Below are 72089 nucleotides of genomic sequence, written 5' to 3' on the forward strand. Positions count from 1 at the left end.
ACTCCATGTGTAACTCTGTGTTGCTGTCTGTTCACACTGCTATGCTTTATCTTGGCCAGGTCGCAGTTGTAAATGAGAACTTGTTCTCAACTTGCCTACCTGGTTAAATAAAGGTGAAATAAAAAATAAAATAAAATAAAAAAGACCTGGCAAATCTGGTGCAGCCCATGAGGAGGAGATATACTGCAGTACTTAATGCAGCTGGTGGCCACACCAGATACTGACTGTTACTTTGATTTGCTGAGTTTATATACACACTACCGTTCAAAAGTTTGGGGTCACTTTTTTCCATAAAAACATACTTGAAATGAGTTGTAAATATAGTCAAGACATTGACAAGGTTATAAATAATGATTTTAATATAAATAATAATTGTATCCAAACTTTGCGCTTGTCAAAGAATCCTCCATTTGCAGCAATTACAGCCTTGCAGACCTTTGGCATTCTAGTTGTCAATTTGTTGAGGCAATCTGAAGAGATTTCATCCCATGCTTCCTGAAGCACCTCCCACAAGTGTAGACATTGTTAATGTTGTAAATGACTATTGAACCTGGAAATGGCAGATTTTTTAATGGAATATCTACATAGGCGTACAGAGGCCCATTATCAGCAACCATCACTCCTGTGTTCCAATGGCACGTTGTGTTAGCTAATCCAAGTTTATCATTTTAAAAAGGTTAATTGATCATTAGAAAACCCTTTTGCAATTATGTTAGCACAGTATGTGGAGCATCAGCATTTGTGGGTTCGATTGCAGGCTCAAAATGGCCAGAAACAAATAACTTTCTTTGGAAACTCGTCAGTCTATTCTTGTTCTGAGAAATGAAGGCTATTCCATGTGAGAAATTACCAAGAAATTGAATATCTCGTACAATGCTGTGTACTACTCATTACAGTGCAAACTGGCTCTAACCAGAATAGAAAGAGGAGTGGGAGGCCCCGGTGCACAACTGAGAAAGTATATTAGTATATTAGTGTCTAGTTTGAGAGACAGACTCCTCACAAGTCCTCACCTGGCAGCTTCATTAAATAGTACCCGCAAAACACCAGTCTCAACATCAACAGTGAAGAGGTGACTCCGGTATGCTGGCCTTCTAGGCAGAGTTCCTCTGTCCAGTGTCTGTGATCTTTTGCCTAGCTTGATCTTTCTTTTTATTGGCCAGTCTGAGATATGGCTTTTTCTTTGTAACTCTAGCTAGAAGACCAGCATCCCAGAGTACGCACTTCACTGTTACTGTTGATGTTGAGACTGGTGTTTTGCAGGTACAGACATGGTTTTGCACAGTATTTTGATGAGTTGAGCTTTTTGAACAGGTGAAAGGCAGTGAGTAGAATATGATAGAATATGATAGAATATGATAGAATATGGGAAATATGAATTGTATATATGGGAAATCATTCCTAAAGGAAATCAATCCACAGAACTCTATAATCCAACGTTTGTGAGGCATAACAAATATAATTTTGTGATGAATAGAGAACCGTCTCTGTGTATGATGTCACTGTGCATGGAAAGATATGAGTGTTTGTGTGGACTCTTAGTCAGGCCAGTGTATAAAAGCATTAGTCTTCGAGTGTAAAAAATAAATACATACGTGTAGCCTATGCAACTCAGGTTGGCAAAACAACCCCTCTATAACCCTCTCTCTAATCTAATTTGGATGTTACCATAACGGAAATGTCTGCATCCCGTGACCATGTTTTGTCCGTGCGCAAATTATAAGAAGGAAAAAAACTGAATTGCTAGGCAGCACAACTCGATCCACAAATCGTAATGCGCGTTTTGGGCTGTCACAGACTCACAGATATGTTTAACAATACAGTAATCTCTCTTTCTTCTTCGAAATTCCTCCTTACCTTCTCTCCTCCTATCATTTTGCGCACCATGCTCTCCCACCTCAGCTCTTATTCGCTCACTCCAGCTCAAAACATTTGTGCAGTTAGTTCGAGCTCCATCGACTCCTGTGTGTGAGAGCGTGCTGATGGATGTGAGAAGTGAAGTAGCCTAGATTTGATAACATCTTGGAATTATTTTTCTAAGAACACCTGTAGAAAGATTGTGCACTGGGGAACTATTCTAAGAAGGACAATATCCATATAAATGCAACGTTTTATTTGGGAAAAAATAACAACAAATGGTTATCTTTACCTTCATGGATGTCGAGGACATTAGTGAAAACGCTCACCAACACTGATGGCAGTGTTCTGCAATTTGCATCTATGTTTTTGGACTTTTCATAATACCAAGACCGTAAGCTCTTCTTCTTCTTCTTCGGGTGTCTTCTGAAATGCGCTAGAGGAGCTGAAAGGAAGGGGGAGAAGGACAACACAATGAGGGGAAAATACTTTCTGCTCGGTTACTTGTTGGTCAAAGTTATAGCACTGGTCTGCAAGGCGGACGGAGAACCAGGACAACTGGATGGCTTTGTCATGATGACGACCTCCAACGGATCTAGGGAGGACGAGGGCGCAGGCTTCTCAGAGCCCCCACACACAGAGGACCGGTGCCGGGGGTACTATGATGTGATGGGCCAGTGGGACCCGCCGTTCGTTTGCAAAACGGGCGATTATCTGTATTGCTGCGGCACCTGTGGCTTTCGGTTCTGCTGCTCCTACAAGACCTCGCGGCTGGATCAGAGCACCTGTAAAAACTACGACACTCCGGTGTGGATGATGACAGGTCAAACCCCGTTTAAGAAAAATGACCTCCGGCACGACCCCACCAAAGATAAAACTAATTTAATCGTGTATATAATCTGTGGAGTAGTCGCTATCATGGCACTTGTTGGGATATTCACCAAACTCGGCCTGGAAAAGGCGCACCGACCACAGAGAGAGAATATGGCTAGGTGGGTTGATGGGGTTCTGTTGCTGTTGAGCGCGCCGCGAGCTCCTTTCATGCTCTTGTTTTCAAGGAGCTCGCTTGGTGCGCACATGTAGGCTAGAGCGCGCGCAACAATCATTTTAAAGCTTGAGTTCTAGATTCGTGCTTGCCAGTTTTATATTGGTAAACGACTCTATTGTAATTACCTTGCCACTGATAGTAGGAAGGATCCAATCTAAATGTGGCTCTTGTTTAAAATTATAATAAGAAATCCCCCGTATAAATTACTTTTACGCGGACAATAAGACCTCTTCGATGGACAGAAAGTAGCTGTCAACGACATTTTATCAATTGGACTAGATTGCATAATGTCATCAGACACTTGGCTCACCTGTGTGGGTTGCTTGCCTGCTTCACTCGCAGAGAGCACGGGGGCGTGTGTCTCTTACAGTTGTGAGCGAGGCCACAATGCCCTCCACAACATGCGCATGCTATGCCTTTATTTGGAGATCTTTCTCTAACAATGGACCAATTATGTCCTATTAGTTTTCATTATCACCACTTATTTATTCTTAGAATTTAATATTTTCGAATTAATGTGGAACCCATTCAATTAACTAGTCAAATTCACTTATTCATTTGAAAATGTTAAATTTAGCTTTCTCTTGAACTCCCTGCCCTGTGCCTGGTCTCATAAATGTAAATCTGAGACACTAAAATTAGCATGATATGTTATGTTTGGTATGGTTACATAAGACAGGTGGTTACTGTTTGGTCAGGGTAGTCTAGCAACTGAAAGGTTGCGATTTCGAATCTCATCACGGACAACTTTATAATTTTAGCTATTTAGCAAATTTTCAATGACTTACTTATTTTTTCGTAATTTGCAACTACTTAGCATGTTAGCTAACCCTTCCACTAACCCTAACCCTTTTAGCTAACCCTTCCCCTAACCCTAACCTTAACCCTTTTAGCTAACCCTTTAACCTAACTCCTAAACTTAACCCTAACCCTAATCCCTAGCCTAGCCACCTAACCACCTAGCTATTATTCGTAACATATCATACGTTTTGAAAATTCGTAACATATTGTGCATTTTGCTAATTCATAACATATAATACAAATTGTAATTCGTAACATATCCAAAATGATTGATGGACATCCACAAATGAATACATACTATACGAAAAATAGCATATCATACTAAATGGATTGTCTCAGATCTCCTTACAGAATAATACAAAATGTTCTGAGACCAGGTTGCAGCACACCGGTGTTCAGCATGAAATCAAGCATTAGGCACAATTCTTCATTCTCTCTCTCTCTCTCTCTCTCTCTCTCTCTCTCTCTCTCTCTCTCTCTCTCTCTCTCTCTCTCTCTCTCTCCCTCTCACACACACACACAGGGCTGTCCAAAGCGTGTTACAGGTCGGCTGTCCAGGTGAGCAGTTTCAGGGGGAGGACACCCTTGGCATGCAGGCACAGCACTATGACACAAGGGCCAACAACCTCCGTAAGTTTCACTGTTTTGGCCCCTATAAGCAGAGGTTTTTGGTGGTGATGGTTGTGGACAGCTGTGTGTGGATGTATCTGCAACTTCAGAGAAATTTGAGACTGGGAGGGTTGGCCATGAGAGCCCCAAACAGATAATAGCAAACGTAATGTGGGCAGGTTGCATTGTTGCATATTGTACACGGACTCTCAATGAAGCATTTGGTCTCTGTAAGGGTATGGGTATGATGCTTGTATCATAGCCAGATGTATTCGTTTCAAGTGTGGCATTCATTTTATAATCTTAGATGGAGTCATGTGGATGGAAACAAAATGCTTTATGCTTTAGAAATCCAGTGGTAATTCACAGTTTTATTTTGTCCCATGCCTACATGATTCAATGATTCAAAATGTGTAGGAGAGAGAGAGAGAGAGAGAGAGAGAGAGAGAGAGAGAGAGAGAGAGAGAGAGAGAGAGAGAGAGAGAGAGAGAGAGAGAGAGAGACCGGTGTGAATGGCATCTATTTCTGTTGCATCATGTGGGCAGCACAGTTATGGGCTTTGTGTAAACAACTCAGAAACACAGGAGAGGCTTAATCTGGAGTATTTCATACACATTCCATACCGCTGTACCAAGTGATTCTTATTCCAGTGTGATTACATCACCACCTTTTGTGGCTGGATGTGTTTCATCCTAAAAAATTGAAAAATTATTAAAACACAAAGCAAGCGGCACATCTAAGCCCCCTTCCACTTGAAAGGATGTATTTTGAGACGTGCAGACTGAAACGGAGAGTGTAGCTGACAGTGCTGTTGTCAGTGGGATTTGTCCTATTTTCTTGATACTAGCAAACACAATCTGACTGACACACCTTATGATCCGGTGTGACTGTACTGGGCTCCTAACAGCTCTCCTTCGAATCATTTTAAAGTAGTGTCCTTTGTCTCTAATGTCTTCTGGGGTGCTGGTGTCTTCTGTCATCAATATCTATAAATAACTGCCACTGATGTTTCGAAGAGGCAGATGCACCAGGTCTACCTCAAAATAAATAAAGGTTAAATATATATAGATAGAAGTACCAAACATGGGGAGACGTGTGGAAAGCTGAAACAAGTCTCTAGTCTAAAGCCAGGCTCTCTGAAGTATGCATAGTAATATATGTCTTCTGCTGCTGTGAGGGAACACAGAAATAGGATATTATCACCTGGGAGGCCTGGCTGGTGAAATAGTGATTATTATTGATGTGGAACCCTGCTCCACTCTTTAGTCTGGGGTCTTGTGGGTAATCATGTGGAGTGTTATTAACCCCTATGATCTGATTAGATCTCCAGAGAGGCTTCATATGGTCTCGACCATCCGGGAGACGGATTTATCATAGAGAGGGGGATGGATGAATGGAGTTCAGCTGTGTACTTCTCTTGTTGATCACATTCTATTTTTAGAGTAGACCATCTATTGATTATAGCTTATGGCCAGATTACCCTATTACTGACATTATCAGTAGATCACCATCTTAGCTGTCCTCACCCAGCTTTGGAGAAGAATGACGAGGGCAGTTTGTATGGCTGACAGCCATAACAATGCCTCTTTCAGCATGGCAATGGTGGATAACAGCTTGGGATGAGCTACTTTCTCCCCCAAGCATTTTCTTCAAGCACCTCTGAGTATTCGCTAAGGACAAGACTAGAGCAAGCGTTTTCTTCAAGCACCTCTGAGTATTAGCTAAGGACAAGACTAGAGCAAGCGTTTTCTTCAAGCACCTCTGAGTATTAGCTAAGGACAAGACTAGAGCAAGCGTTTTGTTCCTTGCGTGTCTTTGTTTTGACATCATATGGGATGTAATGCGTAAAAACCCTTTATCATGTATCGCACATGTGAGACATGTCTCACACACCAGATCTCTCCATGTTATGTTAGACCCCATGAGGACTGGGGCCTCTGCTCTGTACCCCTCTACATATGAAACATTAACAGTTTCATCTTGGTGGCTCCACGGCCATGAACCAAGCAGCCCTCCCAAGCCCTGCTGGGCTGGTGATAACACTTTCATGTCATCTCAAAATGGGATGCTTTTTAGAAATTCTTAAAGAGCTCAAAATCCCATGTCTCCGAGCCTTCAACATCAAAGCACAAAGTGAGAAATGGGGTGAGAGACGGAGACAGAAAAAAAGAGGCAGCGAGACACAGAGAAGGAGAAGGGGAAATGGGGAGAGAGAATGAAAGAGAAGGAGAGAGAGAGAAAAGGAGAGAGGACAACATGTCAAGACTGTCGGAGAGGATCAGTGCAATGTCAACAGTCAAATATCTTTTGAGTGACAAAGTTGACAAACTGCAGGCAGAATGTAACCTCGTTTACATCTGTGAAAGGAAAAGTGTCATACAAACGACATAAAGTCACTGCTGCTTCTGGTAGATTTGTCCCACCTCAACCTAAACTCATGAGGTGGGACATTGAGAAAAATAGAAGATAGAAATGGTACTCTGAAAAAAATGAAATATTATTACATGAGAGCCCCAGGAAGAGAGCAGGGTAGGCTTTCCATCCGTGAGCTGACTGAGAGTGATCTGTATTTACAACTCACGGTCACAAAGGTAATTACCTGCCCAGCAGTTCTAATCTTCCCTTAAACATCTCCAGATATGAAGTATGAAATTGCTAATAAGTAATTGCTTGGAGATTACAAAGCATGAAGAAAGGCTCTGTCTCCAAAACACTCTCCACTCTTGATTTCTCTAACCTCATCTACTGTTTATTAATTATGCTGAAACATATCACCTGCAGCTATAGTGTGTGTGTGTGTGTCTGTCTGTCTGTGTGTCTGTGTGTCTGTGTGTGTGTGTGTCTGTCTGTCTGTCTGTCTGTCTGTCTGTCTGTCTGTCTGTCTGTCTGTCTGTCTGTCTGTCTGTCTGTGTGTCTGTCTGTCTGTCTGTCTGTCTGTCTGTCTGTCTGTCTGTCTGTCTGTCTGTCTGTCTGTCTGTCTGTCTGTCTGTCTGTGTGTGTGTGTGTGTGTGTGTGTGTGTGTGTGTGTGTGTGTGTGTGTGTGTGTGTGTGTGTGTGTGTGTGTGTGTGTGTGTGTGTGTGTGTGTGTGTGTGTGTGTGTGTGTGTGTGTGTGTGTGTGCAAGTGGGGGTGTGAGTGTGTCTAAAAAAAATCAGATCACACAGTTCTGTTGAGAGATACAACTTTACCCTGACCTCTAAGTCACCCATCACCTAAGACTCCACACTCTTTCATCCTGAATCCTACACAGACAGGTATCCAGGGAAGCAGCTACAGACAGGCTCAAAGCAAAGGAAAATAAAGAAAATTGTCATTTTCCAATCAAGGTGCAGGAACAGGAGCAAGCTAAAAAATCTATAAAAAATATTCAGCAACTCTAGGGAGGACAATAAGAGTTCCAATCAAAAATAGTTCTTTATTATTGGCAAAAAACAACAATAAAGAAAAAATGTGACCCACCACCTGGATTCGATCCTATGTAGCAAAATTTGAAATCGTTTTTTTACATTGGATAAAAGTACAGAATCCGAGCTAGAAAATGGTATATCATACTCTGCAGTTGAGGAACAATGAGAACGTAATTCTGTTTCGAAAGTTGACCAACTTGTAGCCCGGTTTTGAGAAAATGGCCTGTGAATAGGTTGGTACACCTACTGGAGAAGCTCTTCTTTGTCTACACCCATTCAGCAATGTTCACACCCATCTCTTTAAGGATTCATAGTGTAGTAAACAACCAAACATTTCAAGTAGTTAAAGTAGTAGCAAAAAGTAGCAGTAAAAATAAACTTTATCTAGTCCTTGGCCTATATTCTAATCTGACTTTGGTGCAGGTCATGATGTTCTTCACGTTACCATCTCTGGTAAACACACACTATATCAAATCAAATCTATGTTTATTTGTCACATGCACAGGATACAGAAGGTGTAAACGCTACAGTGAAATGGTTACTTGCATAACGGAGTCTTTTTGGCTAGCGAGCTGTAACGTTCGTCGTCCTCGTCTGAGGAGGAGTAGGAGAGATCGGACCAATATGCAGCGTGGTACGTGTCCATGTTCATATTTATTAAACAGAGAACACTAAACAAAATAACAAAGGCGAATGAAACGAAACAGTTCTGTAAGGTGACATACACTAAACAGAAAACAACTACCCACAAGTCAAGTGGGAAAAGTAGGCTACCTAAATATGGTTCTCAATCAGAGACAACGATTGACAGCTGCCTCTGATTGAGAATCATACCAGGCCAAACACATAGAAAACCAAAACTAGAACAACAACACATAGAATGCCCACCCCAACCCACGCCCTGACCAACCTAAACAAGAAACATAACAAAATAACTAAGGTCAGGACGTGACACTAGCTAAACAGTGAACCATAATCTCAACTCTAATGCCTCATTCAAAACAACTGGGAAGTCAGAAGAAAAAAACTTTACCTGGGAAAAATCTATTTGAACGGTCATCCAACTCGGAATTCCAACTCAGGAACTCGAGCCTCTTTCTAGAGCTCCTACACAGATCATACACATAACTTTAACTAGCGAGCCAGTCACCTAACATCAGCTAGCTAGCTAACAGCACGCTTTAACTTGCAATGAAAATGACTTTCTGACATAATTTGAAATGTATAATATCTGAAAATGTAGCGACTTACCCCTCCCTATACATGGATGGACGCTTCTCCCTCTGTCATGGATGCCATGGTTGCCCTTAGTTTGAAGATGTAATCCAGAGACAGGTGTTTTATACAACAGCCTTCTTTCTGTGTTCTCTTTTTGGACTCTCTCCGCATTTGGCAATCATCTCTCTGCTTCACTGGGCATTCCACTGATTTCAAAACTCAGTTAACTTATTCCGTGACAACGACACCGTTTAGTCCCCAGCATTGTCATCAGAAGACTATACAATGTCTGGTTCAATGAAAATGCTTTTACCTAAATCAGGGATTTCCACATTCTCTGATTCATTTTCAGTCAGGTGAGAGTCAGCATGACACGATCATCGTCCAGAAAGTAGTGCATCACAAAGTTTTCCCACTGATCTGTCGATAGCGCTATTAACTTCGGGGCAGCAATGTTGAGAGCAGTAAGCAAAACTTTTTCAGTTCTTCATGATATCTTTACAAAAAGCTACTGTAGACAGGATTATCCACACATACTTAGCAGCTCATGTTAAAGACAGACCAATCCGAACTCATCTCTTGGCATGTCCAGCCCATCCATTATCTCAGCCAATCATGGCTAGCGGTAAGGTGCCTGTATTTTTCCTTGGCTAAACCAACTATGCTCATCATTTACCAATTCGATTCGTATTTACAGATGGCATACAAGTTTGTTATAAAGGCACATGAAAGTATGCATGTTCCAGAAGGCCCCCCCACCCGAAAAACCGTTCAAATGCTTCTCCTGTGAAGTAGTAATGAGAGACATACGCCTAGTTTCTTGGAACAGGTCACAAGTGTATACTGTGAACTTCCATTGTGTTTTTTAATCCATTGTCCTCCTAAAAGTTACAGAATGTTTTTTAATCTACAGACAGACCCAGGTCCAGACGTGCTCCTCCCGAGCCTCGTTCCCGTGCCCTTGCTGAGGCTAATTACACTAATATGGGTCCCCTCAGCAGCATCGGAGATCCATTAGGCTGTGTTCATTAGGGCTGTGGGCCTCCCAGCCTCCTCAGACGGCTCTGATCGACCAGACACAGTAATCAGAGTCATACACATGGGGAGGCTGGGACTCACTGCTCTTTGGAAGAAGTAGAGTAGAAAACATAGAAAAAGGAAGTGAGCTAAAGTTGTACAAGGGAAGTAGAATAGCCACTCTGTTTAAATTCTTTTAGGGATTATTTAACCATCTAAGGATTTTTTTCATGGAGGGAAGTTCCCCTGTATGTCCTAATTGTCCTCTGTCTGACTGATTACTGATTAACGAATGACTCTGTTCCTATGTACTGTATAATCTGCCCTCTTGTTGTCATGGTGTAACAACAAAAGAAGCTCTAAGGAGGCTGAATATCTCAGGGTGTAATCAGCAGACTGCCCTCTGTCCTTGTACGACCCTGGGGAATATTAATCAGTTCATTTACAGCCAGAGACTCAAATCAAATTTTTGACAGATAATTACGTGTGTGTTTGGCTTCTGCATGTGTGCGTGTTTGGCTTGTGCGTGCGTGCGTGAGTGGGTGTGTGCGTGCATGTGTATCTGCTTGTGTGTGTGTGGATTGGGTCTGAGGAGGGCAAGTGAATAAGAGTCTGTCATGTCTTCGAGAGAGCGACTCATCAGACATTTGTATTACTACACCCATCTACATCAATATCAATAAAACGATGAGCATTCCTCCTTTGTATGTTTGAACAGTGGGGAATCCTTTGGATTGTAATTAAATGCTACAGTGAGTATATCTTATTACACAGTTTAATTCATTTGAATTAAGATCTTCACAAATATTAGGATTATGTGTTTAATCTGCAAAAGGAAATTATTTTTTCCAGATGTCCTCTGATTTTAAATGTCTTAAGTTTTAATGTAATGTAATGTAATACCCCAAGGAAATTAGGGCGGAAAATTGTTATTGATTGAGGCTCAGATTATGATGCATATGGAATACATCAATGTAGCTCCTACTGAAAGAAAAAAAAGATGCTCAAATGTCTGTTTTGATCATCTGGGGTCCAAACAATTGGGGATCCTAATAAAATACAAATAGTGAAGGGAGGCAAATCTGAGAGAGACATTCTAGCACTATTTAGCTTCTGTATGTGACTACACAGTAGTATTTAGCTTGCCGAACATGTGGCTGAGTTAGTATTAGTCCCCCTAGCATGTGGCTGTGCTATACAGTGAGAAATCCCCTTAATGTCTTGCATCAAAATTCCATTTGAATTTCCATTCATTACATTTACATTATGTTGATGAACGCCTCTGTATGTAGGTTTGCATTGCAAAATTGTATTGTGCAGAAAGACTATACAGAGTTTTCATGTTGGTTCTAAGCTCTGACGCTACAGAACATACCGGCACTTCTGGTTCAATCTCTGTTCATGGACTGAGACGTTTGGCTCACTTGCCCACTCAATCAATCACACACACACACACACACACACACACACACACACACACACACACACACACACACACACACACACACACACACACACACACACACACACACACACACACACACACACACACACACACACACACACTCACTCACTCACTCACTCTCTCACTAGCTCACATACACTCAAACTCTCCCTCCCTCAGGATTTGCCCTGGGGGCAGGCAGCAGATTCTTTTGGCTAACTGACTAACGCCACCAGCGATGTCATATTATTGGCAGGGGGACCACCCACTGAGGGCAAATTTTGTGATGCACCACCTCCCTCTCTCTTAGGGCACGGCTCTATGGAGAGTTGGCCCCTTCTCCCCGGCCTAGAGATTCTCTGGCAGCAGCTCTCTGTCTGCCTCCTGGGCTCTAGCCCAGCCCGGGAAACAGGGACATGTGGTGGCAGTGAGAAGTGCGTCACGGAGCTGGGCACATTCACAGGTCTACTGCTGATCTTATCTATTTAGGATTGGTGGTTACACACACTGAATCCTGCTGCTTTCTGGGTTTTGGTTTTGACAGACTTTGATCTGTAATTAGCTTGCAGTTTATTTGGGAAGCATTATCAGGTATCAAATCAAACTTTATTTGTCACATGCGCCAAATACAACAAGTGTAGACTTTACCGTGAAATGCTTACTTTACAAGCCCTTAACCAACTGTGCAGTTCAAGGAGAGTTAAGAAGATATTTACCAAGTAGACAAAAATAAAAATTCATAAGAATAAAGTAACAATAAGAATAACAATAATGAGGTTATATACAGGGGGCAGCGGTACCAAGTTAGTGTGCAGGGGTACAGGCTAGTTGAGGTAATCTGTACATGTAGGTGGGGGTGAAGTGACTATGCATAGATAATAAACAGCGAGTAGCAGCAGTGTACAAAAGGGGGGGTAGAAGCTGTTGAGGAGCCACTTGGTCCTAGACTTGGCGCTCCGGTACCGATTGCTGTGTGGTAGCAGAGAAAACGGTCTATAACTTGGGTGACTGGAGTCTCTGACAATTTGATGGGCTTTCCTCTGACACCGCCTATTATATAGGTCCTGGATGGCAGGAAGCTTGGCCCCAGTGATGTACTGGGCCGTTCGCACTACCCTCTGTAGCGCCTTACAGTCAGATGCCGAGCAGTTGCCATACCAGGCGGTGATGCAACCGGTCAGGATGCTCTCGATGGTGCAGCTGTAGAACTTGGGGCCCATGCCAAGTCATTTCAGTCTCCTGAAGGGGAAAAGGTTTTGTCATGCCCTGTTCACGACTGTCTTGGTATGTTTAGACCATGGTAGTTTGTTGGTGATCCCCAGGTATGTAGGGAGGTTTGTAGGAAGGTTTCATAAAGCATTTGTAAGTTATGCTGTACTTTGTTTGAAGTGTGACCTTTTTGATTGATGTTTTTAATAAACTAGTAGTTTCTTTCATCAGTCGTGTATGACGATAATACCTGCCACCCATGGCTAATCGATCAATCAAAGGTATTTATAAAGCCCTTTTTACATCAGCAGATGTCACAATGTGCTATACAGAAACCCAGCCTAAATTCCCCAAACAGCAAGCAATGCAGATGTAAAAGCACGGTGGCTAGGAAAAACTCCCTAGAAAGGCAGGAACCTAGGAAGAATCCTAGAGAGTAACCAGGCTCTGAGGGGTGGAGATTATAAGAGTACATGGCCATTAAGGCCATATTGTTCTTCAAGTTGTTCCAACATTCATAGATGACCAGTAGGGTCAAAAAATAAGCACAGTGGTTGTAGAGGGTGCAACAGGTCAGTGCTTCAGGAGTAAATGTCAGTTGGCTTTTCATAGCCGAGCATTCAGAGGTCGAGACAGCAGGGGCGAAAGAGAGAGAGAGTCGAAAACAGCAGGTCAAGGACAAGGTAGCATGTCCGGTGAAACAGGTCAGAATTCCATAGCCATAGGCAGAACTGTTGAAACTGGAGCAGCAGCACGACCAGGTGGAATGGGGGCAGCCAGGAGTCATCAGGCCAGGTAGTCCTGAGGCATGATCCTAGGGCTCAGGTCCTCCGGGAGCGACGGAAGAGAGAGAGAATTAAAGGGAGAATACTTAAATTCACACAGGACACCAGATAAGACAGGAGAATTACACCAGATATAACAGACGGCTCCTATCCCCCCATCACATAGACTACTGCAGCATAGATACTGGAGGCTGAGACAGGGGTGGGTCGGGGGACACTGTTGCCCCGTCCGATGATACCCCCGGAAAGGGCCAATCAGGAAGGATATAACCCCACCCACGTTGCCAAAGCACAGCCCCCACACCACTAGAGGGATATCAACAGACCACCAATGTACTACACTGAGAAAAGGCTGACTATAGCCCCTGGACGATCTCTTCCACTGCACAAGCCAGAGGGGGCACAAAACTGTACAGGAAGATCCTAGGGACAGCTTGGAAGAGCACTAGTAAGCCAGTGACTCAGCCCACGTAATAGAGTCAGAGGCAGAGAATCCCAGTGGAGAGAGGGGAGCCGGCCAGGCAGAGACAGCAAGGCCCTGCCGTTCACCTTCGCACCCCTGGGCCAGACTACATTCAACCATAGGACCTACTGAAGAGATGAGTCTTCAGTAATGCCTTAAAGGTTGAGAACAAGTATGCGTCTCTCACATGGATAGGCAGACCATTCCATATATGAGAAAGTCCTGCCTCCAGCTGTTTGCTTAGACATTCTAGAGTCAATAAGTAGGCCTGTGTCTTGTGACCATAGATTACGTGTAGGTATGTACGGGAGGACCAAATCTGAGAGATAGGTAGGAGCAAGCCCATGTAACGCTTTGTAAGGTTAGCAGTAAAACCTTGAAATCAGCCCTAGCCTTAAAAGCAAGCAAGTGTAGAGAGGCTAGCACTGGAGTAATATGATCACATTTTGGGGTACTTGTCAAGATTCTAGCAGCCGTGTTTAGCACTACATTGCAGTAGTCTAATCTAGATGTGACAAAATCATGGATTAGCTTTTCTTTATCATTTTTGGGCAAAAAAGTTTCAGATTTTTGCAATGTTATGAAGATGTAAAAAAGCTGTCCTTGATATATTCTTGATATGTTCATCAAAAGAGAGATCAGGGTCCAGAGTAATGCCGAGGTCATTCAGTTTTATTTGAGATGACTGTACAACCATCAAGATTAATTGTCAGATCCAACAGAAGATTTCTTTGTTTATTGGGACCAAGAACTAGCATCTCTGTTTTGTCTGAGTTTAAAATTAAAACATTTGCCACCATCCACTTCCTTATGTTTGAAACACAGGCTTCCAGGGTAGGCAATTTTGGGGCTTCACCATGTTTTATTGAAATGTACAGCTGTGTGTTGTGAGCATAGCACATAAAGTTGGCATTGTGTTTCCCAAATTACATCACCAAGAGGTAGAATATATAGTGAAAACAAAAGTGGTCCTAAAACAGAACCTTGAGGAATGCCAAAACATACAACTGATTTGACAGAGGAGACCATCCACAGAGACGGACTGATATCTTTCCGAGAGATAAGATCTAAACCAGGCAAGAACTTGTCTATGTACACAAATTCGGTGTTCTTATCTCTCCAAAATAATGTGGTAATCGATGATGTGAAAAGCAGCACTAAGGTCTAAGAGCACAAGGACAGATGCAGAGCCTTGGTCTGACGCGATTAAAAAGCAATTTACCACCTTCACGAGTGCAGTCTCAGTGCTATGAGGGGTCTAAAACCAGACAGAAGCTTTTTATATGCATTATTTGTCTTCAGGAAAGCAGTGAGTTGCTTCTCAACAGCTTTTTCAAAAGGAAATTGAGAGGAATGGGAGATTCGATAAAGGTCAATCGTTTTTTGACATTTTCCGGGTCAAGGTTTGGCTTTTTCAAGAGATGCTTTATTACTGCCACTTTTAGTGAGTTTGGTACACATCCAGTGGATAGGGAGACATTTATTACGTTCAACATAGGAAGGCCAGGCACAGGAATTAGCTCTTTCAGTAGTTTGGTTGGAATAGGGTCCAGTATGCAGCTTGAGGGTTTAGAGGCCATGACTATTTTCATGAATGTGTCAAGAGATGCAGGATTAAAAAACGTGAGTGTCTCCATTGATCCTAGGTCCGGGCAGTTCTGTGCAGACTCGGGACAACTGAGCTTTGGAGAAATACGCAGGTTTAAAGAGGAATCCGTAATTGGCTTTCTAATGATCATGATCTTTTCATTGAAGAGGTTCATGAATTCATCACTGCTGAAGTGAAAGCTATCGTCTCTTGTTGAATGCTGCTTTTTAGTTAGCTTTGCAACATTATCAAAAATACATTTTGGATTGTTCTTATTCTCCTCGGTTAGATTGGAAAAATAGGATGATTGAACAACAGTGAGGGCTCTTCGATATTGCATGGTACTGTACTTTCCAAGATGGTCGGGAAGACTTCCAGTTTGGTGGAGAGCCATTCCAATTTTCTGGAAGCTTGCTTCAGGGCTCAGGTATTTTCTGTATACCAGGGAGCAAATTTCTTGTGACAAATGTTTTTAGTTTTTAGCGGTGTGACTGCATCTAGGGTATTACGCAAGTTTACATTTAGATCCTCAGTTAGGTGGTTTACAGTTTTTTATACTCTGACATCCTTTGGTAGGTGGAGGGAGTCTGGAAGGGCATCTAGGAATCTTTGGGCTGTCCGAGAATTTATAGCATGGCTTTTGATGATCCTTTGTTGGTGTCTGAGCAGATTATTTGTTTGCGATTGCGAATGTAATAAAATGGTGGTCCGATAGTCCAGGATTATGTGGAAAAACATTTAGATCCACAATATTTATCCCACGGGACAAAATGTCCTCTCACTGTCAACTGCGTTTATTTTAAGCAAACTTAACATGTGTAAATATTTGTATGAACATAATAAGATTCAACAACTGAGACATAAACTGAACAAGTTCCACAGACATGTGACTAACAGAAATGGAATAATGTGTTCCTGAACAAAGGGGGGAATTAAAATCAAAAGTAACATTCAGTATCTGGTGTGGCCACCAGCTGCATTAAGTACTGCAGTGCATCTCCTCCTCATGGGCTGCACCAGATTTGCCAGTTCTTGCTGTGAGATGTTACCGCACTCTTCCACCAAAGCACCTGCAAGTTCCTGGACGTTTCTGAGGTGAATGGCCCTAGCCCTCACCCTCCAATCCAACAGGTCCCATACGTGCTCAATGGGATTGAGATCCGGGCTCTTCGCTGGCCATGGCAGAACACTGACATTCCTGTCTTGCAGGAAATCACGCACAGAACGAGCAGTATGGCTGGTGGCATTGTCATGCTGGAGGGTCATGTCAGGATGAGCCTGCAGGAAGGGTAACACATGAGGGAGGAGGATGTCTTCCCTGTAACGCACAGCGTTGAGATTGCCTGCAATGACAACAAGCTCAGTCAGATGATGCTGTGACACACCGCCCCAGACCATGACGGACCCTCCACCTCCAAATCGATTTCGCTCCAGAGTACAGGCCTTTTTACCAGTCCTGTCTGGTCCAGCGACGGTGGGTTTGTGCCCATAGGTGACGTTGTTGACGGTGATGTCTGGTGAGGACCAGCCTTATAACAGGAGGTCTGTAAACAATAGCTATAAAAAGTGATTGAGTAGGCCTCATAGATTTCATGACATGTTTTTTTCTAAATCTAAATTTGCTGTCGTAAATGTTAGCAAAACCTTTGCGGAATGCGACAGGAATATGGTCACCAGTGTAACTGGGAGGAGAGGCCTCATTTAGTAAAGTAAATTCATCAGGCTTGAGCCATGTTTCAGTCATGCCAATCACATCAATAATATGATCAGTGATTACTTCATTGAGTATGACTGCCTTGGAGGTGAGGGATCTAACATTAAGTAGTCCTATTTTGAGATGTGAGATATCACAATCTCTTTCAATAATGACAGGAAGGGAGGAGGTCTTTATTCCAGTGAGATTGCTAAAGTGAACACCGCCATGTTTAGTTTTACTCAACCTAGATTGAGGCACAAACTCGTTCTCAATGGGGATAGCTGAGCTGACTACACTGACTGTGCTAGTGGCAGACTCCACTAAATCCTGCCTGTGGAGCTAGAGGAGTTAGAGTCCTGTCTATGTTGATAGATAAGATGAGAGCACCCCTCCAGCTAGGATGGAGTCCGTCACTCCTCAGCAGGCCAGGCTTGGTCCTGTTTGTGGGTGAGTCCCAGAAAGTGGGCCAATTATCTACATATTCTATCTTTTGGGAGGGGCAGAATACAGTTTTCAACCAGAGATTGAGTTGTGAGACTCTGTTGTTGAGACTGCTGTTGAGCTCATCACTCCCACTTACTGGGAGGGGGCCATAGACAATTACTTGATGCCGACACATCTTTCTAGCTAGTTTATACGCTGAAGCTATGTTACTCTTGGTGACCTCTGACTATTTCATCCTAACATCATTGGTGCCGACGTGGATAACAATATCCCTATACTCTCTACTATACTCTACTATACTCTCTAGCCAGCACTATCTTCAGATGAGCCTTTATGTCAGTAGTATGGTCGCTGGATGATTATTGAATTTTTATTGCGGGTAATGGAATCGCCAATGACTAGGGTTTTAAATTTGTCAGAGCTAATGGTGGGCCGCTTCAGGAGGCTCAGACCCCGTAACGGGTGGAGGAGAGAGCTGAGAAGGCTCAACCTCTGACTCCGACTCGTTGCTTAATGGTACAATATGATATTATTACAGGTTGAAAGTTTCTGTCGACTGAATGAGCGACACTGGTTGAGCCTCACCATAAGGTGATAGTTCTCCTGTATATTATGAGTACAGCAACTGCAATTGGATGACATAGTGTTAATGTTACTACTCAGCTTTTTCAGAGGTTGGAGGTCCTGTAGAAACATATATAGCGTCCGGGGTGAAAACTTTTAACTAAAAATGTTGAGCGAGGAAAAAAACGAAATGTTTGGCAGATAGATAGTCAAGTAGCAACAAATAGCACAGCAGCATGGTAACAGGTCCGGAAGTTTGTTAGGACTGTCTGGAAATGTTCACAAATCAAGATAGCAGCTGTACAGAACTCATCCAAAGCGCTAAGTAGCTAGTAAACATGTTTTACAATTAACAGAGACATATACTGTATTTTACATTTTTATAGTGTCCTTTAAAGTAATAATATTTCTTCATACTCTCAGGTCGTAACCGTATCTAATTTAAAGCCAGATTTTCTCAGAGTGAAAAAAAGTGTTTTGTTTGACAGGTAATAATTCTATCAAAGGTCAGGACTGTCCTTCAGAAACTATGATACCTGCCTCCTTGAATCTGAGACGATCACTCACAGAGACGCAGTATCAAAGAGATTGTATCAAAGTTTTTAATGTTACCCTTCCTGATTGCATGTATAACATCAAAGACATTCATACGACCTTGCCTTCAAAAGAAATCCAGGGATAAAATCTGTTTGAATAGATGAGATCAAATAATATAATCTCCACCCATCATCATCTCTACATAGCTTGATCTATTATCATGTACAGTATATCATCCCCTTCACTCTTCTAATAGATTTCTGAGTGTGTGTTTGTGAATCTGGTGACTGTTCTGGAAATGCTGGCAGTTTCTCTGCCTTTTTGTCACCCACTGTATTTCGTCTCATGCATATATGCAAATGTTACTTCATGATACACCAATGTTCCCTATACCCATCATGAGTATGCTACAACCTAGCCTATGAATAAATGTTTACAATGTAGGTGCACACAGGTCGAGAGAAAATTTGGTTGCCACCGTTTTAGCTAAATTTAACGTCAGTCAGCATAGCTAATAGAACTAACGAGTTAGTAAACCCGCTACAACCATGCAGTCACGTTACCATGCAACCATGCAGTCAGTGTACCGTAGGTAAGCAATTTAGAACTCACACCGGCGGCCCCGGTGGCAATATTTTTGAAAAACCAAAAGCTTACCTTGACTTGGAAGACTTCCAGTGTTGTGTTGGATATTCATAGACAGCTAGCTAACATAGCATCTCTCTGTTTGAGCAGGGTGTTTGAGTGGGCTAAACTAGCTCTCTGCATTTGTTAGCTAAGTAAGTGAAACTGAAAGTTTAAAAAAAATGTCCGTCTATATCTCTCTCTTGCTTGTCCTTTATTTTAGAATAAATACATTTGTTCAAAACTGTTCAACTATTGTCTTTCTCTTTCTTTTTGAGTCAACTACTCACCACATTTTATGCACTGCAGTGCTAGCTAGCTGTAGCTTATGCTTTCAGTACTAGATTAATTCTCTGATCCTTTGATGGTGCACCACGGTGCTACCCTACAGAGTGCTGTTGAGGCTACTGTAGACCTTCATTGCAGAACAGTGTGTTTTTATCAATTATTTGGTGATGTGAATATATTTAGTATAGTTTTATCTAAAAATGATTTTTTTAAATTATGTTTTGCAATTAAAAAAAAAAGAAATCCACTGAGGAGGATAGTCCTCCCCTTCCTCCTCTAAGGAGCCTCCACTGGTACAATATGATATTATTGCAGGTTGATTAATTACTTTATCTAGCACTGTCACATCGTACTGTATCCAGCACTGTGACATATTGACACGTTTTGACTCTGACATTTTTTCTGTCTTGTCAGTAGTATGTTTCTCTCTGCGACTTGACAGCGAATTTCTCCTTGGGGATCAATAACATCTGAATCTGCCTATCTATCTGTCAGTATGGCACACTGCAGAATACTCCAACCCTACTTTAGGATTTCTACCCTTTCCTCAAAGTGAAACATGCCCATTGTCTGAACATGCACAGGCTAAACTCAAGCAGGCAGTAAGTATACCACTCCCACGGTCACACAACGTATAATCAAACATCTAGACATCTTGAAATCATAGGACAGCGAGTGACTGAAAAGGTATAAGTACTCTGTACAATTGAAATTCAAACAGGGCTTGGGGAGAAAGAGCTCCAAAGGGAGAAGAATACCTTGGATGTCACTGTCATTCTCTCTAGAAATTATATTGAGTTTGCCCCTAGGATTCCTGGAAAATAAAAGAACACAGGACTTGAAAGGATCTTTTTCCCCGATATGGTTTGCAGCCCGAAGGGGAGTAAGACGTGTCACACACCCTCAGGAGCACCTCTCTTCGGAATATTGATCTGGGAGCCATGCTTTGCAGAGTGCCTGACAGCTCAGGAGATAATTCTCCCAGTCGGTCACCTGGTGCTGGATTCTGACACAATGGGTGTTGTTTTGGTGATGGCTTCGACTGTCCTTATGTTTAAAAAAACTCATTTTCATGTGATCACGTGATCTCATGTGAAGTTAATGTGAAAACATGTAACACAACATGTGAAAACATGTGATCACATGAGAAGTGTTCCAAAAACACGTTTTCACATGAAATTTCACATGAAATCAAATGATTTTCCATATGTGAAATCATGTGGTTTTTCTGTAAGGGTTTATAATTAGTCAATGATTCTCAGTAGGTAAAGAACTGCCCGAGCCCAATAGGAAATCCCTAGTATGTCAAGTGTAAACACATTTGACAGGTAGATTTGACTGGCTGCGTCAGTCTAGAAGAATTTCATTTGAAAAGATAGCAGCCAGTTGTATGACTGATTCCTTCAAGGCCTGCTGGGCAGTGTGTGTGTCTGTGGACGTCGTGAACTATTCTTGTGGGGTCCCCACATGAATATTGAACAAACAACAATTTTACCAACTGGGGACGTTTTGTTGGCCCCCACAAGGTCAAGTGCTATTTCTTGGGGGTTTAGGGTTAAGGTTAAAATTAAAATTAAGTTTAGGGTTAGGAGCTAGGGTTAGTTTTTGTGTGTGTGTGTGTGTGTGTGTGTGTGTGTGTGTGTGTGTGTGTGTGTGTGTGTGTGTGTGTGTGTGTGTGTGTGTGTGTGTGTGTGTGTGTGTGTGTGTGTGTGTGTGTGTGCTCATGTGTGTGTGTGCTCATGTGTGCAATTTGTTTGTGCACACCGTGCTCACATTTGAGCACACCGACACACACACACACACACACACACACACACACACACACACACACACACACACACACACACACACACACACACACACACACACACACACACACACACACACATATCTCGGGTAAATGACTGATTGTGTGCCAGGATCTGCAGTCCTCATAAAAACGTAAATCATGTATAATTCATAGCATGTGCTATATGTCTGGTTTCTGTTTTTGACCTAGAATATTTATCTTGTGGAAACTCTCTAGATTTGAATGCATTACTCACTTTTCTTGGGTGAAGCAAGAGAAACGGTAATATTATTTTACATGTTGTCATAGGAATTGTGCACTTGCTCTGGTTTTCTGTATTTCATCAACACTATAGCACAGTACTGCAGTACTTACCGTGTACCCCTCAGTTTGGTAATCATGTAAATATGATGAACAAACATCAATGTTCCTCAAGTATCTCCAAAATTGGCAGCATGTATGTTTATGTACCCAATTATAATTCATTACATACAGTATCATAACTTACATTGACATATCGTCCCGATAAAAAACAAGGACGTTGCATGTCTCTATTCTTCTGTCTCTCGTCTCCTGGACCACAACAGACAGCTGAGTGTTTGTTTATTTGTTAGTTTATTATCTAAAACGATTTACTAGCAGCAGGAGAAGGCCACAGGTTGTGAATGGTAATGAGTAGAGAGTCTGAAGTTCTACCGTTGTGGCAGCGTGTCATTTTCTCCCGAGGCAGTGATTGGCATTAATTACCTAACAGGTGTTAACTGGGATGAATCTCATAATTAACTATTTTAGAATTTTAGTTCACTCGGAGTGTGTATCTTTGTGTGTGTGCGTGCATGTGTGCACTTGTGCGTGCGTACACTCATGTTTGTGTGCATGAAAGCATGCATACCGTACATACACAGTTCCTTGCTGAAGGCGCTGAGTTAGTTCTGCAGCCCTGAAGGCAGTGAGGTTGAGCCGAACGGCCCAGGGATCCATATGGGGTTTCCTAGCGACCCACTTCTTCCTCCATAAAAAAGTAGTCCCTCCCTGGCGCTGCTTCATGTTAGGAAGAAGGAGATCCTTTGTCTTGGACCAATATTTGTTTCTCACCATTTCCAAGATGCCGCAATGGCAAAGCACACCCAAAACTACTGCTCATTCTGCTTGTGCCCTCACCAACAGAGCCACACGCTGTGTTCAGTAACCTAGTTTTCTCTCTGCTAAATGTGCCTGCTTGTATTTTTCTCCAAGGGAGTATAGTTGTCTTCTTTGAATTGATTTTCATCTCTCAGATCGCCACTAAGATACATGTTCAGTTTTAGCTAATAATAAAAATAATGTGCATCCATCTAGAATGTAGATGGATATGCTTGTCCAATGCAGGGTGGACATCACTGGTGAGCTAATATGCCCTTCTCATTGCTGCATTCCTTTGGGATGCTTCTGCTCCTCCTGAAAGATATGCCTCTGCATCTTTTATGAGCTATAGGAAAGGAAAGGTATCTGCTTCTGGAGTGTTGACCTCGTCTCTCTGTGTCAACAGACTTTGCAGCAACCTTCAACACACAGTGGCCCATCACTGCTTTCCAAACAGAGAGAGAAATGAGAGCAAAGCGAACTGACGGACAAGTAGACACCCATGGACAGGCTGACAGACATATACGTAGTCACACACACACACACACACACACACACACACACACACACACACACACACACACACACACACACACACACACACACACACACACACACACACACACACACACACACACACACACACACACACACGTCAAGCTCCCTATGCCCTTAAAACACAGTCCTGAGGTTTAGTGTCTCTTATTATGATGTTTTTTAATAATAGCATTTTCTCTCAGTAATGGAAAGTGAACCTGTAAAAAGAGCAGCTTAATCATGTTCAATTTCAGCTAATTATAGTTTCACTGCTGCCTTTCACAAACGTTAATCCCCATGCTGGGTAAAACCTCTCCAGAAGATTCCTACCCAACTACCCTGTCTGGGCTGATTTAGAAAAACATCAGAACACAGATTAAAAGCACGAAGTAGCCTGAGGGCCCGAACAGGAAGAAATTGACAGTGCCGTTTAAAGTACAGGGGGACAGACATACAGTATTATCCTTGTCAGATCTCACGGTTTTACCAATTTGATTCTGACGTTTATCCACATTTCTCCAAGCGTCAAATTTCAAAGTTAAGGGTTGAGTTTTTTTATAGGGTTAAAACATTACGTTTAGGCATTAATTCCGAATGGTTAAGTTTAGGGTTAAGGTTTGGGATAGTGTTCAAACAAATGTGTGTGTATCACTGGGATCAAACACGCAGCCTTTCAGATCTGGAGTCATGGATTTACGCCTAACCACCCGAGCAAAATCCAAACCTACTTGATGTAATAGCACTCACCGTTGCCCATAGTGGTCGGTTTTGAAGACATTTCCTGACTTCCTCAGGACACGGACAGGCGTCCAATTTTAAAGTCAATCTTGAGCGATCTGCCTGGTACTGAAAGGCAAGCGGATGCTTTTGACTCACTTGTTTGGGATTTCACTCTGTTTTTTTTTTTTACCAGAGATAAAATATATGTATTTATTCAGGTTTTTCCCAGTTTTCATATTTCATATTTCAATTGATTACACATTTCATGATTTACAATTTCAGAGGACTTCTTCCAGAGACATACTGTACAATTAGATGGGTCAGAGGGTCAGGTCTATTCAAGGTCATGGACACTTTTAAAAGGCAGTGAGAGTATTACCAGAGATGATTTGATGTGAGTTTGAGTGCTAGGGTTTTGATGCTACCACCACACATTTCTAAACACCCCCCTTATGATCCCTATGTAGATTCACTGGTGCATTTATTGATGAGTAGATTATGATACTTCAATGGACTGTAGGCTATCTCCAGCCTATCACCTCAAACTGTGCAATAAGAAGCAAGTTTGTAGAATCAATCGTTTTTTGTAAAACATTACAGAGGTTTTTATTTTGGACCTGGTGAAAGATCAATTTGCAGTGTTGCTGTGTAAATAGTGGGCCCGTTTATTGATTATTCCTGTTTGTCCTGTAAACCCACGTATAATCACTTGCCTCTCTCATCCAGCTTCTGTTGCTGAGGGATTTTTAAAAATATTTTTATTTTATTTAACTAGGCACGTCAGTTAAGAACAAATTCTTATTTACAATCAATCAATCAAATTGATTTGTAAAGCCCTTTTTACATCAGCTGATGTCACAAAGTGCTATAAAGAAGTCTAAAACCCCAAACAACAAGCAATGCAGATGTAAAAGCACAGTGGCTAGGAAAAACTCCCTAGAAAGGCAGGAACCTAGGAAGAAATAAGGCTGTGAGGGGTGGCAAGTCCGCTTCTGGCTGTGCCGGGTTGAGATTATAACAGTACATGGCCAAGATTTTCAAATGTTCATAGATGACCAGCAGGGTCAAATAATAATCAATGACGGCCTACCCCTGCCAAACTCTAACCCGGACAACTCTGGGACAATTGTGCGACACCCTATGGGACTCCCAGTCACAGCCAGTTGTGATACAGCCTGGAATTGAACCAGGGTCTGTAGTGATGCCTTTAGCACTGAGATGCAGTGCCTTAGACCGCTGCACTACTCGGGCGCCCAGCTTGGGATGAACTGCTGGCAATCGAACCACTCTGCTCTGTCTTCTCTTCTCAGGGCCAAGAAACTCCCTCAGAGAACGGGCTTTGCCTGGCACTCTCTCACACCTGCCAAGGCCTACAACACAAGGCCATGCAGGCTGAGGCTGTCGGTATTAGTTATTCAACGCACAGTCGTTTCACAGGAGCCAGACTGTTACACTCTTGGTCAGGGATGGGCAACTTTGATAGGGATGGGGTCCAAAGAAAACCAGAGCTCATATCTCTCTGAGGATATTTACATCACATCACATCCCTGCCTGTCTCTCTGAGGATATTTACATCACATCACATCCCTGTCTGTCTCTCTGAGGATATTTACATCACATCACATCCCTGTCTGTCTCTCTGAGGATATTTACATCACATCACATCCCTGTCTGTCTCTCTGAGGATATTTACATCACATCACATCCCTGTCTGTCTCTCTGAGGATATTTACATCACATCACATCCCTGTCTGTCTCTCTGAGGATATTTACATCACATCACATCCCTGCCTGTCTCTCTGAGGATATTTACATCACATCACATCCCTGTCTGTCTCTCTGAGGATATTTACATCACATCACATCCCTGCCTGTCTCTCTGAGGATATTTACATCACATCACATCCCTGTCTGTCTCTCTGAGGATATTTACATCACATCACATCCCTGCCTGTCTCTCTGAGGATATTTACATCACATCACATCCCTGTCTGTCTCTCTGAGGATATTTACATCACATCACATCCCTGTCTGTCTTTCTGAGGATATTTACATCACATCCCTGTCTGTCTCTCTGAGGATGTTTTCATCACATCACATCCCTGTCTGTCTCTCTGACGGAGAGGATGTTTTCGTCACATCTCATCCCTGCCTGTCGGTCTCTCTCCGAGACCTGTAGGATGTTTTTATCAGCTGTTATTACGAAGGGTTGCTGGCTGCTGACTCATACAGCTGTCCAGGGACTTTGAGCAGGCAGGGAATATAACTCGCCCTGACGGTGGCAAAGAGCTACTCAGAAGAGGCCAAAACAAAATGCTCTCAGCAGACCACTCAGGGAAAACCAAAGATGAAAAACTGAACAGGGGTGACTGTCAGCCAGGCTGGCCCCCTTTAAACTCACAGAAACTCACAGAAACAACCATGGACCTTTTCTACACATGTAGGGCCTGGAGAGAACACCTTGAACAATACGAACTGGACAGTTGTTGCTCCGGTCTCTGTGGTGCTGTGGTGGTCCATCACTATGATAAACGAGCTGCTCTTTGTCAATCCTATTGTTTAGTGGACCATTGTTTATCTATCTGTCTGACTGATGAGGCTGTCAAGGAGGAGACACAAAGGCTAGTCACAGGGGAAACAAGAGGGGGGTTCCTGTTCAGTGTCCTACCTGCCCGGAAACCAGACCATGACCTGAGACAGAAAGCAAACTTGTCACCACCTAGCATGACAGAAACTGGATGTGTACATTTCATAACAAAATGTCTGTTGGAATTTATAAACCATCCTTTTTGAGAGATAATATTTCTTTCCCTCATATTTAGGTTAGGTCCCTCATTATCCAATTCCTTATTCACCAGACAAGACAATGGTGGAGAAGGCTGCTTGTTTGTGAATCCATCTGGGAAGACGATATTCAATTGTGAGTGAGTAGAACAATGGCGATAATTATGTGGTCTACAGAATAGGGGTGGAATATTATGACAGGAGCCAAGAGGAACTCATAGCGCGATCCAACGTGTCGTATCATAGCATGAAAGACACAGACAACTAATCATAGCATAAAAGACACAGACAACTAATCATAGCATAAAAGACACAGACAACTAATCATAGCATAAAAGACACAGACAACTAATCATAGCATGAAAGACACAGACAACTAATCATAGCATGAAAGACACAGACAACTAATCATAGCATAAAAGACACAGACAACTAATCATAGCATGAAAGACACAGACAACTAATCATAGCATGAAAGACACAGACAACTAATCATAGCATAAAAGACACAGACAACTAATCATAGCATAAAAGACACAGACAACTAATCATAGCATAAAAGACACAGACAACTAATCATAGCATAAAAGACACAGACAACTAATCATAGCATAAAAGACACAGACAACTAATCATAGCATAAAAGACACAGACAACTAATCATAGCATGAAAGACACAGACAACTAATCATAGCATGAAAGACACAGACAACTAATCATAGCATAAAAGACACAGACAACTAATCATAGCATGAAAGACACAGACAACTAATCATAGCATGAAAGACACAGACAACTAATCATAGCATGAAAGACACAGACAACTAATCATAGCATGAAAGACACAGACAACTAATCATAGCATAAAAGACACAGACAACTAATCATAGCATGAAAGACACAGACAACTAATCATAGCATAAAAGACACAGACAACTAATCATAGCATGAAAGACACAGACAACTAATCATAGCATGAAAGACACAGACAACTAATCATAGCATAAAAGACACAGACAACTAATCATAGCATGAAAGACACAGACAACTAATCATAGCATGAAAGACACAGACAACTAATCATAGCATAAAAGACACAGACAACTAATCATAGCATAAAAGACACAGACAACTAATCATAGCATGAAAGACACAGACAACTAATCATAGCATGAAAGACACAGACAACTAATCATAGCATAAAAGACACAGACAACTAATCATAGCATAAAAGACACAGACAACTAATCATAGCATAAAAGACACAGACAACTAATCATAGCATAAAAGACACAGACAACTAATCATAGCATAAAAGACACAGACAACTAATCATAGCATAAAAGACACAGACAACTAATCATAGCATAAAAGACACAGACAACTAATCATAGCATAAAGACACAGACAACTAATCATAGCATGAAAGACACAGACAACTAATCATAGCATAAAAGACACAGACAACTAATCATAGCATAATCATAGAAAGACACAGACAACTAATCATAGCATGAAAGACACAGACAACTAATCATAGCATAAAAGACACAGACAACTAATCAAAAAGACACAGACAACTAATCATAGCATGAAAGACACAGACAACTAATCATAGCATAAAAGACACAGACAACTAATCATAGCATAAAGACACAGACAACTAATCATAGCATAAAAGACACAGACAACTAATCATAGCATAAAAGACACAGACAACTAATCATAGCATAAAAGACACAGACAACTAATCATAGCATAAAAGACACAGACAACTAATCATAGCATAAAAGACACAGACAACTAATCATAGCATAAAAGACACAGACAACTAATCATAGCATAAAAGACACAGACAACTAATCATAGCATAAAAGACACTAATCATAGCATAAAAGACACAGACAACTAATCATAGCATGAAAGACACAGACAACTAATCATAGCATGAAAGACACAGACAACTAATCATAATCACAGACATCTAATCATAGCATAAAATACACAGACAACTAATCATAGCATGAAAGACACAGACAACTAATCATAGCATAAAAGACACAGACAACTAATCATAGCATGAAAGACACAGACAACTAATCATAGCATGAAAGACACAGACAACTAATCATAGCATAAAAGACACAGACAACTAATCATAGCATGAAAGACACAGACAACTAATCATAGCATGAAAGACACAGACAACTAATCATAGCATGAAAGACACAGACAACTAATCATAGCATGAAAGACACAGACAACTAATCATAGCATAAAAGACACAGACAACTAATCATAGCATAAAAGACACAGACAACTAATCATAGCATAAAAGACACAGACAACTAATCATAGCATAAAAGACACAGACAACTAATCATAGCATAAAAGACACAGACAACTAATCATAGCATAAAAGACACAGACAACTAATCATAGCATAAAAGACACAGACAACTAATCATAGCATGAAAGACACAGACAACTAATCATAGCATAAAAGACACAGACAACTAATCATAGCATAAAAGACACAGACAACTAATCATAGCATGAAAGACACAGACAACTAATCATAGCATAAAAGACACAGACAACTAATCATAGCATAAAAGACACAGACAACTAATCATAGCATGAAAGACACAGACAACTAATCATAGCATAAAAGACACAGACAACTAATCATAGCATGAAAGACACAGACAACTAATCATAGCATAAAAGACACAGACAACTAATCATAGCATGAAAGACACAGACAACTAATCATAGCATAAAAGACACAGACAACTAATCATAGCATAAAAGACACAGACAACTAATCATAGCATAAAAGACACAGACAACTAATCATAGCATAAAAGACACAGACAACTAATCATAGCATGAAAGACACAGACAACTAATCATAGCATGAAAGACACAGACAACTAATCATAGCATAAAAGACACAGACAACTAATCATAGCATGAAAGACACAGACAACTAATCATAGCATGAAAGACACAGACAACTAATCATAGCATGAAAGACACAGACAACTAATCATAGCATGAAAGATGCGGGCAGGACAATGAAAGCAAAAGAAGCCAGTGCTTTATCTGTGATCATCTCACTCTAAGCAAATATATGAAACCCTGCACATTTTGTATGCTCCTGTAACAGTATTGCTTCCGTCCCTCTCCATTCCCCAACCTGTGCTCGAAGCAGGGGCCCTCTAAACACATCGACAAGTCAACCTCGAAGCATCATTACCTACCACTCCAAAAAAGCTGGATTCTTTTTTATTATTAGCTAAAACTGAACATGTGTGGCGATCTGAGAGATGAAAATCATTTCAAAGAAGACAGGACCCTATGGGCCCTGGCCAAAAGTTGTGCACTGTATAGTGAATAGGGTGCAATTAAAAAAACACAGTCAGGTTCTGTATCTTGTTCCCCTCTGAGTCTCCTTTAACTGTATTCTCATTCATGAATACATCCTGTCCTGCTAATGACAGATGATGAAGAGATAGATGTACATATGGTGATGATAATGAGCACCACAATGTTGAGAAAACAAGCCATGTATTGTACAGCACCGTACTGTGGATCTCACACATTGTCTTCGCCAACGTACATTATGACTACTGCCGAACCTATGAATTTAAGCTATACAGCACCTATGCAGACTCCTGATCAGTTGGCACTTACTGGATAAGTGTACACTTGGAATAAGTGCAGAGACAGGTATCTGCATAGTCCGGTTAAGTGCACTCTTGAACAACACTCCAAATGATTGCATACAGTATATCAGGAGGAGGCTACTGTAAATTACAGATTCAGCGTCAAATGCGCAAAAACAATGTATGGCCACCTTTATGTGAGAAATAGAACACATAGTAATACCACAATCTGTACAATCACACATTTACGGATACAGGTTTAGGATCTTAATTTGATCACTCTTTTGTTGCTGAGAATTTTCCTGCACAGAAGAAAATCCAAACTTGTAGGGTATTCAAGGTTTAAAAATGCTTCTAAAGTTTGTAATTTCCACTTAAAAATGTCAGACTGGTTTTCCTAAGACAAAAAGTATATCAACCCCTACAAAATATGTAAATTATTTATAATCCACATTATAATTCACATTTCCTGATGCTGTAGGGTTATTTACCTGCTGTATCAAACTGGCTCAAATTAAGATACGGCATCTGAAATGCCGAACACACACACGTGTACACACACACATAAAGTATACACTCACACTCTTACAGATAGAGAAAACACACATAAATCCACATACAAACACACACACACGCTCACACTGACCTCACACTTCTCAGAGCAGATAAACCGGCTTAGAGGACAAGTTTTAGTATACAAATACAGTGCATTTGTAAAGTATTCAGACCCCTTGACGTTTTCCACATTTTGTTGGATTGGATTAACTTGCATTCCCCCCTCAACAATCTACACACAATACCCCATAATGACAAATCAAAAACAGGATTTGAGATTTTTTTTGCAAAAATAAAATAAAATACAAAAAATAAGAAATATCACATTTACATGAGTATTCAGATCCTTTATTCGATACTTTGTTGAAGCACCTTTGGCAGCGATTACAGCGTCGAGTCTTCTTGGGTATAACGCTACAAGCTTTGCACACCTGTATTTGGGGAGTTTTTCCCATTCTTCTCTGCAGATCCTCTCAAGCTCTGTCAGGTTGGATGGGGAGCATCGCTGCACAGCTTTTTTCAGGTCTCTCCAGAGATGTTCGATCGGGTACAAGTCCGGGCTCTGGCTGGGGCACTTAAGGACATTCAGAGACTTGTCCCGAAGTCACTCCTGCGTTGTCTTGACTGTGTCCTCTGGCAGGGTCATTTTCCTATTGGATGGTGACTCCTGTTGCATGCTGACTTCGGTCGGCAGTTGTACGGTGTTTCCTCCGACATATTGGTGTGGCTGGCTTCTGAGTTAAGCGAGCAGTGTGTGAAGACGCAGTGCGGCTTGGCAGGGTCATGTTTCAGAGGACGCATGGCTCTCGACCTTTGCCTCTCACGAGTCCGTATAGAAGTTCACGAGTCCGTATGGAAGTTGCAGCAATTGGACAAGACTGTAACTACCAATTGGATATCATGAAAAAGGGGTAAAAAATGTAAATGAAAGAAAACCCTCTGTGTTCAGTTGTTGGTACCAGGTGGCTTGTCCTTATTTATCTGAATCCAAGATGGCGTAGCAGTCAGGCGTCTTTGTCTTCATCTTGTCGTCTCCCGTGTATATATATTTTTCTCCGCATATATTTCGTATATATTTTTTATTTGTTTCTTAACCTCAACTTCAACATACTCTCCTGCAACCCACCTCACCCAATGTGGTATGGATCTGCTATTTTCTGTACTTTAGAACCGGAACACCCAACAGAAGCTAGCCAGCTAACTAGCTACTTGCTAGTAGTCAGCTAGCCACTGCTAGCAGTCATCAGCTAACCTTTAGCCCGGACAACTCCTGCCAGTCTGCAGAGTGAGATTCAATCCAGAGCATACATGAGTTATTTTTCTCCACATCTCCGGATTCCTACCGCGAGCTCTGGACCTTTTCACCTGGATCATCGCAGCTAGCTAGCTGGTATCCGAGTGGCTACTCCTGGCTAACGTCTCTGTCTCAAAGCAAGCACAGATTATCCTGGAGCTAGCCTATGCTAGACCCATCTCCCGGCTAGCTGAAGAGATCCATCAGCCACTCCTTGGGCTACAATGCCTATTTTGCCAATTGGACTGGACCCTTTTACTACACGGAGCCCTGCCAATCCATCACGACTGATCTGCAGATGTAACCGCAGGAGGGGGCTACAACAGATTTTTCCGTCACGATGTCCCTCTTCTGCTAGCCTGCTAGCCCCGGACCGCTAGCTGTCTGAATCACCGTGTCTCCAGCTCGCCTAGCTACTCACTAGAACCCATGATCACTCGGCTACGCATGCCTCTCCCTAATGTCAATATGCCTTGTCCATTGCTGTTCTGGTTAGTGATTATTGTCTTATTTCACTGTAGAGCCTCCAGCCCTGCTCAATATGCCTTAGCTAATCCTTTTGTTCCACCTCCCACACATGCAGTGACCTCACCTGGTTTAAACGGTGTCTCCAGAGACAATACCTCTCTCATTGTCACTCAATGCCTAGGTTTACCTCCACTGTATTCACATCCTACCATACCTTTGCCTGTACATTATGCCTTGAATCTATTCTACCGCGCCCAGAAACCTGCTCCTTTTACTCTCTGTTCCGAACGTACTAGGCGACCAGTTCTTATAGCCTTTAGCCGTAACCTTATCCTACTGCTCCTCTGTTCCTCTGGTGATGTAGAGGCTAATCCAGGCCCTGCTGTGCCTAGACCCACTCCTATTCCCCAGGCGCTCTCATTTGTTGACTTCTGTAACCGGAAAAGCCTTGGTTTCATTCATGTTAACATTAGAAGCGCGCTCCCTAAGTTTGTTTTATTCACTGCTTTAGCACACTCTGCCAACCCGGATGTCGTAGCCGTGTCTGAATCCTGGCTTAGGAAGGCCACCAAAAACCCTGAAATTTCCATTTCTAAACATAAAATTTTCCGACAAGATAGAGCTGCCAAAGGGGGTGGAGTTGCAATCTACTGCAGAGATAGCCTGCAGAGTTCTGTCTTACTATCCAGATCTGTGGCCAAACAATTTGAGCTTCTACTTTTAAAAATCCACCTTTCCAGAAACAAGTCTCTCACCGTTGCCGCTTGCTATAGACCACCCTCTGCCCCCAGCTGTGCCCTGGACACCATATGTGAATTGATTGCCCCCATCTATCTTCAGAGCTTGTACTGTTAGGTGACCTAAACTGGTACATGCTTAACATCCCAGCCATCCTACAATCTACCAGGTACAACCCACAACCACCCCTCATCATTGTCAAATGCTCCCTAAAACACTTCAGCGAGCAGACCTTTCTAATCGACCTGGCTCGGATATCCTGGAAGGATATTGATCTCATTCTGTCAGTAGAGGATGCCTGGTTATTCTTTAAAAGTGCTTTCCTCACCATCTTAAATAAGCTTGCCCCATTCAAAAAATGTAGAACCAGGAACAGATATAGCCCTTGGTTCACTCCAGACCTGACTGCCCTTAACCAGCACAAAAAGATCCTGTGGTGTACTGGATTAGCGTCGAATAGCCCCCGCGATATGCAACTTTTCAGGAAAGTTAGGAACCCATATACACAGGCATTTAGGAAAGCAAAGGCTAGCTTTTCAAACAGAAATATGCATCCTGTAGCACAAACTCCAAAAGGTTCTGGGACACTGTATAGTCCATGGAGAATAAGAGCACCTCCTCCCAGCTGCTCACTGCACTGAAGCTAGGAAACACTTTCACCAACGATAAATCCACAATAATTGAGAATTTCAATAAGCATTTTTCTAAGGCTGGCCATGCTTTCCACCTGGCTTCCCCTACCCCGGTCAACAGCCCTGCACCCCCCACTTGCCCAAGCCTCCCCATTTCTCCTTCACCCAAATCCAGATAGCTGATGTTCTGAAAGAGCTGCAAAATCTGGACCCCTACAAATCAGCCCGGCTGGACAATCTGGACCCTCTCTTTCTAAAATGATCTGCCAAAAATGGTTTAACCCCTATTACTAGACTGTTCAACCTCTCTTCAAAGGGGGAGACACTCTAGACCCAAACTGTTACAGACCTATATCTATCCTCCCCTGCCATTCTAAGGTCTTCAATAGCCAAGTTAACAAACAGATCCCCGACCATTTCGAACCGCACCGTACCTTCTCCGCTATGCAATCTGGTTTCCGAGCTGGTCATGGGTGCACCTCAGCCACGCTCAAGGTCCTAAACAATATTATAACTGCCATCAATAAGAGACAATACTGTGCAGCTGTATTCATCGACCTGGCCAAGGCTTTAGACTCTGTCAATCACCACATTCTTATTGGCAGACTCAACAGCCTTGGTTTCTCAAATGACTGCCTCGCCTGGTTCACCAACTAGTTCTCAGTCAGAGTTCATTGTGTCAAATCGAAGGGCCTGTTGTCCAGACCTCTGGCAGTCTCTATGGGGGTGCCACAGGGTTCAATTCTCGGGCCAACTCTTTTCTCTCTATACATCAATGATGTCGCTCTTGCTGCTAGTGATTCTCTGATCCACCTCTACGCAGACGACACCATTCTGTATACATCTGGCCCTTCTTTGGACACTGTGTTAACTAACCTACATACGAGCTTCAATGCCATACAACTCTCCTTCCGTGGCCTCCAACTGCACTTAAATGCAAGTAAAACTAAATGCATGCTCTTCAACTGATCGCTGCCCGCACCTGCCCACCCGTCCAGCATCACTACTCTGAACGCTTCTGACTTAGAATATGTGGAGAACTACAAATACCTAGGTGTCTGGTTAGACTGTAAACTCTCCTTCCAGACTCACATTAAGCATCTCCAATCCAAAATTAAATCTAGAATCGGCTTCCTATTTCGCAAAAAAAAATGCTTCACTCATGATGCCAAACATACTCTCGTAAAACTGACTATCCTACCGATCCTCGACTTCGGTGATGTCATTTACAAAATAGCCTCCAACACTCTACTCAGTAAATTGGATGCAGTATATCACAGTGCCATCCGTTTCGTCACCAAAGCCCCATATACTACCCACCACTGTGACCTGTATGCTCTGGTTGGCTGGCCCTTGCTTCATATTCATCGCCAAACTCACTGGCTCCAGGTCATCTATAAGTCTTTGCTTGGTAAAGCCCTGCCGTACCCTGCCTGGTACGGCAACTGCTCCGCCCTCAACCGTAAGGCTCTCCAGAGGGTAGTGAGGACTGCACAACGCATCACCGGGGGCAAACTACCTGCCCTCCAGGACACCTACACCACCCGTTGTTACAGGAAGGCCATAAAGATCATCAAGGACATCAACCACCCGAACCACTGCCTGTTCACCCCGCTATCATCCAGAAGGCGAGGTCAGTACAGGTGCATCAAAGCTGGGACCGAGAGACTGAAAAACAGCTTATATCTCAAGGCCATCAGACTGTTAAACAGCCACCACTAACATTGAGTGGCTGCTGCCAACACACTGTCATTGACACTGACCCAACTCCAGCCATTTTAATAATGGGAAATTATGTAATTATATCACTAGCCACTTTAAACAATGCTACCTTATATAATGTTACTTACCCTACATTATTCATCTCATATGCATATGTATATACTGTACTCTACATCATCGACTGCATCCTTATGTAATACATGTATCACTAGCCACTTTAACTATGCCACTTTGTTTACTTTGTCTACACACTCATCTCATATGTATATACTGTACTCGATACCATCTACTGTATGCTGCTCTGTACCATCACTCATTCATATATCCTTATGTACATATTCCTTATCCCCTTACACTGTGTATAAGACAGTAGTTTTGGAATTGTTAGTTAGATTACTTGTTGGTTATCACTGCATTGTCCTTCTGTAGCTCAGTTGGTACAGCATGGCGCTTGTAACGCCAGGGTAGTGGGTTCGATCCCCGGGACCACCCATACGTAGAATGTATGCACACATGACTGTAAGTCGCTTTGGATAAAAGCGTCTGCTAAATGGCATATATTATTATATTATATATTATTGTCGGAACTAGAAGCACAAGCATTTCGCTACACTCGCATTAACATCTGCTAACCATGTGTATGTGACAAATAAAATTTGATTTGATTTGATTTATCTCAACTCACTGGTCACCATGGCAGCACCCACCCATAACATGCACTCCATCAGGTATATTTCACTGGTCACCCACAAAGACAATTCCTCCTTTGGCCGCCTTTCCTTCCAGTTCTCTGCTGCCAATGACTCGAACGAATTGCAAAAATCGCTGAAGCTGGAGACTCATATCTCCCTCTCTAACTTTAAGCACCAGCTGTCAGAGCAGCTCACAGATCACTGCACCTGTACATAGCCCATCTGTAAATAGCCTACTCAACTACCTCATCCCAAATCAAATCCAATCAAATCAAAGTTTATTTGTCACGTGCGCCAAATACAACAGGATACAACCGAATACAACCTTACAGTGAAATGCTTACTTCCAGGCTCTAACCAATAGTGCAAAAAAGGTATTAGGTGAACAATAGGTAAGTAAAGAAATAAAAACAACTGTAAAAAGACAATGAATAATAACAGTAGTGAGGCTATATACAGTAGCGAGGCTATAAAAGTAGCGAGGCTACATACAGACACCGGTCAGTCAGGCTGATTGAGGTAGTATGTACATGAATGTATAGATAAAGTGACTATGCATATATGATGAACTGAGAGTAGCAGCAGCGTAAAAGGGTTGGGGGGGGGGGCACACAATGCAATTAGTCCGGGTAGCCATTTGATTACCTGTTCAGGAGTCTTATTGCTTGGGGGTAAAAACTGTTGAGAAGCCTGTTTGTCCTAGACTTGGCCCTCCGGTACCGCTTGCCATGCAGTAGTAGAGAGAAAAGTCTATGACTGGGGTGGCTGGGGTCTTTGACAATTTTTAGGGCCTTCCTCTGACACCGCCTGGTGTACTGGGCCGTACGCACTACCCTCTGAAGTGCCGTGCGGTCGGAGGCCGAGCAATTGTCGTACCAGGCAGTGATGCAACTGGTCAGGATGCTCTCGATGTTGCAGCTGTAGAACCTTTTGAGGATCTCAGGACCCATGCCAAATCTTTTTAAGTTTTCTGAGGGGGAAAAGGCTTTGTTGTTGATGTGGACACCAAGGAACTTGAAGCTCTCAACCTGCTCCACTACAGCCCCGTTGATGAGAATGGGGGCGTGTTCGGTCCTCCTTTTCCTGTAGTCCACAATCATCTCCTTAGTCTTGGTTATGTTGGTTGTTATTCTGGCAACACCCAGCAAGGTCTCTGACCTCCTCTCTATAGGTGATCAGGCCTACCACTGTTGTGTAGTCTGCAATCTATAATGAGGGTGTTGGAGTCATGCCTTCCCATACAGTTATTGATTTGTTTTGCTTCTTTGCACCCCAGTATCTCTACTTGCACATTCATCTTCTGCACATTTATCACTCCAGTGTTTAATTGCTAAAGTGTAATTATTTCACCACTATGGCCTATTTATTGCCTTACCTCCCTTATCTTACCTCATTAGCACACTCTGTATATATAATTTCCCATTGTGTTATTGACTGTATGTTTGTTTATTCCATATGTTTAAAAAAAAAAGTATTTATCCATTATTTTACCAGGTAAGTTGACTGAGAGCAGGTTCTCATTTGCAGCAACGACCTGGGGAATAATGGGGGATTAATGAGCCAATTGTAAACTGGGGATTATTAGGTGACCATGATGGTTTGAGGGCCAGATTGGGAGTTTAGCCAGGACACCCCTACAATAAGTGCCATGGGCTCTTTAATGACCTCAGGGAGTCAGGACATCCATTTTAACATCCCATCTGAAAGACAGAACCCTACACAGGGCAGTGTCCCAAATCATTGGGATATTTTTTTTTAGACCAGAGGAAAGAGTGCCTCCTACTGGCCCTCCAACAACACTTCAAGCAGCAACTGGTCTCCCATCCAGGAACTGACCAGGACCAACCCTGCTTAGCTTCAGAAGCAGTATGCAGGGTGGTATGTAACTCTGTGTTGCTGTTTGTGTCGCACTGCTTTGCTTTATATTGGCCAGGTCGCAGTTGTAAATGAGAACTTGTTCTCAACTGGCCTACAAGGTTAAATGAAGGTGAAATAAAAAAAAGTATTTATATATATTTTTTTAATATATAACAGCAATTTTCTCACCTCTTCCACACCCACATTGTGGAACTCACAACTACAGTTTTTGCTTTTCATTATTGGTCTTTATGCGTGAATATGAAGGCTCATTGTTTGTTGTTTGCATGTCATGCCTAGGTTTGCTGATCTTTTCAACAAAACAGTGATTGAAGTGGTTGGCAATATCAAAGGGTTTTGTTATGAACAAGCCATCTGCCCAAATGAAGCATGGAGCCGAGTTCATTTTTCACTTAAAGTAGTCCTGAGCTTTTTTCTAGCATTCTTTGTGTCATTTATCTTTGTTCCATAGTATAGTTCCTTCTCCTTGTTTAGTTTAGTTACGTGAGTTCTCAATTTACTGTATGCCTACACTGTAGCCTGTTGGTATGTGTGGGCGATGCACACAAGACAGAAAAGAGCTCTCTCTCACACACACACACACACACACACACACACACACACACACACACACACACACACACACACACACACACACACACACACACACACACACACACACACACACACACACTTCATGTTGCCATGACAAAAGTGAAAGCGTGAGAACAGGAGAACATAAAAGCAATCAGTAGCTGAATCCTGTAGAGGAGGTTTATTATGACACAGCTCTTAAACACCAAACCAAACAAACACTGAATTCCACATGCAGCCATGCCAAGCACTAAGCATGTAAATAACTCCCATGTACATGGATCATATGTACTGGGCTGCTGTTAGACTGTCAGTTTCTTCAGCATGTACATGTTCTTACTGCACTGCTACTGTTTCAGCGGAGACGGAGCAAACGTCCAGATACTGAGTACTGCTGAGTACTGTTGTATTCGTGCCGCGATTCATGCAATTCAGAAACAGTGTGAAGGTGAGTCATTCAAAACTCCATACAGACCCCAGAGGCACAAGTAGAGGAGTACAGATACGAAAAGTAATGCTCTCATACTGCAGAGTGCATCATGTGCCTTGCTGTTACTACCTATAGACCATGTGAATGTGTTGTGCTGTTACTGTACTCCCCTTGAACTCAGCCTTCTAACTGGGCCGACTCGTCATGCTGATGGACAGGCTGACATCTGTCACTCAGATCGGGGTTGGGATACACAGTGGATGAGATTGAGATGCTTACTGACTACATGTGTGTCGAGGTGGGACGGTACTGCAAGGTCACAGACTTACTGTGTGTGTGTGCGTGTGCGTGTGTGTGTGTGCGTGTGTGTGTGTGTGTGTGTGTGTGTGTGTGTGTGTGTGTGTGCGTTCATGTGACTAAAATGTAAATGTTAGTCTCCTGTGTTCTCTGTTGTGTGTAGATTAGAGCCAGATCAGAAGCAACCATTGAGCCATTCTATACGGTGGTACACTGTGGAAATTGAAAACATTGCTGTTTACATTGAGGTATAAAAAGCGTTTACTCCTCTCACAGCATTCATCCTGATTTAACCTCTGACTATGAGGGGTTCTGCTGAAGTGTGTGTGAGTGGGCTTGAAGTTACGGTGTGACTGCAATCAGTCATTCTCCCTCTCCCTCTCTCTCTTTCTCTCTCTCTCGCTCTTTCCCTCTCTGTCACAGACACTGCATCAAGGGTAGATGATTAATTAGTCACAGCTTTAGCTGCCTGTCTGACAGGTGTGACGTTGAGGTTACAGGTGCTTTGATTGTTCCGCCACTCTGACAGCCCAAAGAGATGAAACAGAGGGAAACAACTGTCTGAATCAATAGGCGCTTGTTGCTGACATGGCTCCCCTTCCTCTGTCTGTCTCTCTGTCACGGGAGGAAGACAAAAGGGTGATGTCGCCGCTGCCGTAAGTAAATAAGACCCCTGCCGCTCTCTCCTCTCTCTTGGGCGGCGCAGCGTTTAGCTCTCTGTAGGGCTCTCTGTTTGATTCTGAGACTTAAGCTAGACGAAGCTACTCTGAGTCGGTTGGGAATATTAATATGAGGACTGGGTAAATCCTCCGATCAGACATACAAAGCTCTTTCTTTTCTGCTCTCTGTCTCATTCACTCTTTCCGTCTGTATTTGCTCTCTTTCGGGCCTCTCCCCTTCTTTTATTTTTTCCCTCTTGCTCTGCTCTCTCTATGTACTGTATCTCTCTCGCTCTCTTCCACTCCTTCTCTTGCGCTCTCTCTCTCTCCCTCTCACGCTCTCTCTCGCTCTCTCGCTCTCTCTCTCTCTATGTACTGTATCTCTCTCGCTCTCTTCAACTCACGCTCTCTCTCGCTCTCTCTCACGCTCTCTCTCGCTCACGCTCACGCTCTTTCTCACTCTCTCTCTCGCTCTCTCCCTCTTACGCTCTCTCTCTCCCTCTTACGCTCTCTCTCACGTTCTCGCTCTCTCTCGCTCACGCTCTTTCTCACTCTCTCTCTCTCTCTCTCTCTCTCTCTCTCTCTCTCTCTCTCTCTCTCTCTCTCTCTCTCTCTCACGCTCTCGTTCTCTCTCTCTCTCACGCTCGCTCTCCACTCCTTCTCCTTCTCCCTCTCTTAATCCGGCTTTCAAGGGCTGTAGTCTCTTATAAAGTATCACTTTACCTTGAGTAAGATGGCAATTAACGTTCATCTCCATTACAGTAGGAGCATGGTTCTAAATGAGAGCTTGCTCTTTTTTTACTGTCATTATCACGAGAAAAAAGACACTACCAGACCTGTCATGTACTTACTTACCCAACAAAAACATCAAAATTACCATTGGTTCATTATTTTGGCCCATGGTGGGCTGATACTGGGACAAGGCATGTGTATTGTAAAGTGAGAACAGCTGTTCATTGATGTGTTATATGACCCCACAAGTGACATACCTAATATTTGTGTGTCATTGACATATAACTACATTGGTTAAATGTCACTATCTTGCCTTATTGTAATGAGACTATGTTGGTACCAAAGCCCTCTAATATAACTCCATTTTGTGTCTTACTCCATTTTGTGTCTCTTCAGAGGGAGGTCAGATTAACAACACCGTGGGCCAGCCACACCCCTACCCTGCTCTGAGCCAGCTGGCTCATGTCTATGAACAGCAACAACCTGGGAAGGAACTCAACAAGTATGCCTCGCTCAAGCTCGTCGGTGAGTGTCTGCTCCTATCTGCTTTGTCCTGCTTTGTTGACGCTGTCTGTGTCTGTAGAGGCCTGGGTTCGACTAAGTAAGTAAGCCGAGGACGAGTAAGCCTTGTTCGAGCCAGAACGGCCCAACGACTAAGTAGTGTATACCATTATGTATACAGTCGTGGCCAAAAGTTTTGAGAATTACACAAATATCAATTTTCACAAAGTCTGCTGCTTCAGTTTGTTTGATGACAATTTGCATGTACTCCAGAATGTTATGAAGAGTGATCAGATGAATTGAAATTCATTTCAAAGTCCCACTTTGCCATGTAAATGAACTGAATCCCCAAAAAACATTTCCACCGCATTTCAGCCCTGCCACAAAAGGACCAGCTGACATCATGTTAACACAGGTGTGAGTGTTGACGAGGACAAGGCTGGAGATCACTCTGTCATGCTGATTGAGTTTGAATAACAGACTGGAAGCTTCAAAAGGAATTGCTTGGTGGTGGTGCTTGGAATCATTGTTCTTCCTCTGTCAACCATGCTTACCTGTAAGGAAACATGTGCTGTCATCATTGCTTTGCACAAAAAGGGCTTCACAGGCAAGGATATTGCTGCCAGTAAGATTGCACCTAAATCAACCATTTATCGGATCATCAAGAACTTCAAGGAGAGCAGTTCAATTGTTGTGAAGAAGGCTGCAGGGTGCCCAAGAAAGTCCAGCAAGCGCCAGGACCGTCTCCAAAAGTTGATTCAGCTGCCGGATCAGGGCACCACCAGTACAGAGCTTGCACAGGAATGGCAGCAGGCAGGTGTGAGTGCATCTGCATGCACAGTGAGGCGAAGACTTTTGGAGGATGGCCTGGTGTCAAGAAGGGCAGCAAAGAAGCCACTTCTCTCCAGGAAAAACATCAGGGACAGACTGATAGTCTGCAAAAGGTACAGGGATTGGATTGCTGAGGACTCGGGTAAAGTCATTTTCTCTGATGAATCCCCTTTCCGATTGTTTGGGGCATCCGGAAAAAAGCTTGTCCGGAGAAGACAAGGTGAGCGCTACCATCAGTCCTGTGTCATGCCAACAGTAAAGCATCCTGAGACCATTCATGTGTGGGGTTGTTTCTCAGCCAAGGGAGTGGGCTCACTCACAATTTTGCCAAAGAACACAGCCATGACTAAAGAATGGTACCAACACATCCTCGAGAGCAACTTCTCCCAACCATCCAGGAACAGTTTGGTGACGATCAATGCCTTTTACAGCATGATGGAGCACCTTGCCATAAGGCAAAAGTGATAACTAAGTGGCTCGGGGAACAAAACATCAATATTTTGGGTCCATGGGCAGGAAACTCCCCAGACCTTCATCCCATTGAGAACTTGTGGTCAATCCTCAAGAGGCGGGTGGACAAACAAAAACCCACAAATTCTGACAAACTCCAAGCATTGATTATGCAAGAATGTGCTGCCATCAGTCAGGATGTGGCCCAGAAGTTAATTGACAGCATGCCAGTGCGGATTGCAGAGGTCTTAGAAAAGAAGGGTCAACAGTGCAAATGTTGACTCTTTGCATCAACTTCATGTAATTGTCAATAAAAGCCTTTGACACTTATAAAATGCTTGTAATTATACTTAAGTATTCCATAGTAACATCTGACAAAAATATCTAAAGACACTGAGGCAGCAGACTTTGTGAGAATTAATATTTGTGTCATTCTCAAAATGTTTGGCCACAACTGTACACTACATTTCTGTATATTGCCCACTTTCGCTGGAGTTAAAGACCGGTGGGTGTCTAATATAAAAGTCTCACAGTCACAGTCCAAAACAGAATCAACTTGTTTGGTGATTGACATTCTGTACATTCCATTCACTGATGGCATATTTGATTTGAACAGAGCCTAAACCATTTTTCAATTTCAATACCATAATACATACGAGCCAAGCAAACAACCATTTATTTGAGTAGAAGTCGTCTGAGTCTTCTTCTTTGGTATGCTAAAGGCAGCTCCCCCAGAAACAAAATGATAGGATCCATCTGGCTCTGAGTACTGTATAATCATAGTCACTACCTCTGGAAAACACAACATCACGGGAATGCAAAATACCCACATCTCATTGAGATGTTAAATGTAGGAGTAAAGCTCTTAATTTTAAATGCAATTCCCAATCCATCACTTTACCATTCCGTCCCTGACTCATTTTGAACAGATTGTTGTGATTGTTTACACAAAGGCACTCCATTATGCTGGGGCATTCAGAGGGAGTAGAGAAGATGAAGTGTTTTTCTGTTTTCTGTTTATGCCACACAGTTTATATAACCATTAGCAATTCAATCTGAGACAATTAAGAATGGGAAATGTTGACTGATATGGCCCATGTCTCCTATGTTTGACTAATAAAGTGAGCTTGGTAGCTTGGTATTCATGAGGCTATCTGCATACTGGAGGAGGTCCACAATACCAGCAACTTTTTTAGAGACACCTATATTTGCTTCTTTCTCCTCCTCCTCTTTACTCCCCTTCTTCCTCCTCCTCCCCCTCCTCTTCCTTCTCCCCCTCATCATCCTTTCCTCTCCCTCTACCTCCAAGCCTAATCTCAATTTGATTCTCCTTTTCTCATCTTCACCTTTCCGCTCCCCAGGACTCTATCTGATTTAATGTCTGTAATAGAGGGTCTCCCACCCCGAGTAGTCAGAGCCTTGACTACAGCCTAACTGATAGCTTCTCATTCTAGAGCCGCTCTCCAATGAGATGGCACGGGAGATATTTTAATCTGCTTTAGAAAGGAATGGACGCACAGTCCCAAGAGACCATCTCCATCTCCTGGAGTCATGAACCGATGATATGCACGTGGAGACTCACAATAACGAGGGCAGCCGAGAGGGACAGAAAGAGAGAGAGAGAGAGAAAGAGAGAGGCACAGAGACAGACGATGAATGGTGTCTTCATTTGAGCTGTGTTATTGCGAAACTTTAACTGAGCACTTTTTCTTCTCTCCTCCATATTGCTCTGCCCTTATTCCACTCATCACAAGTGGCCTAAAGGAAAGAAACACTCTAGTTTGAAACCACAGTGTTGTTTTCCCCTTTTTTCTTTAATTGCCTTTCTGTCACATTCCCAACGGAAGCTACAGAATCCTTAGGCTGAGAGCTGATAAGCCACAATTCTGCAAATCAATATCTATCTGTACTGTCCCCAAGCGAATCTATAAGGTCACGCTATTGGATTTTAAAACCAGACATGGAGAGACGGACTAATAAAAGGGTACCCAAAACGTAACCCTGAAGACGGTTTGGATATCTCTATCTTTCACTGGAGCAAATGGCCAATTATGGCATTGCAAATGTATGGCATTGCAAATGCATTTGTGTCTCACTACTCCACCACCCCAATACCATAGAGACCAACAGTTAGGCTATCTCTGGCATTTCTCAGATACTATTGTAGCCTAATTGGAGTTGACACATCATTTAGTCCCTACAGTCCCGACGCCAAGCATCCACATTTGAATTGTTTTTGTACGTCTGTGGCCTTTTGTGACGGTGGAACTTACTCTGTCTGTCTGTAGTTATTCTGTTTCTCATCACGTTTCCCTGTGAATGTGTGTGTGCCGTTGAGCTGACTGTTGCCAGATTGATTTATGTGTCGCCTGACTGAGTTTGATCCCAGAGGCGGTTTTCTTGCAGCCAGGCAGACAGGCAGACAGGCAGCCAGGCAGACAGGCAGACAGGCAGACAGGCAGACAGGCGAGCTCACCGTTCACAGTGCCTCGCCATGCCCTCCTGGCTCGTTTTCCTGCACTGGAAGGAGAGCAGAGCGATAAACTAGATGCATAGTTGCAGCGGCAAGTCAAACTCCCTAGTATGTTAACTTTATCTTCAAGGATGTGAAAAGCGAAAGGCCATCCACCTTAACCTAAGAGTCACACTAGGATGCTCATTGCTCAACAGCTAAGGTTAAAGATTAATGAGTGAACCGGGGAATGTGAATCACCTAGTAAAAAGGACACATTTCTCAGTGATAAGAGCGATTACAGATTGCCGACATGAACGACAGAGAAATTAATGAGGTCAATTTAACGTGAATAAATTGATTGATGTAGGCTAGCTGGAGGTCACAGGTCTCGGGAGAGAGGAAGCATATGAGGCAGAGAATGCTATAGCCTAGACAATGTTCACCTGCCTAGAAGTGTCCTCATATCAATTGATCAGCAGAGTTCAATTTAAATTCTCCTCATTTACGGTATTTACATTACATGTGTAGAAGTAGTAGCCTGTGTCTGTATTATATCATAGGGTTTCAACCAAGCAGTCTGTGTTAATTTGATGGTTGGAGGCTGTCTGGGTGATTCCTGGGCCGTTGGAAAGTTTGAGCGAAATATAATTCCTTCTGAGCAAGTTTCTCCTCCAACAGGGTGAAGAAGAAAACATGTTTTATTTCAGACTCAGTGCTCGATAAAGGAACTAACATTGGTAATAAAGTTTGGAATGTGATGAATGTACCTTGAACGGCATGGCTGAAGTATGTGGATTCCTTATGATCTGAACAATGCTCCATGTTTGTTTTGGTATGATATTACAGTAGGGGAAAGACCTAGAGTTAAAGGTAAAGGTAAGTGCACAACCAGAGATGACTTTTGGGAGCATAGGCTACTAAAGGTGCTATAGGGCAGTATTACTGTAGTGTTATGAACTACAAAACATCTTAAACATGTGCATCTGCCTCTATCTCCATGCAGCGGCCAAGGCCAACGGCGACTTCTACAACAAGCGGCGTCTGATGGTGGAACTGCCATCTGAAGGTGGCCTCCCCCTCCAACACATGAACGCCATGCGACCTATGAACGCCATGACCAACAACCCTATTTCCCACAACCCAATTAATAACACCACCATGACCCACAATCCAATGAACAACCCCATGGCCCACAACAACCCCACGGCCCACATCAACCCCACGGCCCACATCAAGCCCATGTCTCACAACAACCCCATGGCCCACAACAACCCCATGGCCCACATCAACCCCATGGCCCACACCAACCCCATGGCCCACACCAACCCCATGGCCCACAACAACCCCATGGCTCACACCAACCCCATGGCTCACACCAACCCCATGGCCCACAACAACCCCATGGCTCACAACAACCCCATGGCCCACAACAACCCCATGGCCCACAACAACCCCATGGCTCACACCAACCCCATGACCCACAACAACCCCATGGCCCACAACAACCCCATGACCCACAACAACCCCATGGCTCACACCAACCCCATGGCCCACAACAACCCCATGACCCACAACAACCCCATGGCCCACAACAACTCCATGGCCCACAACAACCCCATGGCCCACAACAACCCCATGGCCCACAACAACCCCATGGCCCACAACATCCCCATGGCCCACAACAACCCCATGGCCCACAACATCCCCATGGCCCACAACAATCCCATGGCCCACAACAACCCCATGGCCCACAACAACCCCATGGCCCACAACAACCCCATGGCCCAAAACATCCCCATGGCCCACAATCCCATGAATACCATCAGCCCCCTGGGCTCCCTGGGCCCAGAGCCCGTGGCCACCTACATCACAGAGATGCCCAGCAGCTTGCCCATTCTATCCAGCTCCCACCAGGGCTCCACCATGCCAGCCGCGCCCAAGCAGAACGCACAGAAGCTCCAAAGACTCAGCAGCAGTGGCTGTGGCGGTGACAGAGTCAGTAATAAAGGTTCAGGAGCCATGACTATGTCCAGCATGACTAGAACAGGGACTTTCCCGGGGCCTCACCGCCACACCGGGACGGTTCCCGGGCCTCACCACCAACAACAACACCACCACCAACATCAAGAGCAACAACACCACCCACTGGCCTACAGCTCCAACACCATCGCAGCCCCCAGGGGGATGGGGGGAGGGGTGGGTCTGAAGGGCTGGGACGGGACTGAGACGGTAGGCAGAAGGAAGGGTTACGGCTCCAAGAGGCCCCAGTGTACGGTGGAGCAGATCAACAAGCTGCACAGTCAGTCCCGCTCCCAGAGCCACAGTCAGCACTTCCTGCCCACTCAGCCTTACTTTGTGACCAACAGTAAGACGGAGGTAACTGTGTGAGAGAGTGGGAGAAGGGGACGAAGGTTGCCCAAAGCAGAGTCACCCAATAGACAAAGAGGGAGAGGACAGAGATGGTGGTGTGTAAGGCCCAGGTTGTTTTGTGTCTTTCTGGGAGCGGGGGCCAGAACAGTGCACCCTGGTGGTGTGGCAGTGTGCTTGCGTGTGCCGTCCAGTATGAGTGTGTAACTGCACATGTGACTGTCAGTCAATCCTACACAGATCCTCAGTCAGAGGGCAACGGGGGCGGGATTGTATAACCATGGCAACATCCAACGGAAGTATTAAATTCATTGTGTGTGTTATAATATCTCCTGTGTAATGACAACATTATCGACCAATGACAGTGAAACGTGAATCCAGCAACAGCAAAAGGAAACATGAGATTGCCATGGATTGCATTACCAAATCTGACAAGCAATATGAGATCCATGGACACCACAACGGCTGGGGCTACAACATTGACCAGGGAAACAACAAACTGAGGGGAAAGGAAAAGACATTCATTAAGGAGGCTCTCTCCTACAAAGCCATTGAATCAGCCACAGTTTTCGGGTTATGGGATATGGCTACGAACATTATGGGCTTTGTTCTGTGCTTGTAGCCTTGAGAAGTCTCTTGGTCATCAACACAGAGAATGGAGGCTGTTGTCCTGTATATTTGATGTAGAGTACTTGATCACAGCTGACCCGAAGGCAAGGAGGCTGAAGCATCATCTAGAGGATAGTACTGTACTCCTGAAAGACTCATCAGTCCCAATGCTGTTCACACATAGAATCAGAGAGAATCTGTGATCCAATATTTAAAGATGTGACTACAGACCATGGCCATCTGTAGTGATACCAGCAAGCTTTTATATTCCCCTTTTTCTCTCTCTTTCATTCTCTCTATCCCTCTGAGAAAAGGCAACCTTCAGGTAAAGACAAGGTAAAGAGAGAGAAAGTGGTTCTGAATCGTTTCTGTTCTAGAGTGTATGGCGAGTCCCTTGATAAGAACTATGAAACCCCGATTGAGAGATATCCCTCACCTGTATTATTGCGACACAGTATTGTGATTTATATAATGTACCAACATTTGTATTTCTGTTTGTATTTTTGTATGACTGTGTCCTCTTGACCTTTGGCCATCTCTTCACTCTGGCATTTGTGGAAAATACTGTTGCTAGGGTATCCAAATATATAATGGTCTAAAAGTAGAAGACAAAACCTTTTCAAGCAAATCGAACAGTCAAATCTATACAAGCTGAATTTATAGTCCCATTTCAGCCTATAGAAAGCATACTGCATTCACTTATTGTAAACATCCCCCATGTGTTTCTGATTGTAAACATCCCCCATGTGTTTCTGACTGTAAACATCCCCCACGTGTTTCTGACTGTAAACATCCCCCACGTGTTTCTGACTGTAAACATCCCCCACGTGTTTCTGACTGTAAACATCCCACCCGTGTTTCTGACTGGAAACATCCCCCACGTGTTTCTGACTGTAAACATCCCCCACGTGTTTCTGACTGTAAACATCCCCCACGTGTTTCTGACTGTAAACATCCCCCACGTGTTTCTGACTGTAAATATCCCCCATGTGTTTCTAATTGTAAACATCCCCCATGTGTTTCTGATTGTAAACATCCCCCATGTGTTTCTGATTGTAAACATCCCCCATGTGTTTCTGATTGTAAATATCCCCCATGTGTTTCTAATTGTAAACATCCCCCATGTGTTTCTGATTGTAAACATCCCCCATGTGTTTCTGATTGTAAATATCCCCCATGTGTTTCTGATTGTAAACATCCCCCATGTGTTTCTGATTGTAAATATCCCCCATGTGTTTCTGGCTGTAAACATCCCCCATGTGTTTCTGACTGTAAACATCCCCCATGTGTTTCTGATTGTAAACATCCCCCATGTGTTTCTGATTGTAAACATCCCCCATGTGTTTCTGGCTGTAAACATCCCCCATGTGTTTCTGGCTGTAAACATCCCCCATGTGTTTCTGACTGTAAACATCCCCCATGTGTTTCTGACTGTAAACATCCCCCATGTGTTTCTGACTGTAAACATCCCCCATATTTTTCTGATTGTAAACATCCCCCATGTGTTTCTGACTGTAAACATCCCCCATATTTTTCTGATTGTAAACATCCCCCATGTGTTTCTGATTGCAAACAAACCCCTCATTTGTTTCTTTTCTTTCTCTTCTCTCTTCTTTGCTCATGTAAAGGACGTCACACTGCTTGTTTATCGAGTGCCACTTCCTCCCAATTTGGCCCATACCATTTTGCCTCCCAAGTGGCGCAGAGGTCTAAGGCACTGCATCTCAGTGCTAATGGTGTCATTACAGACCCTGGTTCGATCCCGAGCTGTATCACAACTGGCTGTGATCGGGAGCCCCACAATTGGCCCAGTGTCGTCTGGGTTAGGGGAGGGTTTGGCCGGGGTAGGCCGTCATTGTAAAATAAGAATTTGTTCTTAACTGACTTGCCTAGTTAAATAAAAAAAATAAAAAAAATCCTAGTGCAAACTCTGCCTTGCTAGGACACGTGACCACCCTCCTGAAGCGTCTTACCAGTCAGCGCCACTCGAAAAGCTAGCTATACACTGGTGAAAGTGGGGACACTTCAGGCTGAGGAGTAAGTTTCACACGTCTCCATGTGCTACATTCACCCCCAAACTTACTCAACTGCGACCCCAGCGTAACTGTACATCCGAGTCATTAGGCACCACTGTAAAGGACGTCACGCTGCTTGCTTAGCCAGTACCACTTCCTCCCAAGTTGGCCCATACCTGGCGCGAACTCAGGACCTCTGCCTGGCTGACCATCCTCCTCACACCTGACCATCCTCTTAGAAGCGATTTACAAGTCCGCTCCATGTGAAAAGCTAGCTATTCGCTGGCGCATGTAGAGACACTTCAGGATTAGGAGTAAGTCTCACACATCCCCATGTGCTACATTGTGTAAGCCATGATAAATAACATCAATGTTTTCAGGATATGCATTATCACAATTCTCAATTGAATTAATCCAGCTTTGCGGAAATCTGGAAATATGAACCCCAAACCATCAACATTATAGTTCACACTGCTCTCAGTGCAGCGGGAAGGCAGATGGGAAGCAGGCAGGGAGGGAGGCAAACCAGGCAGGCAAAGGAACTCAAACAGAACATATTTTGTCTGAGCAGTGCACTGGGAAGGCAGGTAGGGAGGCAGGCAGAGAGGCAGGTAGGGATGCAGGCAGAGAGGCAGGGAGGGAGGCAGGCGGGCAGGCAGGCAGGCAAATCAGGGAGGCAAAGCAGCTCAAGCATAACATATTTTGTCTGAGCAGCATTCTGCACTCAGCATAACTTAATAGAAAAGAGTCATCCTTCACACTGTGTTCTTCCCAGCAGCAGACTCGGAGTGCATTCAGAGCACAGTTGGTCAGCGGGACTCACTCTGAAGTAGCAGTCATACAGCTCTGAGACGCTGAGAGGGCAGGAGAAACTGGAGTATTACTAGTGTAGTATATTACTACTTTGTCAATGATTGCCTTCTCATGACTGTCCTTATAGTAATGTTATGATATCATAGCTTTATCATTTCCATAGTTTTACCTGGCTTGATTCGGCCCACTCCGACAAAGTGACAGTCCCTAGCAGACCATTCCACACTGGCACACCATTTAGAATGCATGGCCATGCCAATGCATTCCCTCATTCTAAGTGCGCCAGTCTGGATATTGGAATGGAGCCTAATTCCCCCTCATCACATCTGATCCTTTCTTCCCCTCTAAAGCCAGGTGTCTGAAATTAGCAGATCGCCGAGCCAGCCAGCTCCAGCCTACCCAGCCTAGTTCCTGATTGACCTGCTGCCAAAGAAAATTGTTTCTGCTCGGCTGAAAGGAGCGAAATTAAGACTAGATGGTGCGAGTGGCCTAATTAGTGGAATCAGACCCTCCTGTTCCCCCGCTCTGCTCTTGCTTCACGGTAGCAAATTGATCGAAGGAGTCGGGTGGTCGATACAATCAGGGCTGCCAGGCATGCAGCTGAAGTCTTGTATTAACTGCCTAGCTGAATATGATTTAGTATTGTGTAGTATAGTGTTGCTCGTTAATAACAACAATCACCCTGGATTTCTATATAGCTTGAACATAAACTGCCCCTGATTGAGAGACCAATTAACATAAACTACCCCTGATTGAGGGAGCAATTGAGGGAAAAGTGTACAGTACCGATTGTCACTCAAAGAGGACCTGTGTGAACCCGGAGATATTTTGTGTGTATAATAAATGTGATTTTGTTCATTTTCTTGGAAACCTGAAAACGTGTTGAAACCATTCTTGTAAAGGTGTCTAAAGGAAGTGACTCATTAGAATGTTGGGACGATGTTTGAAGCCACTACACCGTTATTCTCTTTCTCTGTCAAACTTAATTTGGTGGTTTCATTTGATTTTCCTCCTACAACCTTGAAGTGAGGAAGTTGAGATAATTACATATAATTACAATCTTGCGCCTATCATCTCAGAAAAGAAGTGACTGAAGGGAATCTGTAGAGAGAGAGGGAGAAAATAAAAACCTCTCTAAACCGTCAACATCAGACTCTCGCGTTCTTTCAGCTGCCTGCTGTAACAGGGAGAAACTCCACCTGGAAACTCAACATAAAAACTAATCTTGGAAACTCGGTGTAGGGGGGGGGGTTTGAGGACTTTTTCAACCAATAAGATAAACAAACCAGATGAGATTAAACCTGACCTTAAAATACCTGCCATTACTACTTACCATTATTGACATTTATAATATAAAATCAGAAAACATCTGCAACCCACGCACACACACACACACACACACACACACACACACACACACACACACACACACACACACACACACACACACACACACACACACACACACACACACATACACGTACACATACACACACTCCCACAGTAATCAGCATCAGTAAAGGTATCAGGATTGTGAGCACTGAAATATAATGGAAGTTCTCTAAATTCTTATAAAAGATTAAAATGAGCAATATAGTCACCGGCATCAATTTTGCAGATTACCCAACCAAATGTATTTTGAAAAATGTATTTGTCCGTGAATGTTATGTTTGTATGATTTGATTGTACTGAGTATGTTCCACAGGTTACATCAAGCTTAAAACATAACGGAGGCTTATACTCAGAACAGAAATTGGAAGTGTATTAGATTATGAACTCTTTACCACCGTTCTGTACTAACCAGATAAGCAAACCAGGTGGGGATGTCAGCAATTATTGTTACACCATTCTGTATGACAGAGAAACATATCTGTATTTATCAAGCAGTAAAACAAGAATACATACAATGGGCTGATATTAAAGGACTTCTGCAGGTCTGATTTCTATAAGACATTTTACATTGTTTATTTGGTTACACAGAAGAGGTGAGCTGAATCAATTCCAGTTAATTCCAGTTCCACCCTGTCGTTGAAACTATGGAATGTTGAATCATGCTTTTGTCTGCTCTGCCAACCTGTTGATTTTATGTCATTCTGCCTTCTATCAAAAACTTTCTAAACTAAATATTGTACTGTATACACATGATGAGGGGGAAGATATCAAACAACATCTGCAGTTTCTCTTACATCTGATTAAGGGGTTTGTTCCAATAGGAGGTATCTCATTAAGTTATTATCTGATATCAGAATCAATGGAAGGGTATCAAACCCATACAATCTGTGTGTTTGATATTTCTGGGGTTTGAACTCTATTGCAATCAAGGGCCAATGGATACAGTTGCCATGGAATGATTCATGTGCTTTCTATAAACTACAGTATATAAATATAATCCATAGAAACCACATGCTTTAATAGATTCTTACATTTATTAGATCATCTGAATTGTAATCATGCATTAATCAATAAAAGTCTGTTTTTGATGTTCAACTCATTCTATGATATTTATATACACTACTGTTCAAAGGTTTGGGGTCATTTGGAAATTTCCTTGTTTTTGAAAGTGAAGAGTTGCCTCCAGGATGCTGGCCTTCTAGGCAGAGTTGCAAAGAAAAAGACATATCTCAGACTGGCCAATAAAAATAAAAGATTAAGATGGGCAAATGAACACAGACACTGGACAGAGGAACTCTGACTAGGATGCCCGCATCCCGGAGTCGCCTATTCACTGTTGACATTGAGACTGGTGTTTTGCGGGTACAATTTAATAAAACTGCCAGTTAGGGACATGTGAGGTGTCTGTTTCTCAAACTAGACACTCTAATGTACTTGTCCTCTTGCTCAGTTGCGCACCAGGGCCTCCCACTCCTCTTTCTATTGTGGTTAGGGCCAGTTTGCGCTTTTCTGTGAAGGGAGTAGTACAGTGTTGTACGAGATATTCAGTTTATTGGCAATTTCTCGCATGGAACAGCCCTCATTTCTCAGAACAAGAGTAGACTGATGAGTTTCAGAAGAAAGTTCTTTGTTTCTGGACATTTTGAGCCTGTTATCGAACCCACAAATGCTGACGCTCCAGATACTCAACTAGTCTAAAGAAGGCCAGTTTTATTTCTTCTTTAGTCAGAACAGCAGTTTCCAGCTGTGCTAACATAATTGCAAAATGGTTTTCTAATGATCAATTAGCCTTTTAAAATTATAAACTTGGGTTAGCTAACACAACGTGCCATTGGAACACAGGAGTGATGTTTGCTGATAATGGGCCTCTGTACGCCCATGTAGATATTCCATTAAAAATCTGCCATTTCCAGCTACAATACTAATTTACAATATTAACAATGTCTACACTGTATTTCTGAGCAATTTGATGTTATTTTAATGGACAAAAATGTGCTTCTCTTAAAAAAAAAAAAAACATTTCTAAGTGACCCCAAACATTTGTACGGTAGTGTACATATGTGTATATTTATACATTGGACTGAACACTGCATAGTATGAGTGATTATTAGTCAAGCATATTTTATTATAGAGCCTATCCCATACTCTTGTTTGAACAGTAGCTATAAGAATACATTGCTGCCCCACTGTTGCCAGTCCTGACCTATGATTTGTGAGGTTCAGTTATGGGGTAGCTGTATTACTGTTAAATTATAAATAGATATATAAAAATAAAAAATAAAAATATAGCAAAGTTTTGTCCGAGAATATATTACTATAGTGTTGCTATGAATTTGTCTTTTTTAGTTTATGGATTGACTGGAGTTTCTTCTTTTTTCATTTTTTCAACAACTCATTTGATGTTGAAAAATGTTCATTTGTCATCTACAGATTACTATCAGTGTTCTATATTCAACTTTCTTATGTGGCAATAAAAAGATGAGTACATCACTTCTGAAAACACTGCATTCTGCCTGTTTCTTTTTCTGTTTATCGTCCTGTTTTTCTGTCCTAATCGTCCCCCAAGAGGTTCTCCCACTATCCCTGTCTCTCCTCTCTTCCTCTCCTCTTCAAGCTCGCTGAGTCCATGCCAGTCAGTTAATGTGTCCTTGGAATTAAAACTGCTGATTGCTGCCAGCTACAGTCAAACCATACTGTTTGGTTATAAACATTGCTTTTACCTTCAAATGAACCGGCGATTCATGAGAAAACAAATACTGTCCTCACCTTTGCAGGTAGGAGACTGCCAGATTTCCAATGCACTAATTACAGCATGCTGCCAGCGCTACAAAGCTATAAAATAACAGCTGTAGAGGCAATCCTGGGTTTTTCAATCAATCAGGAAAAAAGAAGACCTGAGTTTCATCCCACCATAGAAGCTACCTTCTCCTCCTGATCAACCGAGCCAAATAACACAGCAGTGAGGTAAATAACATAACAATGCATCAAATAACACAACATTGAACTGTTTATGCAATATGTCGCTGAAGACAGGGATTTCTCTCCCTCTTGCCATTCATTCATGTCTTTATTGATGTCTGGTCCTCCACGAGTCGACCTGGAGTAATTGTGTCGGAGACTTGCTCACAGTGGCTCATTTCCTGAGAGAGAGGACAGGGAGAGAGGCCCACTGATGAGCCGTGTGGTATCCAGGTGCACTGACACACTCCCATGGTCCTTACTGCCCGTATTCACGTGCACCGTATACAACAGGTGTAGGTAGACCTTACAGTGAAATGCTTACTTACAGGCCCAAATCAACAGTGCAATTTTTAAGTAAAAAAATAGGTATTAGGTGAACAATAGATAAGTAAGGAAATTAAAAACAACAGTAAAAAGACAATGAATAATAACAGAAGCGAGGCTATATACAGGCACTGGTTAGTTGGACTAATTCAGGTAGTATGTACAGTTGAAGTCGGAAGTTTACATACACTTAGGTTGGAGTCATTAAAACTCGTTTTTCAACCACTCCACAAATAGCTTGTTAACAAACTATAGTTTTGGCAAGTCGGTTAAAGCATCTACTTTGTGAATGAAGTACTTTTCCAACAATTTTTTACAGACAGATTATTTCACTTGTACTTCACTGTGTCACAATTCCAGTGGGTCAGAAGTTCGCATACACTAAGTTGACTGTGCCTTTAAACAGCTTGGAAAATTCCAGAAAATGATGTCATGGCTTTAGAAGCTTCTGGTAGGCTAATTGACATCATTTGAGTCAACTGGAGGTGTACCTGTGGATGTATTTCAAGGTCTCCCTTCAAATACAGTGCCTCTTTGCTTGACATCATGGGAAAATCCAAATAAATCAGCCAAGACCTCAGAAAAAAATTGTAGACCTCCACAAGTCTGGTTCATACTTGGGAGCAATTTCCACATGTACCATGTTCATCTGTACAAACAATAGTACGCAAGTATAAGCACCATGGGACCACACAGCCGTCATACCGCTCAGGAAGGAGACGCATTCTGTCTCCTAGAGAGAAACATACTTTGGTGCGAAAAGTGCAAATCAATCCCAGAACAACAGCAAAGGACCTTGTGAAGATAATGGAGGAAACAGGTACAAAAGTATCTATATCGACAGGCCGCTCAGCAAGGAAGAAGCCACTGCTCAAAAACCGCCATAAAAAAGCCAGACTACGGTTTTCAAATGCACATGGGGACAAAGATTGTACTTTTTGGAGAAATGTCCTCTGGTCTAATGAAACAAAAATACAACTGTTTTGCCATAATGACCATTGTTATGTTTGGAGGAAAAAGGGGAAGGCTTGCGAGGCGAAGTACACAGTGAAGCACGGAGGTGGCAGCATCATGTTGTGGGGATGCTTTGCTGCAGGAGGGACTGGTGCACTTCACAAAATAGACGGCATCATGAGGTGGAACAATTATGTGGATATATTGAAGCAACATCTCAAGACATCAGTCAGGAAGTTAAAGCTTGGTCGCGAATGGGTCTTCCAAATGGACAATGACCGCAAGCATACTTACAAAGCAAGGTGGCCTTCAAACCTGACTCAGTTACACCAGCTCTGTCAGGAGGAATGGGCCAAAATTCACCCAAGTTATTGTGGGAAGCTCGTGGAAGGCTAAAACATTTGACCCAAGTTAAACTATTTAAAGGCAATGCTACCAAATACTAATTACTAAACTTCTGACCCACTGGGAATTTGATGAAAGAAATAAAAGCTGAAAGAAATCATTCTCTCTACTATTATTCTGACATTTCACATTCTTAAAATAAAGGTACAGTTGAAGTCGGAAGTTTGCATACACCTTAGCCAAATACATTTAAACTCAGTCTTTCACAATTCCTGACATTTAATCCTAGTAAAAATTCCCTGTTTTAGGTCTGTTTGATGGTTCGTCTCAGGGCATAGCGGGATTTCTTAGAAGCTTCCGGGATAGAGTCCCACACCTTGAAAGCTGCAGCTCTACCCTTTAGCTCAGTGCGGATGTTTCCGGTAATCCATGGCTTCTGGTTGGGGTATGTACGTACAGTCACTGTGGGGACGACGTCCTCGATGCACTTATTGATAAAGCAAGTGATTGATGTGGTGTACTCCTCAATGCAATCGGAAGAATCCCAGAACATAATCCAGTCTGTGAAAGCAAAGCAGTCCTGTAGTTTAGCATCTGCCTCATCTGACCACTTTTTTATAGACCGAGTCACTGGTGCTTCCTGCTTTAATTTGAGCTTGTAAACAGGAATCAGGAGGATAGAATTATGGTCAGATTTACCAAATGGAGGGCGAGGGAGAGCTTTGTACGCGTCTCTGTGTGTGAAGTACAGGCGATCTCGTTTTTTTCCCCTCTGGTTGCGCATTTATCAAGTTGATAGAAATGAGGTAAAACTGATTTAAGTTTCCCTGCATTAAAGTCCCCGGCCACTAGGAGCGCCGCTTTTGGGTGAGCGGTTTCCTGTTTGCTTATTTCTTTATACAGCTGACTGAGTGCGGCCTTAGTGCCAGCGTCCGTCTGTGGTGGCAAATAAACAGCCACGAAAAGTATAGATGAAAACTCTCTTGGCAAATAGTGTGGTCTACAGTTTATCATAAAATACTCTACTTCAGGCGAGCAAAATCTAGAGACTTCCTTAGATTTTGTGCATCAGCTGTTGTTCAGCTGTTGTTCACACCACTCAGACCGAGACTTTCATAAAAGCTACAGAGACAGGATGACATCAATAAAGGCTGTTTAGAAACGTTTTTCTAATAATCCCAGATGTCAAAAGACATACAAAGACCTGTATTGGTATTGTCTGTCCTCTGAAATGAACGTCAATCTGGTCTCGCCTTTTCTCAACTTGTTCTGAATATACACTGCTCAAAAAAAGGAAACACTAAAATAACACATCCTAGATCTGAATGAATGAAATATTCTTATTAAATACTTTTTTCTTTACATAGTTGAATTGTGCTGACAACAAAATCACACACAAATTATCAATGGAAATCAAATTTATCAACCCATGGAGGTCTGGATTTGGAGTCACACTCAAAATTAAAGTTACAGGCTGATTACAGGCTGATCCAACTTTGAAGTAATGTCCTTAAAACAAGTCACAATGAGGCTCAGTAGTGTGTGTGGCCTCCACGTGCCTGTATGACCTCCCTACAACGCCTGGGCATGCTCCTGATGAGGTGGCGGATGGTCTCCTGAGGGATCTCCTCCCAGACCTGGACTAAAGCATCTGCCAACTCCTGGACATTCTGTGGTGCAACGTGGCGTTGGTGAATGGAGCGAGACATGATGTCCCAGATGTGCTCAATTGGATTCAGGTCTGGGGAACGGGCGGGCCAGTCCATAGCATCAATGCCTTCCTCTTGCAGGAACTGCTGATACACTCAGGCCACATGAGGTCTAGCATTGTCTTGCATTAGGAGGAACCCAGGGCCAACCGCACCAGCATATGGTCTCACAAGGGGTCTGAGGATCTCATCACGGTACCTAATGGCAGTCAGGCTACCTCTGGCGAGCACATGGAGGGCTGTGCGGCCCCCCAAAGAAATGCCACTCCACACCATGACTGACCCACCGCCAAACCGGTCATGCTGGAGGATGTTGCAGGCAGCAGAACGTTCTCCACAGCGTCTACAGACTCTGTCACGTCTGTCACATGTGCTCAGTGTGAACCTGCTTTCATCTGTGAAGAGCACAGGGCGCCAGTGGCGAATTTGCCAATCTTGGTGTTCTCTGGCAAATGCCAAACGTTCTGCATGGTGTTGGGCTGTAAGCACAACCCCCACCTGTGGACGTCGGGCCCTCATACCACCCTCATGGAGTCTGTTTCTGACCGTTTGAGCATACACATGCACATTTGTGGCCTGCTGGAGGTCATTTTGCAGGGCTCTGGCAGTGCTCCTCCTGCTCCTCCTTGCACAAAGGCGGAGGTAGCGGTCCTGCTGCTGGGTTGTTGCCCTCCTACTGCCTCCTCCACATCTCCTGATGTACTGGCCTGTCTCCTGGTAGTGCAAACCTTCTTGCCACAGCTCGCATTGATGTGCCATCCTGGATGAGCTGCACTACCTGAGCCACTTGTGTGGGTTGTAGACTCCGTCTCATGCTACCACTAGAGTGAAAGCACCGCCAGCATTCAAAAGTGACCAAAACATCAGCCAGGAAACATAGGAACTGAGAAGTGGTCTGTGGTCACCACCTGCAGAACCACTCCTTTATTGGGGGTGTCTTGCTAATTGCCTATAATTTCCACCTGTTGTCTATTCCATTTGCACAACAGCATGTGAAATTTATTGTCAATCAGTGTTGCTTCCTAAGTGGACAGTTTGATTTCACAGAAGTGTGATTGACTTGGAGTTACATTGTGTTGTTTAAGTGTTCCCTTGTTTTTTTGAGCAGTGTATTTTTCAACACCAGCGAAATTATTTAGGAAATGCTCTTTAAAGCCTTAAATCCATTGAAAACTATTATCACTAGTTTTCTGCATGTTATTTTCAACACCTATTTTCCCAACTGAGATGCCAAAGGCCTCTGCATTTATTCCCCTCTTATAGAACATATTGAATAGTTAGGAGCTAATGGGAAAGTCCTTTGGTGGCAGCCACCACTGTGCCCTGTGTGCACCGTGACAGCACATTTTATTTACACACACACACACACACACACACACACACACACACACACACACACACACACACACACACACACACACACACACACACACACACACACACACACACACACACACACACACACACACACACACACACACACACACACACACACACACACACACACACAGATGTGTCTGTGGTGCCCTTTTCAGTGTCACAGTGACAGCACCGTTTATTCACCCCGCTCTGACGAGGGTACCCAGGTGCCCCTGTGCTGGCTTCGTGTCAGCAGACTGAACACTCCATATTTCTAAAGGAGGCACTCATGTTGTGCCTCTCTACTTATTCTGCGTCACGCTAACTGTGGTTTTATGACAGGGTGGAGGGTGATGTATGCATACAGACACAACTCTGAGAACACAGCCACCTGGGGGTGATACTAACATGTGCAGTTTTCCGTCTTTATCCACGCTGAACTTTAAACCTGGAAATGTACTTTGTGTGTATCTTTCCATTTTGGTTTAAATACCTTATACATATACAGTAAAGTGGCCAGAATCATGTGGCTAAATGTGGTTCTCTACTCATACCCTGCAACTGTACAGTGCAAGCCTACCCCATCAATCTCTCCTACCCCCACAGCGTTTCTTAGTGTTTCCAAACCCTTAAATTATAACCTCATCAATAGAGATACCACTGCTTCTTTCGTGTTTTCCAGTCAAGTGTGAGTGTCTGCTGGTGGTCAATTTGACAGCTGAATTTGAGGAGCCAGAGGGGTTGCAGGACTCAACAGTTCCTGGATGAAAGCCAGCCGTTGCCAGGGTGACCGAACTTGTGCCTCCTGTGAAGAAATCTCTTTGTATTGTTTCCAAGGCAACAACTGTAGAGAGAGAGAGAGAGAGAGAGAGAGAGAGAGAGAGAGAGAGAGAGAGAGAGAGAGAGAGAGAGAGAGAGAGAGAGAGAGAATGAGGCTGAGGGCAGAGTGGGTAGAGCTATTGGGTTTGGTTAGATTTTTCTTCCCATGTCTGTGTTGTTTATGTTCAGTAGTTGTTTGCGTGGGCAACCCCCCAAAGCAACGTAACTCAGCAGATTCTATTAAGTCAGGTGCAATGATATAGCTCACAGAGGGAAAGAGTAAGATACAATGGTTCTTGACGATGTTTGAGGTGTTTTTATGTGCAGTTATTGAAGAGACTGTCAACCCAAAAGCTCTTTCCAGATTATAGAATAGGACATGAAAAACAAGATTTACTGCGGGGATGATTCCGTTTTAAACAAACAACAACTTCAAAGTCTTTATGAAACCTTAAAAAAAAACATGATAAAACCTTAATAGATTTATTGTGGGGATGATTAAGATCTGTGACATTTTGTCAGCCGGTTATTGTCATGCAAAAGACCTCCGGTCTCACGGGAATTGACCGTTAATGAACATAAACATGTTTAGCAGCTCCAGGCCTCCACACATACAAGCAGCTGATGTCCGCCTTTGGAACATTTAAAAAAGTTGTGTTGCAGCCGGCCGCGACCGGGAGACCCATGAGGTTGCACACAATTGGCCCAGCGTGGTCCAGGTTAGGGAGGGTTTGGCTGGATGGGATGTCCTTGTCCCATCGCAATAAATCTATTTTACTTTAGGCAGGTCTAAGATCTCTGGGTCGCTCGTCTTTTCAGTTCACTGCAGCTAGCGACTGGAACGAGCTGCAACAAACACTCAAACTGGACAGTTTTATCTCTTCATTCAAAGACTCCATTATGGACCCTCTTACTGACAGTTGTGGCTGCTTTGCGTGATGCACCGTCTTGCCCTTTGTGCCGTTGTTACATTTACATTTACATTTAAGTCAATTAGCAGACGCTCTTATCCAGAGCGACTTACAAATTGGTGCATTCACCTTATGACATCCAGTAGAACAGTCACTTTACAATAGTGCATCTAAATCTTAAAGGGGGGGGGTGAGAAGGATTACTTATCCTATCCTAGGTATTCCTTAAAGAGGTGGGGTTTCAGGTGTCTCCGGAAGGTGGTGATTGACTCCGCTGTCCTGGCGTCGTGAGGGAGTTTGTTCCACCATTGGGGGGCCAGAGCAGCGAACAGTTTTGACTGGGCTGAGCGGGAACTGTACTTCCTCAGTGGTAGGGAGGCGAGCAGGCCAGAGGTGGATGAACGCAGTGCCCTTGTTTGGGTGTAGGGCCTGATCAGAGCCTTGAGGTACTGAGGTGCCGTTCCCCTCACAGCTGGCAAGCACCATGGTCTTGTAGCGGATGCGAGCTTCAACTGGAAGCCAGTGGAGAGAGCGGAGGAGCGGGGTGACGTGAGAGAACTTGGGAAGGTTGAACACCAGACGGGCTGTGGCGTTCTGGATGAGTTGTAGGGGTTTAATGGCACAGGCAGGGATCCCAGCCAACAGCGAGTTGCAGTAATCCAGACGGGAGATGACAAGTGCCTGGATTAGGACCTGCGCCGCTTCCTGTGTGAGGCAGGGTCGTACTCTGCGGATGTTGTAGAGCATGAACCTACAGGAACGGGCCACCGCCTTGATGTTAGTTGAGAACGACAGGGTGTTGTCCAGGATCACGCCAAGGTTCTTAGCGCTCTGGGAGGAGGACACAATGGAGTTGTCAACCGTGATGGCGAGATCATGGAACGGGCAGTCCTTCCCCGGGAGGAAGAGCAGCTCCATCTTGCCGAGGTTCAGCTTGAGGTGGTGATCCGTCATCCACACTGATATGTCTGCCAGACATGCAGAGATGCGATTCGCCACCTGGTCATCAGAAGGGGGAAAGGAGAAGATTAATTGTGTGTCGTCTGCATAGCAATGATAGGAGAGACCATGTGAGGTTATGACAGAGCCAAGTGACTCGGTGTATAGCGAGAATAGGAGAGGGCCTAGAACAGAGCCCTGGGGGACACCAGTGGTGAGAGCGCGTGGTGAGGAGACAGATTCTCGCCACGCCACCTGGTAGGAGCGACCTGTCAGGTAGGACGCAATCCAAGCGTGGGCCGCGCCGGAGATGCCCAACTCGGAGAGGGTGGAGAGGAGGATCTGATGGTTCACAGTATCGAAGGCAGCCGATAGGTCTAGAAGGATGAGAGCAGAGGAGAGAGAGTTAGCTTTAGCAGTGCGGAGCGCCTCCGTGATACAGAGAAGAGCAGTCTCAGTTGAATGACTAGTCTTGAAACCTGACTGATTTGGATCAAGAAGGTCATTCAGAGAGAGATAGCGGGAGAGCTGGCCAAGGACGGCACGTTCAAGAGTTTTGGAGAGAAAAGAAAGAAGGGATACTGGTCTGTAGTTGTTGACATCGGAGGGATCGAGTGTAGGTTTTTTCAGAAGGGGTGCAACTCTCGCTCTCTTGAAGACGGAAGGGACGTAGCCAGCGGTCAGGGATGAGTTGATGAGCGAGGTGAGGTAAGGGAGAAGGTCTCCGGAAATGGTCTGGAGAAGAGAGGAGGGGATAGGGTCAAGCGGGCAGGTTGTTGGGCGGCCGGCCGTCACAAGACGCGAGATTTCATCTGGAGAGAGAGGGGAGAAAGAGGTCAGAGCACAGGGTAGGGCAGTGTGAGCAGAACCAGCGGTGCCGTTTGACTTAGCAAACGAGGATCGGATGTCGTCGACCTTCTTTTCAAAATGGTTGACGAAGTCATCTGCAGAGAGGGAGGAGGGGGTGGGAGAAGGTGGCAAAGAGCTTCCTAGGGTTAGAGGCAGATGCTTGGAATTTAGAGTGGTAGAAAATGGCTTTAGCAGCAGAGACAGAGGAGGAAAATGTAGAGAGGAGGGAGTGAAAGGATGCCAGGTCCGCAGGGAGGCGAGTTTTCCTCCATTTCCGCTCGGCCGCCTGGAGCCCTGTTCTGTGAGCTCGCAATGAGTCGTCGAGCCACGGGGCGGGAGGGGAGGACCGAGCCGGCCTGGAGGATAGGGGACATAGAGAGTCAAAGGATGCAGAAAGGGAGGAGAGGAGGGTTGAGGAGGCAGAATCAGGAGATAGGTTGGAGAAGGTTTGAGCAGAGGGAAGAGATGATAGGATGGAAGAGGAGAGAGTAGCGGGGGAGAGAGAGCGAAGGTTGGGACGGCGCGATACCATCCGAGTAGGGGCAGTGTGGGAAGTGTTGGATGAGAGCGAGAGGGAAAAGGATACAAGGTAGTGGTCGGAGACTTGGAGGGGAGTTGCAATGAGGTTAGTGGAAGAACAGCATCTAGTAAAGATGAGGTCGAGCGTATTGCCTGCCTTGTGAGTAGGGGGAAGGTGAGAGGGTGAGGTCAAAAGAGGAGAGGAGTGGAAAGAAGGAGGCAGAGAGGAATGAGTCAAAGGTAGACGTGGGGAGGTTAAAGTCGCCCAGCACTGTGAGAGGTGAGCCGTCCTCAGGAAAGGAGCTTATCAAGGCATCAAGCTCATTGATGAACTCTCCGAGGGAACCTGGAGGGCGATAAATGATAAGGATGTTAAGCTTGAAAGGGCTGGTAACTGTGACAGCATGGAATTCAAAGGAGGCGATAGACAGATGGGTAAGGGGAGAAAGAGAGAATGACCACTTGGGAGAGATGAGGATCCCGGTGCCACCACCCCGCTGACCAGGAGCTCTCGGGGTGTGCGAGAACACGTGGGCGGACGAAGAGAGAGCAGTAGGAGTAGCAGTGTTGTCTGTGGTGATCCATGTTTCCGTCAGTGCCAAGAAGTCGAGGGACTGGAGGGAGGCATAGGCTGAGATGAACTCTGCCTTGTTGGCCGCAGATCGGCAGTTCCAGAGGCTACCGGAGACCTGGAACTCCACGTGGGTCGTGCGCGCTGGGACCACCAGATTAGGGTGTCCGCGGCCACGCGGTGTGGAGCGTTTGTATGGTCTGTGCAGAGAGGAGAGAACAGGGATAGACAGACACATAGTTGACAGGCTACAGAAGAGGCTACGCTAATGCAAAGGAGATTGGAATGACAAGTGGACTACACGTCTCGAATGTTCAGAAAGTTAAGCTTACGTAGCAAGAATCTTATTGACTAAAATGATTAAAATGATACAGTACTGCTGAAGTAGGCTAGCTGGCAGTGGCTGCCTTGTTGACTTTGTAGGCTAGCTGGCAGTGGCTGCGTTGTTGACACTACACTAATCAAGTCGTTCCGTTGAGTGTAATAGTTTCTGCAGTGCTGCTATTCGGGGCTAGCTGGCTAGCTAGCAGTGTTGTTTACGTTACGTTGCGTTAAAAGAACGACAATAGCTGGCTAGCTAACCTAGAAAATCGCTCTAGACTACACAATTATCTTTGATACAAAGACGGCTATGTAGCTAGCTATGTAGCTAGCTACGATCAAACAAATCAAACCGTTGTACTGTAATGAAATGAAATAAATGTGATACTACCTGTGAATGCGACCGGGTTGTTGAGTCCTATTCGGTAGACGTTGGCTAGCTGTTGGCTAGCTGTCGGCTAGCTGTTGGCTAGTTGTTGGCTAGCTGTTGGCTAGCTAGCAGAGTCTCCTACGTTAAGGACGACAAATAGCTGGCTAGCTAACCTCGGTAAATTAAGATAAGATAATCACTCTAAGACTACACACTCTAAACTACACAATTATCTTGGATACGAAGACAGCAAAGACAGCTATGTAGCTAGCTAACACTACACTAATCAAGTCGTTCAGTTGAGTGTAATAGTTACTACAGTGCTGCTAATCGGTGGGCGTTTGCTAGCTGGCTAGCTGGCTAGCTGCTGGGCAAATAGCAGTGAAGACTACGTTAGGACGACGAAATACGATAATTATGCAATTATCTTTGATACAAAGACGGCTATGTAGCTAGCTAAGAAGAAATTGCTAAGATTAGACAAATCAAACCGTTGTACTATAATGAAATGTAATGAAATGTAATGAAAAAGTTATACTACCTGCTACCTGGGGAGCGAAGTGCCGATGCGACCGCTCGCTCCAACCCGGTTGTTTATGCCCAACCATGTTTTGTGCTGCTACCATGTTGTGTTGCTACCATGCTGTGTTGTCATGTGTTGCTGGCTTGATATGTTGTTGTCTTAGGTCTCTCTTTATGTAGTGTTGTGTTGTCTCTCTTGTCCTGATGTGTGTTTTGTCCGATATTTATATTTGATTTCTTTGTATTTTGAATCCCACGTCCCTGCAGGTCTTTTGCCTACCGTCATTGTAAATAAGTATGTGTTCTAACTGGCTTGCCTAGTTAAATAAAGGTTCAATCAAACGTTTTAAAGAGTCGAAAGAAACATTATGATATAAAGAACATTTTGTTTTTATAAGAACAGAATATGAGTTGGCTTGTATGTTATCTGGCTGTGCACCATGGCATCAGCTGTAGGCTTGCTCATTCAGCAGACAAGATATGCTTAGAAGTCCCATGCCATTATTTTATATTATATGATTTTATAGTAAGGAAGTATAATTGAACTGAGGTGAATAAAATAGAAAGGATATTTTTCCCATACCAGAGCGAGTACGCATATGAAGTGGCTATGTTGAGCGTTAAAGGGATCATTTGAAACAGGTCCTATATGCCAGATTTAGAGTTATTTGGCAACTTTAGTTGTGAATGATACAAACCTTAGAATGGCTCAGAAATCAAACGCTGTATGTGCTGCGTGATGCGGCTATAGGTTATTGATTTGAGAAAGTCGCAAAAGAAAGCTTTGCCTGTTCGTTGCCTCATGCGGTACACGTTGTTCTCTCATATTTTCACCAATCAGACTATTCTCAATTGAATCTTCTCTTTAATAATATGTACAATTAGTTTTGATTTAGAATGGCACATTATCAAATGGGCAGAAAGAGGAGCAGGAGAAAAGAATCCGTCATCTGTATGCACTGGAATAGTGAATGGAGGCCACTTTCCCGGTTCATTTTTCACTCATGTCAGGTAGGCTATTCCGGTTATTTCAATCCATGCATTAACCACTGTTTCAGGAGCATGTAGCCTCTGGCTGTGTGACAGGTGATATCCCCACCCAAACTCTGCGATGGTCTCGCCAACCCTGTTCCTGCAGAGTGTTTCATTTGGGAAACCAAGTTAAATCTGTCTGGGAATATTGACAATAGCATGTTTTCACAACAAAACATATTTCATTGAACAGTTGACAGCTGCTCTTTCTGTCCTTTAGAAAGCAATGAAGGAGAGAGGGGAGGAGATGGAAATGCACGGTGGTGAGATATTCTGTAGCTAAAGGTAATGTGTCAGCATATTAATTATGGGGGGGGGGGGAGCCCTATTACTAGGCTATTCAAAATCAAATACAAATTCACTTTAATTGTATGCCAATTCGAAATTTGTTTAATTTAGGCTATCAATTATGTACCAAAGATATTAAATACATGTTTTAATGTGTTTATGCCGTGTGTAATATGTCTAGTGTTGTATAACATCACAATCATTATTTATCATTTATCACAATCATTATTTATCATTATTTATGGTCTTGGGCTCATTTAGAGGCCTGTGCTTATGCATATTAGAGGCCTGTGCTTATGCATATTTATCGGACTTGGGCTCATTTAGAGGCCTCTGTGCTTATGCATAGGCCAATATATTTTGTTGTGTTAGGCTTTGAAATAACATCCACAACGACCATGTTCTCCACTCAGTTTCGGCCTGTTGTTGAACTTCTTTCTTCAAATTGATCAATCGCAGTGAGGTGAGTTTTAAAAGCATGATACTGTTTTGATGATAAGTGTTTGTGTTTTTAGATTGTATTTGCATTGATGTCAGAGTGGTTAGCGGGACAATAGAGCCCTGAGTAGCAGTCCATTAGGACCTGATGGTCGTTAGCGAGTTGGCTACTACTATGTGCATAAAAGGAGATTACCGTGACTCAAGCATCACTTAGAATTTTACTGCTGTCATGAATCATAACTGCCAACGTGGCGGTAATATGGTCACTGCAACAGCCCTAGAGATTATTTTAAACAAACAACTTTAAAAGCTTCATGAAGCCTTTATGAAACCCTTTATAAAACTTTCACAGATGCGTCATAAACCATTCTGAGAAAATGTCATGATATAGCCTTCAGTAGATGGAAAAGGGACATTGTCCTACATTTGGCAAAGCACCTCTCATATCAAAACTTTATTAAGCCTGAACAGTTGTTGATTTTAATTGGGATTTTTTTATTTTTTTTTATTACAATAGCTATTTAATATAGAGAGGAAATGGATTCTGCTGTTTGATAATTGATTGCATAAATTTAGCAGTGATTTTACAGTTGATTAATAATGTTGTGAGTTCTTCTCTCGCATATAAAACTGGTTTACCCATACCAACAGATTCCACTAAGACACTCCTTCTTTCCTCAGTAGAATCTATTCTATAATATATAACTTACGTTTTGTTCAGGTCCAGTGATTTGTTACTTGATTATAGAGTATGTATGACTTCATTTAGATAATGGTGTGGATTAGATTCCCACTATCTGCTGGACAGTCTACCAATAAATGAAAGGGATTGAAAGTTTTTGCCATTTAGTTTCTCACTATCTACAAATGTACTGTACATGTGTGGAGAAAGAATGAAGAGTGGATAAAGACACACACACACACACACACACACACACACACACACACAAAAACACACACAAAAACACACACACACACACACACACACACACACACACACACACACACACCAGAATTCAGGAGATCTTCAGGGGAAGATGGATCTATACCTCTGGGTGAATATTATCCAAGTCTGGTATTATATGACATGATTAGCACAATAACTTGCAGAGAAAACCCTAGGAGAGAGCTGAACGGGCTGAAGACTCAATTCCAACTTTTCAGAAAATCTCCTGGGGCCGTTTATTAGTTTGTTCCCCCGGCTTCCATCCATGTGAGGTTGTTTTCTCTCTACAGAGACACATACAGCACCCGACGGCAGCCTTGGAATGTGAAGCTCTTCACCATGAATATTCTGAATGAGGCGATGAAAATTAAACTGTCAGGTAAACCCTGTTATCTCAGGGAGATTTACATATACCCTGTGAGGGTACTGCACCACTTAAACCCCAGGATCAGGCATCTTTCTGAACATCCCACTCCTCCTCCTTTAACTGTGACTGTTGGGGTTTAATCAGGCACAAGGCTAATGCAGTAACTGGGGTAGCCAGCCCTCTACCTTTATCAGACCAGACCATAGAATAGAAGGTAAAGCACTATGTTGAATCAATATAGCCATGCTCCTTATCGTGGTCATTACACAGACATTAGCGAATGGGTTGTTGCCCCCCCTAATTCCGAGTACACACACACATGCACGGAGACACACACAAACACACACACGCAGGTACTATCACACACAAACACACACACGCATACATACACATACATACACACATGTACATGTAAATACACACACACACACAATCCCTATCCCTCTTAATTTTTGCTTTGCAGCTAAAGCGAAACTCAGCACAGAGTGATAATCAAGTGTTATTCCACAGGGACTCAGTGCTTAGTGGAGAAGACAAATAGAATCGCATGCATCTCTTACCAACCCACTCCCTCCACAGGCGCACACACACACACAGGCACGCACACACACGCACGTCCACACACACAGACATGCATGCATGCACGCACACACACACACACACACACACACAGGCATGCACGCACGCACGCACACACACAGACACCTGAAGCAAAGCATTTTCTGCATCTGTGTACCAACGTGAGACACACTCTTCCACACACTCTTCCACACACTATACTTACAGTAAGCTGAAGGGGAAAACATCCATATATAGCTAACAGATATGTGTTAGCAGATAACAACACCAGCACATTATTTTCAAGAGGGAATGCATATGGCTGTAAAAGCATGCAAAATCTCCCCAGTGTACCTTAGAAACTGTTTTTTTGCTAACAAGCATCGGTCAATATTGAAGCCACTTTTTCAAAACTCTTCACACAGTCTGCATTACCAACATGCATCTTGAACAAACAGTTCATCTCACATCCAAAACTCTCTCAAACCACCAAAACACTTCATACATGTCTCAAAATAATCTTGTTCGACCAGAACACTGACAACAATTCTCACTCAGAAAGCATACATTGTCACTCATAACACACTGACCTAAAAAACACTAACAACAGGGAGCATTACATAAATTATGAACTTTTCTCTTTGAAGTTTGAATGATTGCACATACTGTACAGCTTATTTCTTCTCTGGCGATGCATCTTGGAAAGTGTCTTCTGGAATGTCTAATCCAACCCTGTCAGTCTTCAGGAGAAGTGTCTCCACACCCTGTCAGTCTTCAGGAGAAGTGTCTCCACACCCTGTCAGTCTTCAGGAGAAGTGTCTCCACACCTTGTCAGTCTTCAGGAGAAGTGTCTCCACACCCTGGCAGTCTTCAGGAGAAGTGTCTCCACACCCTGGCAGTCTTCAGGAGAAGTGTCTCCACACCCTGGCAGTCTTCAGGAGAAGTGTCTCCACACCCTGTCAGTCTTCAGGAGAAGTGTCTCCACACCCTGGCAGTCTTCAGGAGAAGTGTCTCCACACCCTGGCAGTCTTCAGGAGAAGTCTCTCCACACCCTACATTCATGGTGTCCAGTAAAGACATCTGGTCATGTGGATGGTGGTCATTAACCTTCCACCTCCATGCAGAGAAAAACTCCTCTATGGGGTTTAGAAAGGGGGAGTATGTAGGCAGGAATAGTACTGACATCCTGGGATGTGTAGCAAACCAGTCTGTGATTGCAGCAAGTGGTGGAATCCCACATTATCCCACACAACAACGAAGGTAGGGGAGTTTATTGCCCCTCTCTCCTCCGCTGGCACAAGTCGATTATGTACTGTAGGTCATCCAGAAAAGAAATGAGCATCTGTATTGTAGTGGTTTGTGTAACAGCAAACCATCATGCGACAGTGCTGCACACATTGGGATGTTACCTCCTCTCTGGCCTGGGACATACACGGTTGCTCTCTGTCCAATCACATTTCTTCCCCTGCGGCATGTTTTTGCCAGGTTGAATCCAGCTTCATCGACAAAGATGAATGTATGTGCAGTTTGCCTGGCTTCCATCTCCATTACTCTCTAAAATACAGTAAATCCACAGTAAATCCACAGTTTTACCGTACTTTACATTATGCATAGCTGTGTACCCTGTTTGGTTATTGAACAGACATCTTACCTGGACATGTTGATACCGGAGTTCTTTCACACGTTCACCGTTTCTGATTGAGAAAAGAGTTCATAGATTTCGGAGAATGTGGTCATTGAATGCATTTTGCGTGAAAGCAATGAAAAACGATTCACAGTTTGGTCCACATACACTACTGTTTCGCTGACTGTGTGAAGAGTGTGACAATGTGACTTCAGTTTTGACCAATGCATGTTTGAAATGGAAAAAACTGTAAATGTATGCCAGGAGATACCATCAAATCAAATAAAATTTCATTTGTCACATGCGGCACATACAACAGGTAGACCTTACCGTGAAATGCTTACTTACAAGCCCTTAACCAACAATGTAGTTCAAGTAATAATAATAAGAAAATATTTACTAAATATTTACTAAATATATTAAAGTAAATATTTTTTAAAAAAGTAACACAAGACAATTACATAACAATAATGAGGCTATATACATGGGGTTCCGGTACAGAGGCAATGTGCGCTGGTACAGGTTAGTCGAGGTAATTTGTGAAGTCGTCACACCCTGATCTGTTTCGCCTGTCTTTGTGCTCGTCTCCACCCCGCTCCAGGTGTCGCCCATCTTCCCCATTACCCCCTTTGTATTTATACCGGTGTTCTCTGTTTGTTGCCAGTTTGTTTTGTTTGTGAAACCTACCAGCGTTTGTTCCCTAAGACCCTGCCTGCCCTGACCCTGAGACTGCCTGCCGTTCTTGACCCTTTGCATCCTCTCTGGATTACGACCCCTGCCTGCCCTGACCCTGAGACTGCCTGCCGTTCTGGACCCTTTGCATCCTCTCTGGATTACGACCCCTGCCTGCCCTGACCCTGAGACTGCCTGCCGTTCTGGACCCTTTGCATCCTCTCTGGATTACGACCCCTGCCTGCCCTGACCCTGAGACTGCCTGCCGTTCTGGACCCTTTGCATCCTCTCTGGATTACGACCCCTGCCTGCCCTGACCCTGAGACTGCCTGCCGTTCTGGACCCTTTGCATCCTCTCTGGATT

General features: G+C 43.5%; 1 protein-coding gene across 1 annotated transcript; it reads left to right on the plus strand.

The window, feature by feature from the left end:
* Positions 1-1799: 1799 nt before the first annotated feature.
* Positions 1800-54824, plus strand: LOC118357719 (protein shisa-9B-like). The gene is made up of 4 exons (XM_035735081.2): positions 1800-2849; positions 4230-4336; positions 41288-41416; positions 46132-54824. Exons 1-4 carry the CDS (start codon positions 2332-2334, stop codon positions 47514-47516), a joined length of 2139 nt encoding a protein of 712 aa, XP_035590974.2. The 5' UTR covers positions 1800-2331; the 3' UTR covers positions 47517-54824.
* Positions 54825-72089: the final 17265 nt, after the last annotated feature.

Source organism: Oncorhynchus keta, chromosome 24 (assembly GCF_023373465.1).
Source record: "Oncorhynchus keta strain PuntledgeMale-10-30-2019 chromosome 24, Oket_V2, whole genome shotgun sequence".
NCBI classification, from domain to species: domain Eukaryota; kingdom Metazoa; phylum Chordata; class Actinopteri; order Salmoniformes; family Salmonidae; genus Oncorhynchus; species Oncorhynchus keta.

Excerpts from the sequence above, each read along its gene's own strand:
- LOC118357719 (XM_035735081.2), top strand. The coding sequence starts at position 2,332 with ATGAGGGGAAAATACTTTCTGCTCGGTTACTTGTTGGTCAAAGTTATA. Across the intron at positions 4,337-41,287 it reads CACAAGGGCCAACAACCTCC|AGGGAGGTCAGATTAACAAC; the intron begins GTAAGTTTCACT and ends GTGTCTCTTCAG. Across the intron at positions 41,417-46,131 it reads TGCCTCGCTCAAGCTCGTCG|CGGCCAAGGCCAACGGCGAC; the intron begins GTGAGTGTCTGC and ends ATCTCCATGCAG.